A 72,089-nucleotide genomic window follows, 5' to 3' on the forward strand; every position below is an offset into this window, starting at 1 on the left:
ACTGGCTTGCTTCCCCTGGCTTGCTCAGCTTGCTTTCTTATAGAACCCAAACTACCAGCCCAGGGATGGCACCACCCACAATGGGCCCTACCACCCTTGACCACTAATTGAGAAAATGCCTTACAGCTGGATCTCATGGAGGCACTTCCCCAACTGAAGCTCTTTTCTCTGTGATAACTCCAGCCTGTGTCAAGTTGACACACAAAACCAGCCAGTACAGCTGAAAGTTCCCAACAGCATCCTCCCATGAACAGGTCATCCATCCACAGCTGAATTAGCAGCTTTAGAAATCACAAAATTGATGATACAAAATTGGCTCCGGGTACCTAAGCAATCTCTTCACATAAACAGCTTCACCGGCTTGCTTCTGACCCGAGGTCAAGTGAGGACATCTATTCTTGATCTAGAACTTTCCAGCTCCCAGAAATCATGAAAACATATTTAAAAGATGATTGCATCACTAATCTGTATTACTGCAGTCCGTTATTTATATTCTATAAAGCTTCTCTCTCCAGTATAAGGGTTTCACTGTCTACTTCATGGCTTCACTGAAATTACACGTTCAAGACTAGGAGACGTTTTCAACACTTTGTAAATGACCCATGACCAAGGCTACAGAACTAGCTTCTGAAGCCTGGTGAAGTCACTAGTGTCTACATTCCTGAAGACCATTACTCTCAATCCCCCAGTATCAATAGCCAGTATTTTCCATGGAGGTGCAAAGGTACTGACCTCCATATAGACTGAATGGTGAGAGTCCCAGGCTCCTACAGGCCCAGGATAGGCAACCGGAGCTGCTGTGACTTCATGCTTATTACAACACTCATGTTGTCCCTAGAAGACAGTGTTTCCCTTCCACTTGAGATTTTATATCTCTCTGATCCTCCCTCCTCAGTGCTCCCAAAGGCTAAAGAGGGTTGAACACTTGACATTTAAGTTACTCTCAGCACCTTGAGCAACCGTAAGTTTCTCCATCCACAGACATTTGCTACAAAAAGAAGCCAAGAATAGCATTTCTCCCAAGCCACAGGTCCACAGATATGTTCTAAAGGTGTATGTGTGGGGGTGGGGTGGCAGTGTGTGTGCGCGCTTGTGCACAGGCATGTGATGTCGGTGGAGGTAGAACAGTGTTGGATCCCCCAGGGGCTGTGGTTACAAAAGATGTAAGCTGCCCAATTCTGGCCCTTTGAAAGAACAACATACGCTTTTAACTGCTGAGTCATCTCTTCAGATCCCCAGAGTTTTGTTTTGTTTTGTAGACAGGGTTTCTCTATGTAGCCCAGGCTGTCCTGAAATTCACTGTGTAGACCAGGCTGGCCTCATAGATTTGCCTGCCTTTGCCTCCCCAAGTGCAGGGACTAAAGATGTGGGTCGCAACCATCCATCTTGGTCATCTTTGAAATCTCTGCTGGAGCATGTGTTGTGACGGCAACATGACACACCTGGTAAGAGGAAACTTCATCTGAAGGCCTTCTCCCACAGATTGGCCTGTAGAAGTTTCCCTGGGATATTTTCTTGATTGCTAATGTCGACGACCCCTTTGACTTCAGAGACTCCATCTTGTGTATTGTCTCCACTGTGTACGTAGCTAAATTCTAAGAACAGCTGAATTCCCAGAAACGGCTTCTGGCTTCAGGTGTCCTGTAGGAACTTACACAACACTATCTTATCCTATGCTTTGCTGGTCAGTACCCAGGTGGGACTGAAACCCTGCAGCTGCTCTCTATCCAAGCCAAGCAGTCAGAAAGGCCATCTAAGTACTTGACAGGTAGTAACCTACTTAAGATACCCAGTGTGAAAAATGGTTAGAAACATACAACATCCATGTACCTGATTGGTGGCCCCTGCCCCACTTAATTTATGGGTTTTTGCTTTAAAAGTTGCTCTGTGTCATTTCCCCCCTCCATATACACATATAATGGTTTAGATCCCAAATTCCATTGTTTCCCTGATATATCAGTTTCTGAATAAAGACATTTTTATTGGCTTGAATTTGGTTTTCATGGTGGATTATTTCCCAAATTCTTGGTCCCTAACACTAACTGATGCATAGCTCACTGTGACAGAAGCATGCCTACGCCAGGTGGTGGTACATTCCGTTAATCCCAGCACTTGGGAGGCAGATGCAGAAGGATCTCTGTGAGTTCAAGGCCAACCTGGTCTACAGAGGGAGTTCCAGGACACCCAGCTCTACACAGAGAAACCCTGTCTCAACCTCCCCAACCGCCCCCAAAGGAACTGAAACTAAGGCAGGAAGCAAGCCAGTGAGCAGTGTGCTTCTACGCTTTCCTGCCTCTGTTCCTACTTGAGTTCCTGCCCTGACTTCCCTCCAGGGTAGAGGGTTACCTACAAGTGTGACCCACATAAACCCGTCTTTCCCTCAGGTTTCTTAACGTGGCGTTTATCAAAGCAACAGAAGGCAAACTAGAACATATATGTATACTGCACTAAGACTGGCTGCCTGTTCAGCGCAGGGAAAGGACTGTGTAAGGGTACTTCCCGCCAAGGCTGGTGACTTGTTTTATCACTGGAATCGACAAGAAGGAAAGCTGTGATCCCATTTACATTCCATTGATATCTACACGTGTAGTTGTGGCATATGCGCTCCTGACCAGACACATATGTACATGCTTGTGTGCTGAGCACGCGTGTGCGCACGGACATACACACACACACACACACACACACACACACACCCCACATGCACACATTAAAGTAGGCTGGAGGCTGGAGAGATGGCTCGGAAGTTAAGAGCACTTGTTGCTTTGCAGGGGACTCAGGTTCAGTTCCCAGCACCCACATGGAGGTTCACAACCCTCTATCTATAGCTCCAGTTCCTGACCTGTTCTGACTTCCACGGGCACCAAGCATGCACATGATACACACAGACACATGCAGGCAAGGCACTCATACACTTAATTTATTTTAATCTCAAAGCAAGATTGGTTGTACATGTATACAGTGGCATTTGGGCATGATTCCCATATGGACACCAACATTCATGGATATTTAAGTCTCTTAAAGGACTTCTTGTAGTATTTTACATGTTGAGATAGCAGTAAGAATTCTATTTCTATTTATCTAGGTCTCCCAAAGTAGATTTAGTTTCTTAATAATATTTTTCCAGGTACATTCTTGGCTGGCAGTACTTTGAATATTTCATATCATTCTTTTCTTGTATACAAAGTTTCTGCTGAGAAAATCTAATACATGTAATCTTGTATATGTTTTTCTCTTGATACTCTTAAGACTCTCTCTATGTTCTGGCAGTCTGCTTAGGATTTATTCCTCTGAAGTGATTCGAGCGCCTTTCATGTGTGTGCTCATTTCTCTCTGATCTTCAAGTAGGCTCTCTGCTTCCTTCTCATCCTGCATGTTCAGTAGTGTGCCTGTAGTTCAGCTCCTTGGTGCCACAGACTCTTAGGCTCGCCTCATTGTTTGTTCTCCTTTGCCCCGGTAAATTAAAAAAGTGCTGCCTGTTAGTTTTCCTGATTGTTTTTAGTTTTTTTGAAGGCAGGGTCTCACTATGTAGCCCTGGCTAGCCCAGAACTACGTAGACCAGACTGGCCTTTAACTAACAGAGATTGGCCTGACTCTGCCTCCTGAGGGTCGGGATTGGAGTGTGGACACCACGCCTGGCAGGTTCACTGAATCTTGATTTCCATTTGTTATGGTTTGGATGGGCGCCCACCAAACGCACATATATTAAAGATGTGGCTCCCAGGTGTGGTGCTATTGAGTGGCGGGAGAACTTGGAAAGATTCCCTATGGGAAGTTCTTAAGTCCTCCTTAGTCTGAAAGGGGAATGTAGGATCTCATTTTGTCCTCTCTCTCCTGCCTAGCTTGTATAAATGGTTTACTTCAACATGTTCTGCTGGGAGCTTAACCCAGAGTCCTCTCTGAAGCAGCCTAGAGGGAAAAAGCATTGGTAGGGGCAAGACTTGGTCTTGCGAATGTAAAGTTGCTTTCTATAATAACATATGCCTATCTTGACTTTAAGTTACTCTGAGGCCAGAAGCTGCAGGCCTCTGGATCTACTGACACTTGTTGCTAACAGCAGGTTTTATGGCTAGGGCTCACAGTTTCTGGCCAGGCAGCCAGAAGCCCTTCACTGCCCTGGCTGCTTAACCCTGTGTGAGCCAGAGAGGAAGGAAAGGAAAAGAATTAAGATGCTTTATACAGGCAAATACGCACAGATGCATAGACATTCACACATATTTACCTTTTCATTCAGGTTCTCATTCACACATTAACCCAGTCACATGTTTGTTGGCTCAACCACCTCTATTCACTCCACCACTATTCACACTTGCTTACATACACACATGTACCTACACAGACACATATAGGCAAACAGACATATACACATGGATGGATAGATGGAGCAGAGACACCCAAACCAAACCATCTAACCAACAACTTTACTTCTTTTTGCTAGGCTTTTTATATCTTCATAGACAAAACGTCCTTTAGAAAAATGACCTCAGAGATAAAATGGGAGCTACAGAAGGGTGCTGACATTAAGTTCAAAGCAGTGTTCCATTCTAATATGCTCATTGTAAGTTCAAAGCAACAGTTTTTACACGGCCTTGCCTTATCATTGTGCACACCTGTGGCTTTATCCTTGGACCTAAATGTTCTTCCTTGAACACAAATTTGGCCCAAGTCTATTTCTCTTTTTAATGAGGAGTGGGCAAATTCTATTCTTCATTCTGACGTTAGTAAATCTTTCTAGCAAAGCAACTAAGACCATCTTTTAATACTTTTTTCCTAAAATTATCTGAAATCAGGAATTCTATAGAATCATTAATTCCTCTAAATAGCATTAGTTCATGAAAGTTCATCTTTATGTTGACATGCAGGAAATAGGGTGGGCTAATGCCCAGGGGTTGTTATATTAACTTAGTAATGACAGGAAAGGCACATCAGCTGCAAGAAGCAATCCTGGGATGAAGTCTCTTTGGGACCCTGCCATCAAGCTCACTCATTGCAGACCATACAAAAATGGTGGAGCACCTCCAGGAAGGTGGCCTTAGCCTATCCTAGATGGCTCCTAACAATGTGCACCATACAATGTGCATCTCATGGCCATTCAGTATCAACGCCAGAGATCCAAAGCCATAGAACTATCTAAACTTGAGTGGGAACGTCGAAAATTGTAAGCCAATTAAAAAAAATTGATACCCATATCTTGTTACAGTTATACAAAGTTAATACATACCTGTTCAAATCTGCTACTAAGGCAAGAACTTTCAATGCAGGAATATATTCCTTAGTTCCATAACTGGGTTGCTCTTTATTATAGTTATCTCTTTGTTGACATTTCCTTTTCTTCATACTGAATTTCTTGATTTTTCTTAGTCGTCCATGCTTTTAAACTTATAAAGCATCTTTGTGATGATTTTGAATTCTTCAAGTTGTCTTCTGGAAACTGCTGTGTGTGTGTGAGTGTGTGCCCGAGCGTGTGCGTGTGCACATGCACATGTGGTGGTTTGAACATGTTTGGCCCAGAGGGAGTAGCACTGTTAGGAAGTGTGGCCTTCTTAGATAAGGTGTGGCCTTGTTGAAGGCCTACATTGTGGGGGTAGGCAATGAGACTCTCCTAACCATGTGGGAGCCAGTTTTCTAGTGGCCTTCACATGAAGGTTTCTTAGCTCCTCCTGCACCATATCTGCCTGGGTGCTGCCACGCTCCTACCTTGATGGGCCTGTAAGCTCTGAACCTGTGAGCCAGCCCCAATTAAGGAAACTCTTATAAGAGTTGACTTGGTCATGGTGTCTGTTTACAGTAGTAAAACCCTAAGGTAGAAGTTGGTACCAGAAGTGGCATTGCTGTGATAGGCCTGAGCTTACTTTTGTTTGAAGAAATGTGGCTTTTGGAACTTTGTACAGCAGCAGAATGCTTTAAGTGCGGTTTAATGGGCCGTGCTACTAGGAGCATAGAGGACAGTGGTCCTAAGCATGTTTTGAACTGTGGGGCCATAACTCAAAGAGGTTTCAGAGGACAAGACTTTTAGTATGTAGCCTAGAGACTGCTGTTGTGATATTTTTGTGAAGAGTATGGCTGCCTTTTGCCATTGTCCGAAGAGTCTGCTTGAGGCCAAGGTGAAGAGATTTAGATTGCTTTGACAAAGAAGTCTCCAAACAGCCCCTGGTATACATTCTGATGTGTTCATTCTTTGTGTGTGTGTGTGTGTGTGTGTGTGTGTGTGTGTGTGTGTGTGTGTGTGTGTGTGTGGTTTTTCGAGACAGAGTTTCTCTGTATAGCCCTGGCTGTCCTGGACCAGGCTGGCCTCGAACTCAGAAATCCGCCTACCTCTGCCTCCTGAGTGCTGGGATTAAAGGCGTGCGCCACCATGCCCGTCTCTATAGTACATTCTTATGAAGAGTCTTTTAATGAAAAATAGCAAGCTTAAAAAGAAAAAAATACAAAATGTATGGTTCAAAGAGTAAAAGGGCACCAAGAAGTGCAATGGAGCTAAGTCCTATGTTCAAGGAGATAAACAGATCACCGGAGTGGAGACTTTGGGGCAAGATCCTGCCCAGCTAAGTTTAGGTCCAGAGCAAGTTCTAATAGAGAATAGCTTAAGTCCAGGCATGGAGGACCACACTTTTAATCTCAGCACTTAGGAGACAGGCATCCAGGTCTTTGAGTTCAAGGTCAATCTACAAAGCAAGTTCCAGGACAGCCAAGCATAGGCCGTGAAGGAGTTAGAAAACAGAAAGCTGATAATAGAACAATGGGGCATGTTCCAGCAAGCAGAACTCTGCAGCTTCAGCCAAGTGGCTCTTCTGGCTTTAGAGTCAAAAATAAAAAGGGCTTCTGGGACAACTGATGCTGGTTAGCTGAAGCTAAGAAATTAGCAATGATTAAGAAGAGACCAGCGTCACCGAAGCAAAATCTTCTGGGAAGTGTTTTCTGGGAGCACAAAGAAGCTGTGTTCCGGAGATAACCAAGGCTGTACCTCGTGCTGCAGCAGTAGCTGGTAATGTGTAAGAGTTACCCAGGTAGTACTGGTTTTGAAGGTATGAAGGGGTTATGGAGAGCAGCCGAGGCTTGGCACTGTGAGAGGTCAGGGAAGGCCACTGGTGAAGGTGCAGCCTCAGTTGCAGTTGATGGCCCAGGACTGAAGGAGTCATGCAAAGAAACTGAGGCTTGCCACCATGAAGAGAGCCCATGAGAGGCTACTGGTGAAGCCTAGTTGCAGCAGAAGTTTCCAGTGAATTAAGAGATGCCAGTATCATGGTATGATTACCAAGAACAGCAGCAGCAGTGGAGTCGAGTCAACCAGAGCCTAGAGTGCTACATTGTACAGTACTGGAGAAGGGACCCAAGCTCTTTGAAGGAGCCCAGATCATCCTGTGTGGATCCAGACACTGGAATAAGAAGCTGTAAAATGGAAGTTGCCTTGGATATCCCAAGTTGTAAGCGATATCAGAGCTGTGTGAGGCGTGCTGAGGAAAGCTGCTAACAGGGAATGGAACCAGCCCAAGAGAAAGAAGTTTGTTGCTGCTGAATGACAGATCTGCCAACAGTAGTGACTAAGCATGAAAGAAGTTGGAGATCTGAGGAGCGCTCGGACATCGGACACAGAGATGTGAAGCTTGCCCAGCTGGTTTTCTGTCCTGCTTTGGTCCAGTATTTTTGACTTTATAGGGGATTCAGTTAAGAGACTGCATGGATCTCAGAAGAGACTTTGAACTTTTAACTTTGTTGAGAGTGCTATAAACAATGGGGACTTTTGAAGTTGAATTAAATGTATTTTGCATTATGCTATGTTTAAGTATGGCCCTCACAGACTAATGTGTTTGAACAAGCGTATGGGGACCAGGGTGTGGAATGTGATTTGAATATGCTTGGCCCAGGAAATAGCACTATTAGGAGGTGTGGCCTTGTTGGAGTTAGTGTCACTGTGGGGGTGGGCTTTGAGACCCTCCTCCTGGCTGCCTGGAAGCCAGTCTTCTACTAGTGGCCTTGAGATGAAGATGGAGAACTCTCAGCTCCTCCTGCACGCCACCATGCTTCTGCCTAGATTATGAACGGAATCTCTGAACCTGTAAGTCAGTCCCAATTAAATGCTGTCCTTAAAAGAGTTGCCTTGATAATGGTGTCTGTTCACAGCAGTAAAACCCTAAGATGGTATGCATGCATGTGTGTACTCCACCTCATCTTTCACCAAACTCAGTACTTACTGATTACCTAGAATGGCAGACCAGAAAGCTCTGCCCTGCCTCCCAACCCTGTGCTAAAGTTACAAACATGAGCAACTACCCCACCCCATCCTACCCACCGTTGCCATTTTTTAAAATGCTGGTGCTGGGGGTTTGAACTCAGGTCTTGATGTTTGTATAGCAGTCATTTTACCAACCAAGGCATCTTCCAAGCCCATTGTTTAAATGAGGGTCTTACCTTTCACTGTTGTAATAATAGTACCCTGACAAAAACAATCGAAGAGACAAAGGGTTTGTTTTTGGCCCACCTTTCATCATAAAGGACAAAAGATAGGAGTCCAAAGCTGACCACATTGCATCCAATCAGAAAGCAGAGATGAATGTCTGCGTTCAGCTACTTTCCTTTTTATGCAACATGGGACCACAACCCATGGAATTGCGCTACCCTGTGTGGGAAGGTCTTCCTACCTCAACTAACCATATCAAGATAATCTCTCAAAGTCATACCCAGAGTCTTATTTCCAAGTCCTATCTCAAACTGACAATTGAGATTAATCATCACAGGTCATTTTGTCCACTTCTGTCTTAGGAATTTTTGTTGAGATTTCAGTATTTAAGAAATCAACCATCTTTCCCAGACTTTAGGGTCTAGCTTTATATAGAAAACTTCCCATCACCTGGCTAGAGAATCTGGGTGTTTCGAAAATGGTTTCTGGAAAGGTGACTTCTTTGGGTTTGTACGTGTCCTTTAAACATAGATATGTGCTAAGATTTCAATTCAGGTTACTTTATGCTATGGTAATCCCAGCACCAGAGCTGCACCTAGTGTCTGCGTGTGGTACTGCTGACTGGGGTATATTTTCCTTTCATAACTGTTAGTGCTTGGACTCAAAGGAGTATCTGAAGACAAGAAGCAGGAGGAAGGAAACAAATAGACTCTTCTAGGAAAGAAATGGTCTGGCCCAGAAAGATTACGGTCAGGTACAAAGGAGTAAGATTCATCAGCGTCAGCTCAAGGAGAACACTTCCCAGCAGTGTGCTTGAGGAGAGGCTCATGGTGAACAACAGCCATGTTTAGGTCCACTGTCCTGTCCGAGAGAATGAATGCTGGTACTTTGAGGCATCACGTGGGACCTGAGGCGTTAGACTTACTTACCACTGGCCTAAACCTACTATCCCTTACCTGCACGTGTCCTGACTTAGTCTAACACTGGAATTTTCCTCTACCCAGTGATAGGTGAAAAATACCCTTAGGGCTACTCCAAAAGAAAAACAGCATCAAAATCTCATTACTAAGAAACATATTCCTTGATTTTATTTGAAATTAAAAAATTCAAAGCAAGGGTGATTTAAAAAAAAAAGATTTATTTTTTTTTGTTTTATGTAAATACACTGCCGCTGGCTTCATCTTCACATACCAGAAGAGGGCATTGGATCTCATTACGGATGGCTGTGAGCCACCATGTGATTGCTGGGATTTGAACTCAGAACCTCTGGAAGAGCAGGCAGTGCTCTTAACCGCTGAGCCATCTCTCCAGCCCCCACAAGGGTAACTTTTAAATCATTTTTTAACTTACATTATCTTTCTTCACATTTAAATTCTCTGAGCAAAACATTGTTTTAAAGTACTGTTTTTGTCATAATTTGGGAGAAATATTTAAGATTTCTTCCTACCATTTTCAAGGCATACTAGAAGCTTAAATTGTCTAGAATACATTTTATATAGTAGGTTATTGTACTGTTATATGCATGTGTGTGCATTCACATGCATGTGTGTGAAAATGTTTATTTACAGCCCAAGCAGTACAATAGAAGATGAGAACACATGTGTAGTCTCTGTGGATCTCCTTGGCTGCATCCCGCTACTTCCCTGCCCTGTTACTAACATGCTGAATTGTTAATCATTTTCTTGCACTACTTTCCTAATACAAAACCCCTACACATTTGCAATTTTCTTTCTGGGAACGTACATAAATGGAATACTGAGGATTTTCCTAACTTCTTGAAGTCAAGATAATTTCATGATTCATATATGTGTGTGTGTATACATACATATACATATATATATATATGCATATATATATGTATACCTAGTTAAAAGTTGTTATCAAGCTACAAAATGTTTTATCATATGACTGTACGATTTATTCTGAATATTTGAGTTGTTCCCCTTTCCCCTCTTAAAGATATTACAAAACTATTCTTGTAAGTATCTCCTGCGTGAAGCCAAGTGGCAGAACATACAACAGAAAAACAGCATGATTAATACGTGAGCTAGTCCGGGAACAGGCAAAGCTTATGGCCAAGGTGTTTGTAAAGATAATTTAAGTCTCAGAGTTGTCGTCCTGGGAGCTCGGGGACAGGAAGAAGAACCTCCCACTTTTACTCTGGAGACCAAACCTAGGTCATTATGCGCACAAATATTCTATTATTGCTGTAGCCTCAGCCCCGTTATAAACATTAGTCTTTAGTGAGTTGTGTATTTCAAATATTCTTCTCACGGTATAGGACCTTCCCTCCTCTTTCCACTTTAAAAATTGCCCTTTTTACTATTATGTATTAAAAAGATTCTCTTGCACCAGCTGTGGTAGCTCATCAATGTCAGTTTCAAAACTGCCAGGAATTAAGAGGCCAGCCCGAGTTACAAAGTGAGTTTCAAGGGAGCCTGGGCTACAATGTAAAACTGGTCCAAATAAGCAAACGAAATACCCAAACTTCTGAAATGCAAGGTCATTCATTTATTTACTTATTTTATTTGTTTGTTTGTTTGTTTGTTTGTTTATTTTGCCTCTAACATCAAGTACTTACTTGGCCCCCCCAGAGTTATTTCTATAGACTTAAATATCCTGTTGTAACATCTGCCTCTCAGAATAGTCTTCAGCAATTCCCACTCTACCACAAGTCAGCTTCACACGAATGGTTTCTGTCTGTCCCTATTGTTTTCTGTAATCTACCTACTAATGCATTGAGCCTGGACTATCCTACTTAGTGCAGGTCATGGTACCTGGCTAAACAAGTCCTACCTTGTCTCTATCTTCTTAGTACTCATTTGCCTCTCAACTCCCAGATAAAGTTCTGAGCCAGGCTGTTACACTCTGTAACAAAATCCCTTGGGATTTTAATTTAACTAACTTAGGATAAATTGTATTACAATACTCTCTCTTCCTAACTAAGCAGGTGCAATAATTTTCATTCATCTGACTGACTTCCGGTAAGTTTAACACTTCCAGCAGAAAGGACTTCACATTTTACATTAGCTACATTGGTTTCTAAACTGATTCTGTACATTGAGTTTGCTCAGTTTTTGATTCTAGTAGTTCACATTGTGTATTTGCAAATGATTCCTAAAAAATAATTCCTGCCACATTCTCCCTTGACTCCAGGATCGATGCTCGTACAATAGTGCTGAGAAAGTGGTCAGTATATGTGGTTCCCACTTCCTTCCAGACGGCCCAGCGTGTTAGTCTTTACCTCCTTTCTCAGGTAGCGCAATGCTTTCTTTCTTTCTACGTACATTCATTTCATTGCACATTCTTCACGCCTGTCACTGGAGAAGTATCTCATTTCCTGGTTCAAGAAGACAAAATCTATACACTTTCACCTAGGGCTAAGAGCAACCTAATCTCCTGTATGTATTGAGTCTAGACACTTAACGTTTTATTCAGAACTTGGGACAGCATAGATTTATTTAAAAACCAAAACCTTAAAATGAGAGCCTGTATAATGGGTCTTTGCTACTTTGTGGGTTCTTCCTCCCACCCTTTATCCCACCCATACCACGTCACTGCCATCAGTAGGTAGGAGAGAGAGGACAGAGGATTCCGGAGTCTAATTTCTCTTTTCTTGTGTCTTCTTTGCTACACTGTGGTTCTTCTTTTTCCCACTCTTTACCCTGACCCCATTTCACAACCTATCACTTGTCCATGGCTAGACATCTTACTCTATCTGGGGAAATTCAGTGTTATAAAATAGCTATTGGAGTTTATGGCCCTTTGCCCTGAGGGATTGAGAAAGAAGGATGGGGGGGGGGGGGCAGATTCCTGGACCTAATTTCTTTCCTTTTGTTTCTTCTTTGAGCAAGACGACTAACAAACTGCAACCAACCCCGCTGAATGACCACCAACCACCAACCCTGCCTCTCCGCGCCCTAGCATTCATACACCGCCTGAAAAGTTCCCAGAATCCCAAATGTCACACAATCACAGAAACTATCTGGAGCTGACAAAATCACACCTCTGCTAAAGCACAAATTAGTATGCTGCTGTGGTCAGTTTGAAACAGCTCCATATCCCAATACCTGGGATTAAAACAAAAAACCATTATACTTCTATCTTTAAAGAAACTAAAATTCCAGAATTCTCCCATCATTTTCCCCATGTATTAAACCATTAATTAAGCTGGGTATAGTGGGAAATTATAAACAGACATTTTCAATGAAATAAGAGCTTTTTGGGTCAGTGTGCTTTCTACTGCAGTGGCTTTGCCTTTGATGTTAGGAAACAGTAGCAGCTGAGATCACCTGTGTAAACTGCATCTCTCTTTTGACATAGACCATAATTAATTGTTGAAACGGCCATCTGTAATTCCTAGATGCACAGTGAATCCCTGGGAAGTCAACCCACTCCCCCTCTAGATCATCCCTACTGAACCTCAGGGCAAAGAGCCATAAAGTCCAATAGCTATTTTTTAACACCTAATTTCTCCAGATAGAGTAAGATGTTTACCCATAGACAAGTCTAGAGCCATGATGCCTGCACCTGCTGATCTGCATGTCACTCCTCGGCTCAAATGGCTTGTACTTTCTGCTGCAGGTACTTGCGCTAAGCCCCCAGGACCATTTCCTGGTGAAACTGTATATGATAATGAAATGGACATGAAATGGTAATTAATGGTAAGAAATTACCTTGAATATCTCCTTTGGACTACACTCACTGGTCCACTGGAAATCTTTGCAACATCGCTTGCATAACCCTGGAAGTGTAGACCTTCTTTTGGATTTTATTTAGAAAAACCATGGCTCTTTAGAGATCCCTTGTTCACAGTCCTATTGCAAATGACTGTATTTCCCACAATGGAAGCACTGGGCTTTTTGATATTGGAGACTTCTAACTATGGCTTGACATAGTATATTCACATAACACATATTAGGACCAATATTGGTCGCATATTTTATCCGGTCATCTGTAAGCACTGTTCGTCCGTTTAATGGTCTAATAACTTTTTTACATCTGATATTTGCATTCTCATACACCAAGGTTTCTACCAACCTCTGCCTTGCAGCAGAGTCTGACGCAGCTTGGTTCACAAGGGAGACTAATCTTTGTAAAACATCACTGAAGGCTTCTTCAGAGCCTTGTATAATCTTTGTAAACAAGGTGGACCTTTGCCTGGGCTCCTTAAATTTGTCCCAAGCTCTTAAAGCTGCCAAGTGACATTTTTCTATAGAAGCATCATCAAATCGATGCTGTTCTTGTCTATCATAGTACCATCCTTCACCCAGCAACTTGTCTTTGACTATATTCATTCTCCTCCTAGCTCTTTTGCTGTTCAATATTTGCAGCTTCTTCTGTCCACCATGTTAACCACTGCAACCACAGTCCAGCCTCTAGTACTGCTGTTACCAGCCCGTTCAAGTCTTGGGGAATAATTTTAAGTAACCCAGTTATAGTTAGAATTTGTTCCACATAAGGTGAGTGCATCCATATGAAACCACGGCTTCTTTAAAATGCCCTTAGATCTATCGTTTCTATACGAGACACTATCCTGTCTTGTCATAAATTTGTTCCACAGGAAGGTTGAGAGTGATCTCCTAACCCCGGGGTGCCCCACTCCTGCTCTGACAGCCCAGCTGGTCCCAGCAGACTGTCCTCCAGCTTTTCAGCTTCTCTCCCCACAGCCCTGCACCAGTTCCTTCCCTCTTCCCTCCTGTGGGGAACTCCCACTCTTGCTCAGTCACCAGGACAGAGCCCCCTGCTCTGGGGCTCCTCCGTCCCCTCTCCAGCTGCACTGGCAACTCTGCAACCCTTCTGAAGAGTGCGAGCAGAGCGATCCCTTTTGTTTTCCCACTCAGCCACTTTTAGTTTCTCAGGCCCCTCCATTTCCACCCCCAATTTTTCCAACTGCTCAGCAATTCTTCTAATCTTTCTTTTTGAAACAATATACAAAGAAAAAGAAAAAATAGACAAAAAATAAAATAAAATATAAAATACCAGAAACCCTCCCCCCCCGGAACCAAAGTGCGGTTATATCCCAGTGGTAGTAGCTACAATCAACTTTTTTTTCTTTGTCATCTGCCATTACCTCTATGAAATTTTAAACCAAATTTCCCATTTTTTTCTTTATCAAGTCCCACATTTGGCTGCCACTTGTAGCTGGACTTAGCTACTTTGTGAGTGTTTTCCCACTTTTTATCCTACCCGGCAGTTTCTCCCCAACACTAGATAGGAAAGAAGGGATAACCCCTAATTCTAATTTCTTTTTGTTTCTTTTTTTTAAAGCAGGACTAGTAACAAACTGTAACCAACTCCCCTGAACCATCATCACCAACCACCAAGCCCAGCTCTTGGGGCCCTACCCTCTGAAAAGTCCCCAGAACTCCAAACATCAGACAAGCCTAGACCTACCTACACCTGGCAAAACTGCACCTTTGCTAGAGCCCCAGACAAATCTCAGCTGCTGTGGCCAGTGTGAAGTAGCCCATATCCCCACACCAGGATTAAAACAAAACCACATTCTTATACTTCTGGGTTTTGTCTGGTTTTGCTTTTTTTAAAGATTTATTTATTATATGTAAGTACACTGTAGCTGTCTTCAGACATGCCAGAAGAGGGTGTCAGATCTCATTACGGGTGGTTTGTGAGCCACCATGTGGCTGCTAGGATTTGAACTCAGGACCTTCAGAAGAGCAGTCAGTGCTCTTAGCCACTGAGCCATCTCTCCAGCCCTGTTTTTGCTTTTTGAGACAGGGTTTCACTGTGTAATATGCCCTGGCTGCCCTGGACTCACTTTGTAGACCAGGCTGACCACAAAATCAGAGATCTGCCTATTTCTGCTTCCTGAGTGCTGGGATTAAAGGCATGTGACACTATGCTGGGATATTTCTGGGTTTCTTTTTGTTTTGTTTTTAAAACCCAGAATTCTCATTATAAACCTGTGCAATGGCTCAGTGGGTAAAGCACTTGCTCCCTACCCCACCCTGGACTAACCTCAGCCCAATGTTCTGAGTCTAATCCCAAAGATCTCTACATTTAGAAGAAAACCAACTCCCTCACATTGTCTTCCCACCACCTCAGGAACCATGGCCCCTAATAAGTAAATATTACAGTGCTTATCTTTAGTGTTAAGTGACAGCCCGGAATGTTACTCAGTGGTAGGGTAATTACTTGCCTACTACCTCAAGGCCCTAGGTTTGAGCCCCAGAATCACAAAATGGACAAAATCTCCAAGTGAGGTTAAATGTATTCTCTAGGGCTAAAATGTATTGAGCATCAAAATAGTATTTTAAATAACCTCATGTATATTGGATAAATTTAGAAATATCTTCAGTAAGACAAGAGCCCCAACAACTTCACCAAGAGTGTCAGCTCATGACCGTGAGCGCATGCCTTTATAGAGGGTATGGGTTTTAAAAGAATTTTTAGTAATGTCTACGCTGTTAGTACATGCGTCTGTCCTTTTTTTGGTCATATAATTTGAGTTCTATATTAGGTGCTTCCCTTGTTGATTTAACAAAATATCTGCGCAAAGCTACTGTTTGTTTTAGTTTAGTATGAAGGGAATCCCAAGATGGTGGGGCAAGCATGAAGGGGAGAGGATGAAGGGGCTGATCAGACTTCAACCCGGGTCAGGAAGATCTGAGTGCCAGCAGCAGTTACTAGCTCACTTTTTCCTCTTAGACCCCAGCTCATGAAATGGTGCCTGCCACCCACAATGACAGTACTCACCTTGATCATCCCTCACAGATGAGCCAGAGGCCACCTTCCAGGTGATTCTGTAACCTGCCCAGTTAACAAGCAGTGTTCGCCATCACAGGTTCTCAGTAGGTCTCACTGTACAGCCCCAGCTGTCCTGGAAATCACTATGGAGACCACACAGGTCTTGAACTCACAGATTTGGGTGATGAGGTTAAAGGTGTGCACACCACACCCAACAGATCCTGAATCTCTTTACTGAAAGATTTTCCCAATGAAAAATATTATTATGAACTTACCCTTTACACAATTTACAAAATGTATGCAAACCTATCACTAGGTGGCAGTACTAACAAATCAGTCAAAAGATTAAAGATTAAAGATTAGGTTAAAACTCAATTGGTAGTGCTTGCCTAATACTGTAAGGCCATATACTGGATCTGTAAGGTTACAAAGCAAAACTACCATAAAAAACAAAAAAGTATATTAAAAAATTATTCATCAGGGCAATTTAATGTGTTCAACCCTCTCTACTGTTCACTTTCTTATATTAATGTATAATTTACTTCTATGTTCCTTGGTGTTTTACCTGCATGCTCATCTGTGTAAAGTGTCAGATGCCCTGGAACTGGAGTTCTATACAGATAGTCCTGAACTGCCACGTGGGTCCTGGGAATTGAACCCAGGTCCTCTGGAAGAGCAGCAAGACAGGATTCTTAACTCCAGAGCCATCTCTCCAGCCTCAACTGTTCATTTTCTTAATCAAATATTTAAAGAAAATATTTTAGAAGAGATCTGCACTAAGATAAAAAGATACTACAGTGATCCCTGCTAGTAACAAAAATAGAACCAACCCAAATAGCCAGTGATAAGAACTAGTTTAAATTATAGCATATAAATTTAAGTACCAGATGGGCATTATAGGCAATCTAAAAATAGGTTGGCTCAGGTCTATAATTCTTGCAGTCAGGAGGTAGAAGCATGTTTCTGAGTTCAAAAGCAACCTGAATGAGATCCTATCTGAAGAACAAAACCAAACAAGGCCAGGCATGGTGGCACATCCCTTTAGCTCCAACACTTAGGAGGCAGAGACAGGTGGGATCTTTGTGAGTTTGAGGCCAGCCTGGTCCACAAAAATTGCAAGATGTTACACAGAGAAACACTGTTTCAAAAAAACACCAAGCAAAAATAGAAGAAACCTGCAGTGTGTATTCAGATACTCGGTAATTGTGATTGAATGCAGAACTCAGTTCCCAGGCCCACTGGTGTTAATGTTGCTATAGACCACTTTCTACATTGAGTTTTAGGCCTTTAATGAGAAAATGTTATAAAGCTGACTTAATCACTCAACACACTCAAAAATTTATAGTCCAAGTACTATATTTTAGACGGTTTGTTTCTACTTTAACGTGCCGTCAGAACTTTTCTTTCATCCCCACCATATTATGCAAAACAACAGAAAGTGAATAGAAATAACTCGGCTTTCCTGGAACTTCCTCTGTAGACCAATCTCACGATCTGCCTGTCTCTGCGCCCCCTCTGCCCCGCCCACCCAATGCTGGGATAAAAGGCAGGTACCACCCCTGCCCAACCTCAATCTTATTTACTTTTTGTTCAGACTGGGTCTCACTATGTGGCTTTGGCTGTCCTCAAACTCACTACATGCTCCAGGCTGGCCTTGAGCACATATCAGTGTAGGCCAGGTTGACCAGTGAAGCACTTCTCTACCGTGTCCGGGCCCTGGGTTTAGTTCCCTACATGTAAGAAGACCTGTGATTGCGATCAAAACTGAGTCCTCTGACATTGTATATATCTTTACTTGCTAAAACCTATTTTGACTGGTGAGAATAAACTTGAAACACTTGTATAGATAGATACCCACAATACTCCAGGCATCACACTGTAGGTACCATGCAAAGATTCAAAGGGAGGAACATGCTGATTTGTCTGAAAAAAAAAAAAAAAAAAAAAAAAAACGGGGAGGGGGGAAAAAGGCAGGAATAGGCTGAGCACAGGGGAAAAGGGACAAATTAGATCAACTGGTCTGAGAAAGGAGGACCCAGAACTCAGTAAGTTCTTAAGTACTATAGCTTTCAGTAAAGAAACAGGGAGCAAGCCACTGCAGGATTCTGATACTGCTATAAAGAGACTATATGTGGCCCTGGGTATTCATTGATGGGAAATATCCCAATATACTACCTGTAAAATGTGATGGGCCAAGGGGAGTGCCAAGTTTTCGGACACAGCATCTAAACTGTAATAGAGAAGGGATGTGCCAATGGTCAGAGTTCAGGCTCAGCGTGTTAAGTTTGAGATTCCTATTGTTAAGTGGATTTTGCCACTAAGCAAAAAGGCTTGGGAGGATTGAATTAGGAACTGACAGAAGCAGAATGTGGGGATGGACACCTTTAATTCCAGCACTTGGAAGACAGATCTCTGGGTTAAAGGCCAGCCTGGTCAAGGTTCAAGACAAAGTAGGGAGACTAAACTCCCTTGGGAGTACTTAAAAATAATGACAGACAGACATACTCTAAAGATCTTAAAAAGTAATGTGAATGTTACATTTCACTTATGACAGCTCAGGTTGGGCCTGATGGAGGATGCCATGTTCTGTACTTAGTATGTATGTGAGCAAGGGGAATCAATGGAAGGCAACTACATCAGTGTACTCTTCTCAGATCATTACTCTAAAGAAGCTCAATAAAATGTCCTACGAACCCTACATTTCTAAGACATGTGAACTCTATAGAGCTTGTCTACTCATAGGCTAACCTGAGATCTGTGCTGGCACCCACTAGTAAATTCACACAGCTGCTAGATGAGCATAATAACTTACACATCTTCTAAGTCAGCTGTGTTTCTAGGATGAGTGAGATGCTTCAAAGTGGAAAACAAGGCCAAATTTTCTTTTCTTTTCTTTTTAAACATTTATTTATTATATGTAAGTACACTGTAGCTGTCCTCAGATACCTAAGAAGAGGGCATCAGATCTCATTACAGATGGTTGTGAACTATCATCATGTGGTTGCTGGGATTTGAACTCACGACCTTTGGAAGAGCAGTCATCTCTCCAGCCCCCAAGGCCAAATTTTCTAAACTCTAAATCTGTATATGCTTTAACTTATCGTTTATTATTCATGTGTATGAGTTTGCTTGCATGCATATTTATGTGCCATGAACATGCCTTGTGTCTTTAGAGTCCAGAGGAGAGCACTGTATACCCTAGAAGTGGGATTACAGTTGTGAGCTGCCACTGAGGGCTGGAAATTGAACCTGAGTCCTTTGGGAGAGCAGCCAGTGCTGGCACCTTTGCAGCTCCTTCCACAAGTTTTATAGCCATCCATCTACTTGGTATCTGACAGATAATCACAAAGGTAGCATCTGTGCACATGCGTGCAAGTGTTCACGTAGGTTATACGTGATGTGGATGCTGAGGATCAAGCTTGGATGCCTGCCCAAAAATGTTCACACTTCACCACTAAGCCAATTCTTCTGTCCCTGCATATTTATGTGACACTTTAAGAAAACGAAATAGTACTTGAGCTGCTTGCTATGCACTGACTTAAATACAAAGCATCTCACAAAATCTATGTAGAGAATAGGAACTCAAAATTTGAGGAAGTGAACATTTATAAACATATTCCTAATTACAGTTCAATTATCAATATAACGTAAAAATTGTGACAGTAGGGCTTAGCATGATAGGGATGGACAAGTAACTAAATTGGGAATCCCGGAGCATTTTCTTTTCTTTTTCTTTTTTTTTTTTTTTTTTTTTGGTTTTTCAAGACAGGGTTTCTCTGTGTAGTCCTGGCTGCTCCTGGAACTCACTCTGTAGACCAGGCTGGCCTTGAACTCAGAAATCCGCCTGCCTCTGCCTCCTGAGTGCTGGGATTAAAGGCGTGCGCCACCACGCCTGGCCCGGAGCATTTTCTAACTTCCATTCTGCCCATCAGAGCTTCCTCTGTAAAGTGTGATGAAAAATGACCCCATTCTTTAACACACACCCTCACACAGGGAGTGAATGGGTAAGCTATAATGTTGTGGCTAGGCTGATAAGCAGCAAACTGCAAAGTCAAGTTGACAGCCTTTGTCCACAGCTTTATTCATCTACCTCCCCCCCCTCCGAAATAGATGCATGTAAATGAACTGCCACAAGTAAAATGGAGCCTAAAACTCAATACCTGCCAAGCTTTGATAATTACTTCGCCTAAATACAAACCGCACCTACACAAAATATTCTCAATTTCTAGTTCAAAGTAGGTGGATCACTAAATACGAATATCATAAACTTCCTACCACCTAAGTACAAACCTATAAGCTTTTATGTATTTATTCTCCTTTGAAAATAATTTTTCTGTTTCTGCCCAAAAAAGTAGTACTTCATACAACTGATCTCAGTGAGTAGCTTGTTTGCGTCCTCACACCGCTGTCACCACTGGTCCAAATTCTTACAAACTTAGTTTGATCTCCATTTTAACTGTAACTAAAGATTACTTAACCCCAGTTCTCAACTTCAAAATTAAAATGGACAGCAAAAATACCAAGTGCACCCTTTAAATGTCATCTAATGGGCTCCATCGGCACTGTCAGACACAACATCATACAAGCTTCTCATTTTTCACTGTATGCCACCTCATTTACTTTTTCTCTCTTCCTTGTATTCCATCTCCTGACTAAGTTGTAAACTTCACTGTCCTACCTACCTCATCTTTCCCAATTGAATCTGTAAAGATGCTTTGAAATGCTAACTGAATTGTGGCCCGTGTATGCATGTTCTTCAATACCTGCTCCAGGCAAACAAGCATTCTTTAAATTCCTACCTAGCACACTGAATCACAGGCTTTTTTTTCTTTCTCCAAAAGGTGGTGCTTCCCCTTTATCAGGCCCCACTCTTCAGATTTCAGTGTGATGTTCAGGAAAAAGCTAAAGCTCTCTATAACTGAGTGTGGGGTCTTTCCTCCCACTAAGTGTAGGGTCTAACTGGGTAAACGCAGCACTAGCTAAAAAAGTCTGACAACATAATTACTAAAGCCCAAGTCAGAAACAGAATACAGTGGCACACATTTTAAATCTCAGCACTCATACTGAGATTTGGAGTCCAGATAGATTCCCCAACTGATCACAGCCTGCTAGGCTGGGGTGCGCCAGTACAGCAGAAACAAGGGGCTGTATCTCAAAGTGGGAAGCAAGAGGTAACCCTGTATGCTGTACTCTGATCTGACAGGCAAGTACCTGCATGACAACACAGACACATAAACAGGGCTAACTGGTAACTTACTTAGGCTAGCCTCCAACTAGATTCACTCCTTCCACTTCCAAGTGCTGACAATTACAGGCACATAGTAGCACAGCCAACTGACTTTATGGACTTTTGAAACTATTTATCTTTCATCCTGCATACCTGATCAGAATCAATGTGCATACACAAATTCCTAAGCACCGCTAATGAACGATAAAGTTGAAAAGGCCCACAAAGTAGCTATTTCGTAATCATGGTTAGGAAACCCAAGCAGGAAGACTAGGAAAATCGGCTTAAATCCCTTGTTTAGCAGAAATGGCTTTGCCTGGGTTGGAGCTGTAATCCACTTGGTAGAGTGCTTGACTATCATGCAGGAGGCCTTGGTTTCAGTCCCTAGCACTGCAGAAAATGACAACGGCACCATGACTGTTATGAAGCACTTAAACACGGTAGAAGGATCCCAAATTCAATGCCATCCTCAGCTATAGCCTAAGTCTGAGGCAATCCTGGCTGTGGCAGATTCCCTTTTTAGTCTGATGTATTCTTTTAAGATATTCCCACTAACTTTACACAGTTCCATGAAGGCTATAGATACAGAGCCTCAAATTATTCCAATGAATGCAACTTTAAAATGCATAAAGATAGCTGAAGAGATGGCTCAACGGTTAAGAGCACTGACTGCATTTCCTGAGGTCTGGAGTTCAATCTATTCCCAGCAACCACATGGTTGCTCACAACCACCTTTAAAGGGATCCAATGTCCTCTTCTGGTATGCCAGAAGGCAGGCAGCTACAGTGTACTCATATGCATAAAGTAAATAAATAATTTATTTTTAAAACTGCATAAACAGTAACAACAAACCTAACAATGCTACACAAACACTGGAGGTAACATGCATTATTTTAACCTAAATTACTTAGCACTGTTACTGAGAAATTAGTAGAAATTGTTTACAACTTCAACTATTATATATCCGTATTTCTTTCTTTTTTTAGTACTCTAATATACCCCAAAATGGCCTGAATCTCATCAGATGGGGATAAATCTGAACTCCTGATCCCAGTGCTAGGATGTGCCCTACTGCAGCAGGTCTATTACGGTGCTGTGTATCAAACCCAGACTTCCAGCATTGTATGCAAATACTCCACACAACTGAGTTATATCTCCAGCCCCAATGGATCAAATATTTGAAGAACTAATCTGATATTTAAAAGTATGTCCTATAATGTTCCCAGGTTAACTGGTAACTATAGCTATGATCCAAATACGTTTTTAATTCTAAAGGACTAGTGAGGTTCATAATCTCAGGATGAGGTGATTATAATTCTACCCAGATGTCTCAGCAAGTGAAGGTAATGCCACCTAACCCGTCACGTTGTCCTCCCATCTCCACACTTGGACCACGGCTGGCACACACATGCGTACACGCACACAAATGGATTTAATTCAAACTTTTAAAATATGCCACGAGAAAATAACCACTCTCAGAAATGTTGTCTTACACAAAACAGAAATGAAAGGCTAATCTCTATTAATATTGCATTTTCCCAATAGATATTTTTCAAGGTTAAATGAAATAGTTAAGCCAAAATTATAAGTCAAACAAAAAGAACAAACTGCAAAGTATTACCAAAACTTTGTTTTTATTTTCAATACAAGATAAATACCATGCTTGTTACTAGCGCAGTTTTAGGCCAACAATGGCCATATAGAAAACTGCTGAACAGTCACCTAAATGCTAAAGAAAGAAAAGACAAAGTAAACATTAAACACAAAATTGCAAGTACAAACATTTTAATAAAATGGGAATGAGCCTTTTGAAGGAAGCTAATATGGAAGTCTAGTTTTCATGGACATCAACAGAATGCCTACTGAATGGAATCTCACCTTACCTTTTGCACAGAAATCTTATGAAGTCACCACATTCAATAGCTAAAATCTCAAGACTTTCTTTGGCCTTCTGGTATCAGACAACTTATTTACAAAGGGTGATCATTCAATAACTCATCAGCACTGTAATATGATACAATTTTCTCTTGTTAAGGGTTTTCCATAAAAAAATTGTAAAACAACTTTGTAAGGCTGTGCAGGGCTGTAAACTACTTTGCTAATATACCATGGGATGCAAAGGAAGGAGTAATAGACCTTTTCTTAAGGCTAAAGTCGTGTGTTATAGTTGCAGTCCTCAAAATACATTATGATTCACATCAAAGAATCATTGCCCATTGAATACCACCTGAGTACTACAATTTCCGAAGTAAAAAATAAACACGAATTGATCACTGTATTTTAAAATAGTTTGCATACAGAAATGCTGAGAAGTGTTACGCAGTAAACAGTGTGGCAAAAAAATAACTTTCAAAATGAAGTATTTTTACTAAAATGAAGGGTATAGCCAATTATGAAATTATTTTAATTTACTCCCATGGTGGAGTTTTAGGGTACTCACTCTCTGATATGAAAAACTGCTCGTAGTATTTACTATCCACGAATACCATCCAAGACCTGTGTGACTTCAATTAAATGTTACCTAATATTTTAAATGCCTCCTGATACAGTATAATTAATGTAGCAGGAATTCTTTAAAAACAGAAATCTGCCTATATGTAACCAAGATTTCATACACCCATATAAAAACCACAGTAGCTGTATATTCATGAATGCCAACCACCTGGAACTTTAAAGAAACACTGGGCTAAAACAAGCCTAAAGCAATCTGAACACAATACAATGGCCTGAATATTTAGAATATTCATAAATTCATATTGCTTCTTTCTAATGCCAAGAAAGAAGAGTGTTAAGAACTTCCTCCCAGAAGCCTAGACGCTTAATACATTTTCTATTTTGACTTAAAATGAAACTAATTCTAAATCTTGATTTAAATAAAATCTAAATTTAAAATATTTCACGTTATGAACACAGAAAACACCACGTATAAGGCCACATCTCAAGAAATTCATAATTTTTGGTTGAATGTTTATTTAAAAATTAGTCTAAGGCTTCTAGGAGTCAAGTTGCTAAAAATAAATACACCAGTGTTTAAACTGAATATTAATGTTAACACATACACTATAAGAACATAAAAATAGAATGCTTTGCTACAAAAACCCTACTTAATAAATTTTAGCACAAAAAATGTCTAGTATGTACAATGAAAAAGCATGCATTTAGTAAGTACATACAACTGGGGGAAACATTTACAGAGGGCTATGGGATGCAAATGAAGTTCATGAATAAAATTTAGAAATCAGTCTATCTGTGTAATAGCAAGAATCTCAATACTGAATTCTCAGTGAAGAATCAGAGCATAAACTTCCTCTTAAAATAACTGAAGCTGAAGCTTAAAACACAATATTGGGGCCACCTTGCAAGATATAGACACTGCAACAACCACTTGGGTAGCAAAACTGAAGTGACATGAGCACTCCAGTGGAAGAGTCTTGCAGTGGCATCTTGTTGTATGAAACAGAATGTACTCAGGCTATTGGCACGTGTCAACACAGGGAAAGATAAAGTCTTACCCTTTAAACAACTTCCCCCCCTTTACTATAAAATATTATACAATGTTCATGAAAGCGTCCATGTTTATTTTTAGAACTGACTTTAAACTAGTAAAAACTAAAGCAACAGTCTCCATAGGAGAATCAAATTAAAATAATACCTTAAGCTACATGCTATTTGTAAATTCCAAATTGTAGTTAACTGCTTAAGATTATAGGTTAAGGAGACATGAAATGGCCTGACATGATCAACAACTATGGCAAGTCACTTAGAATCTTGCTCATCTTGCTGATGAAAACTGACAAAACATAAACACATGTAAATTTACACTGAAGGAATCCTTTCTACAAATCTATTTCCTTTCCCTCAAAGCAGTATATTGAATTCAAAGTGCCACGTCAGGAGAAATACCTTGTGGAATCTCACTACTAGCTGCAAGGAATGTGACTACACAGCACTGAGCGACGCTGGGACTCAAGACAAGCTCAAGCTGTCACTGCCTCTCTATATGAACTACACGTGTTTAACTCCTTTTTTCTTCTCTCTGACTTGTTTGTCTCTCTCTCTCTTTTTTGGTGTCTGTAAAATTTCATCTCTTTGGATTGCTTTTACACATTAAAAACCAGTTTTCAAATGAAACTGGCTCCTAGACAACAGAAGGGCTTTGACAAATAACAAGGTTTGTAATTTTTACTTTTACTGCTATACATTCATGTGTTATCAGGTAGGAGACACTGCAAAATTAGACAAACCAAAGCTATTTTATTTTTTCCTAACAACACTTAAAGTAATGGACCAGCAGCAGCAAGCAAGGCTAATACACTGTCTGCATCCAAAGTCGCTTATGAGTGAAATAGGCCAAGCAAGAAGTGTGACATAAGGAGAGCAAACAAAGGGTTCCAACTGATTTTTTTAAAAAGAAAAAATAAAAGGTAATAAAGGATTAAAATTAGTACAAAATCTCCAGTTTCATTTCAAGTATATGTATTTTTTGATTCCATTTTTAAAATGTTCAGAGAAATTCTATCTATGGACATTGTACTTACCTGTTAATCTCACTATTAACTAATCCCCCTTGTAAACACATGTATGTCCACACAGCTTCACATTAGGGCATTGTAATTGAACTATTAAAAAAAGCTAAAAAATGACAAAAACTTACAAGACCTATATACAAAACAAGAAAATAGATTTTGATACAACTCCCAAATTAAAAGGTAATTGCATTTCAACAAGATTAAACACTTAAGAAAAATCATTTCTGAGAGCTAACAACAGTTGTGGTAAACACCAATGATACCTTTCAAAAAATACCCTGCTCACAGATGCTTTAAAATGAACTGGCAGTGGTATGGATATTTCTGAGTGTTTTAAAAGCAGAGAAGACAACACTGAAGAAAAGTACAAACCTCTCAAGCTGCTCATTACCTCAACCTATGGCACAGACCTTAAGCTCTGCTCTTAAATTTACGTAAACTTCAAAAAGTCAATGCACAGATCTCTCACAGGTAATAAGATCTTTAAAACATTTAACACAAATTAGCTTTAGGACTTTATCTAAATTTCTTTAGTAATTCAGATTTTTACCTTCCTATAAAAATAGGCAATCAAATTGACAGTCAGTCTGTCTCTGCTATTTTTTGCATAACACATGCTAGCCAGGTGCTTTTAATACAACCTTTTATTAAGGCTGGATCTTTTAAAAAAAAAAATGAAAGAAAGGAAAAAAAAAGAAAAAAAAATCAGCTGATTAACTCTAATCAAGCATAGATCAACAAGGTTACAGGAATACACACACAATTCCTTGAGCCATGAAGACAGTGTAATTATAAATTTTCATTATTCACACTGAACAATACAGCCCAATGTTAATAAACATCACACCCTTCAGAAATCTGAATCAAGTACAATACTAGAGCTTTCTTTACGCATCTTGCTGTATAGCCATAATTACACTGCCTATGGCACCATCAGCATCAAACAGTAAATTACTGCATGAAACCAGAATTATCAAAATCTATCTTAAATGCTAGCAGTTCACAATTTATTATTTCAGTATATCTGGGTTGTAATTAAGCTGCACTACTGTAGCAAATACATGAGTTTTTACCAAAAATGTTACAGCCTTCAATTTTTTTGACCCCTAACACATTGACTGGATTGCTCTGTCAAATTTCAGTTTTTACACGTTTACATACCATTCAGCAAAATCACAAGCTAACTAGGTAAAAACAGCTAGAAAAGCAGAATATAGAAATATTAAATACCCATGTAGTCACCTATTCTAATATCAAAATCAAGGGCAATAGACACTTAATTAGTCATGTTTAATTCACTGAACGCAAGATTAGATTGATGCATATCCAAACACGCTATTGCAATGCTTTTTAAAGGACAGTAAAAATGTTGTCATAGTAACATTATCTTTAGATATTGCTGAACACAAGCCTTTCCCTGAGGTGTAAACATCAAATAACGTGAACAGCTTTACACATCAGCCCCATAAACAGTTTATTACAACACTACATCTAGTGTAATCAAATCGGTGCTGTTTACAGACATTATCATAGGAACATTTTAACAAGAACAAACTACTATAAAAACAAGCATTTACTTGACTTTTTTCCAATTGCTTGCACATTATAATGGCCAAATATATATAACCAGTAATAAAGTTGCAAAAGCTATTAACTTTTTAAATCACACAGGTTTCCTTCAAATAAAACAGTTAAGCAACATAAAAAATAAAAGTAGAGCTACTGGTTACCATTTATGCAGATTTGCTTTATTCAGATCTATTCCTGTTCAGTTTATCCATGAAGCCTTACAGGTTCAGTTCAATCACAAGAAGCAAACTGCTGGACAAGCGTCACTTTTCCCCCGAGAAGACTCTTTTGTCTTGGAAGGTGTTCCTCTTCCTTCAGCTGTAATGTGTCAAAATTTGTGATGTAGATTTTGCTATTCCCCAGAATACACAAAAAAAAAATGTTGGCTTAGCTATACATACACATGTCGTGCAACTATTCACTGTTAGGGATTCTAGCACAAAATAAAAGGTAACTCAAACAGTAGCTGCTTACATGGTGGAGAAATGCTCCCATGTTTACAAACTGAATTTACAAATTCAAAGTAAGAAATTCTCATATTCTTTTCACATATTACTTCCATTGAAATTCAATGATTCTCATGAGGACCACTGTTTTGTGCAAAATATGATAATTTTGAAAAGAATAAGATTACAGTAACAAATGAAAATACACAGCTACTGTTTCTGTGATGATGAGAACAACCGTAAGTCATTGTCTAAAATATGCACACTACAAAATAAATTGGAAAATGCTTGGATTTGAATGTAGATATTTTTCATTCATCCACATATCAATATAATTAACATATGCTGAACTGAATATAAAATGCAATGAAATTTACAAATTAACTGTATTTGACAGCATACAAGAACTTCTGCCAATTTGTTATAAACCAATGGAGTTCCATGTTACAAAATTTATAAATACTTCATTATGGTCATTAAATATGACATCCACATACAAATCTTTAGACACAATACAAATTTCAGACATTACTTTCATTCTATTTCACCTATATCCACTAACCAAACACAAACTAATAAAAATCTACAATGATAAATTTCATTGAAAACTTACATAAAGGGGGGGAGGGGAAGCCAACAATAAATTGATACTATAAGCTCAGGAATACATATTTATATTTATGTAAATTTCAAGTAAATGTCCAAAAAAGAAACATTAATTTTAAAATGATCACTTAATATCAAATATTTAAAATAGAAATATTGGAGGGTATTTTAATATTTTTCAAAAGCACATAACATTTAGTGGCATTCTGTCATAAAAATAATTTTGAAAGATCCTTTGCTTTATAATTAGGAGGAATTTTTGTAACAACTATGAATTCTGTGTTCATTTATCTATTGGGAGAATCAGTATATATACACATATTCATCCTCCCTAATAAAACCTTAAAAGTACAAAAGAAAAAAATCTTTCTCAACTGCGCTCTTTTAAGAGTCATGTAAACTATTTATGTAATCACCTTTTGTACCTTCTCTTTCACGATATGCTAATAGGCTTATACAGAGGATTTAACAGAAGAAATCTACAATGTTGGCTTTCAAATGTTTTAGTTTTACAGGTTACAATGCTGCTAGTTCTCTTTGTTTGTGTTCTGGGACTGAGGCTGAAGACTGAATCCAGTCCTCCACAACACACAAAAATCAGGACCTACACTAACACTTCCAGCACTAGTGAAATTTTAAAATAGTAAAATCATTAGAGACAGATAAGGCAGGTGTTTCAATCTACAAAAAAAAAAAAAGGCCTGTGGAAAATTTATAAATCCTACTAAAAAAGAAATACTATCTACCCTAATATTTGTGTTGTGTTGTAAAGAATGAAGAGTTACTGAGAGAAAATTACTTAAAGTCCCAGTATAGGGGAATTAAAAACAACAAAACAAAAAACCCAATCTTTCAAAAAGCCACAGGATATATATTAGCATGACCCGTGGAGGCTCACTGCTGTCCACAGGCAACCCTGCTTATGAGGCCCGCGTGTGTGCAGAGCCAATGCACTCGTCCTTTGCTTCATTATATTATAGGTAGGTATTTACTAATTGATAAATCTTCAAATTTTACCATACAGACATAAAATTTACGGAATAGTTTAGAAACTTTTATTTCTATTTCTAAACACTTTACATAAACACAGATTTTACAATCTCAAAATGGAAGCAAAATTTGAAGGCAGTACAACCCATTTCCAATAATCCAATTCCATATTATAGACTCAAATGTCTAAGTAGACATCTACATAAACAAAGATACCAAAAAGCTTAAAAGTAACAAATACATTTGATGCCCACATATTCAAAATTGCATTTGATTAGATCTGTAATGCCAAGCCACACCATGACTTGCTTTACCTGTCAGTTATTAAAGGCACCTAGGTAAACAGCTGTTAAATCAACCAGACAAAGAAACTGGCCTCAAAGTCTGCAAGCTACAGCAAGCAGTAACATTTCAATAGACTAAAAATGCCTACACTTGTGCTATCAAACAGTTATGAACAACTCAAATTGAGTGTTTAATTATATGTGCAATCTTGGTATTATTTGTATTTTACAACTCATGGAAATTAATCTTTTAAGAAAAACACTTGAATATCTTATTTGATGAAATTCTCAGGTTTTTATGTTGAGTGTTTGTTCTTACTTCTGAAACACGGTTTTAGTATAGAGGTCTGGCTAGTATGAAACTCCACATGTAAACCAGGCTGGCCTGGAGCTCACGAGCATCCTCCTGCATCAGTCATCAGGTACTAAGGTCACAGGTGTGCACTATCACACCCAGCTCTTACACGTTTTCATATTAATGAGCTGAATTAAAAAAGGATCCTCACATAATTTTAGAAATATAATACTTTTAAGTTAATAAAATCTACCCTTCTATATCTGAAAATTTCTCCTTAATGAGGAATGGGGATGAGGTAGGCAACAACAGAGTCTAAACATATTAACTCTTCCTGAGTTTCTTCTTTTATTGACTAGAACACAGTACATATAAAACCAATTCCATTTATTACTGATGTTCACAAAAAGCTTGGAGCTACTGAGTTGATACTCTGATGTTTTTCTCTGAACATCATACTTACCCCATTTCAACTAAGTCATTTTATTACTGTACAAAATACACAATGAAGTATTCTATGCAATTGACTACACAGAAATAAACTGCACCACAAATAAGAAAATGAAAGAAAAAAAGTTTTGTGCCAAAGAGAGTCACTCAAAAAATATGGACATTTCAAAATAAGCTGTTGTTATTTAGAATTCACCCACTGTCAAGAGCTAGAACTTGCTAACTACAGAACGCAAAAGCATGAATTTACAGAACATGAATGTCACTCTTCTCTTATTGGTTAGTAGGTTTCCTTTAAACAATGCTAACTAAATTCATTTAAAACATTATGTATTAAAAACAATCCAAGATACAAACTAAACAATGGCAAAACTATCACCCTGAGATGAAGGTGAGAGAGCAGGTGACTCACATTGGCACTGGATTTCTGTTTTAAGACAGAGAACATTAATTATTTATAAACAAAACTGTATTCTTAAACCACGGTGAGCAAAACACACTATCCATCCAAGGGGCCACTCTCTACCCTCTCTTGTCACTTCAAGTAAAACAGTGGACAATCAGATTTTACACACACTAAAAACATGAGAAGTAGAAAAGAAATGAGAGTCAGCATAGCGAGGTGAAGCGGACAGTTGAGATCAATGGAAAACCATAAGCAAACATGGTGGGAATGCTAGGCTGGTCACAACACGTCATCTAAGACTTGTAAAAGAAATTCTGAAAGCTTGTTAACAGTTATCTATCATTCACCAGGCAATGAAGAAGAATTTAATTTTCACAAAAGCCTCAACATAACACTCCTAACAAGATGGAACATCTTAACATAAAAGAAATGATTTTCTTTGGGCTTCCCCCCAAATTAACACAAGCTATAATAATCTGGATAAAAAACACAAAACATTCTAAATCCTGTGTAGTAATTAAATTCAAGTTCATGACATTTGTGCCAGAAATAATCACACGGCCATACACTTACAGTTATATAACCCAGATTCCAAACACAGTACTTAGGGGAAAAGTAATCATTTGAGAGCATGAGAATCTCACAAATGAGGAGGAGGAGCCGGAATAAAAAACACCTAGAAAAAGAATGTGCTTCCCTTATTCCTCGGGGCACAGAACTCGGTTGTTAACACACACTGCTGGGTGGGACTATGCTAAACAATGAGAGCAGTAAAACCAAGGAAAGGAGCTCCCACTGCAACTGGACAGTAACGTTATTTCTGTGAGAACAAACCTTACAGCTTTTATTTTGCTCAGAGTGGTCTGAGAATAGAGGCAAAAATTACAGAATATGAAGCACAATGCATTTATACACTGAAATTTACAAAGCTGTTATTTTTCTCATTGAACTATTATTACCTATTTAGACTCGGATATAGAAAACTTTTTTAAAAACTAATACATTTTTCAAATGAGAATGCAATTAACATTACTCAACAATTCAAACACAAGAAACTTAGGATGGGACAGACATTAACAGCTGTCAACACCGCGCTTCCAGAACCTGCCTCTACCACCATCATCCCTTGACAGCAGAGTACATTAGTGACTTATACAGAGACTGACACTTACTTTATTGGTGAAGTACTTCTTAGTCCATTTATTCCATTTAAAATTTACAAGGAAGTTCAAAAGGACTCATATTTTAAAACTTCTAAAGAGGTCAACAGACCTTATAATGATAATAAAATTTGCAGATAGGTTTGCACTCGGAATATATGCATTTAAGCCCACCCCCACCCTCTTACATCTACTTCACAATAAATACCGTTTGGTATAGCAAAAGTACAGTAATCCAGAAAAACATATTCTTTCTTTTTTATCTTTCCCCTGCTATAAAGGCTTTTGTAAAATTTTGCTTGGATAAAGGCACATAACAATATTACAACCCAATTCTGATTAATGTACAAACAAAACATGGGATTTAGGGAATGATACATCACCGATTGCAAAAAACTGCATAATAGGAAACTGTAGTTAATGTCTGAGTGACATGAACTCAAAATGATATATTTAGGTGATTCCTCTTGACTGGAGTATAAATTCAAAGTATGTAAAGCTAACAATGCATACTTGGTTTACTGGATTAATTTTATGAAGACCTGTAAAAAGAACTGCTAATTAAGGCTACATATGAACTGGCTTAGAGGCCCCTTGATGGACACACTGAGTTACTGAAAATGTATCCAATTTCACTATCATCTCTTTGGTAGCTATATAATAAATAAACAAACAAAAAATACCACTTGAAAAATCAATACTTTATCAAAACAGATATTTCGACATTTTAAGTAATAACTTGATCCCAATCTACCTTAGGGGATTTTTACTAGGACTAAAAGAACTTCATTTAAAAATTATTTAGATTTATATGATACAACATCCAAAGTTTATATCCAAACAGTACCAACTTTAGTAATTTTAAAACTAAGAGAAATGTTTTGAGAATTAAAATTTTAGTATAACATATAACTAGTAAAAGGGTTTTGATAAATATTCAAGATGTAAGACAAGCTATTAAAATGGGTTTCCTCACTTCAAAAACTGTCATGAAACTTGTATTTCATAAAAATTACATTTTTTTTCTTTTTCAAAAGGGATCGTGTTTGTATGTATATGTGTTATGTATGTGATGATTAAAGAAACTGCTAGCCACAGAATTACATACATGATAAAGCCAATTACAATTTAAATATTAACAATTTTCCAACTGGATTTTTAGTAAATTTTTGTAAAATATTTACTTATAAGTACACTTATAAAGGATTTGTTAAGTCTACTTTAACTCATATATGGAGCAAAGGTGTTTACAGAATTGATAACCTGCCACATTCAAAAGATTCACAGTGCTCTGTCCCCACTCTTCATGAGTAAACACTGTTCACAAATATAAAATGAAACTACATGTAAAAATGAAGCATAAACAGACAACTCATCCTACTTTATGAAAAATGTACACAAGAAAAATTTAAAATACAGGAAAAAAAAAGACAATGATTATGGCTTATGAATGAAACATCAAAGAAAATTATTTCCACGTATTTCTAACTTGGAATGTATGGCTTGGCACAGTTTTAAGTTCCTAGATATGAACCCTAAACCCACTTTCTGCCTTCTTTGCAAATTAAAAAGATAGTGTTCCTTTAAAAATACAATCAAATGCTAGCAATTCTCATCTAAAAGTAATTTCTAAAAGGGAAAAAAAAATCCTCTTTCGCAGCTGAAAAACATCTTTTTGATTTATAACCTACTATAGTATTAGATCTTCTTTAAAAGTTTCAGGGACAAATAGAATTAATTCTAGGAAGGAAGAATAAAAAATTATTTTTAAAAATCCAAGCACTTAAATATTAGATAAATATTTAAAATCACATGCAAACAATGTATGTGATTACAAGAATCCCAATTTCCAGATTTTAGAAGTACACAATGAGTCCTCTTGATTATTGTTCTTGCTTTAAGACTATAAACAATCTGAAATCTAAGTCACAAATAACTCATGAATACAATATTCAAAGGGGAAAAGGTCAAAATCTTTTACCTGTGATGGCTTACCTGTTTTCAGATGCTTCCAGAAGATTAAATCAGAACAAGTACTTGGACCACTTAAAATGTAGGTATATTTACTGTATAAACAACAGCCTTGGAGTTATAATTGCTGTTAATAACACACACATACTAAATAAAATAATAAAAAGGAATGCCCACCTTCTAACGATGACGGTATTCTCGCTCTCGGTCACGCTCTCGGTCACGGTCGCGGTCCCGATCCCGGTGTCTCTCTCGTTCTCTGCTTCTCTCTCTGTAATAGTCATCGTGGCGATCTCTACTCCGAGATTTATGGCGACGACTCTTTTCCCGTGATCTACTATGGTCCCGTTCTCTTGATCGTTCACGTCTTCTAAAAGAAATTACTGGATTAATGCTGTCCGTTAACTGTACAGCTTCAAAAGATATTTAATACAGTTTTCTTTCCTTTACCGCTAGTTTTACTTTCTATGGTTTCAGCTACAAGCCACCAGTAGAAAAACTATTAATGTAAAATTTCAGAAATAATCTTATGCCATTCTGATTAGGGTATGAGTAGCGGCAGCGCCTAATGAATGAATGGTGAGGGAACGGATTGTTGCCATGGCCCTGTGGGAACTCCAAGGCCCTACCTAACTGAACCCCATTGAACACTGGCAAAGAGGATTCCCATACAGAGGAGGCTAGCTACACAGAGGAATCTGAGTATGAGTGTTTATGAAGAAAAGATCGGTGTGCAGAAAGAACGAAAGAAGCGACTTCCTCTGGGAGGTTTTTCCAACAGCAACTGGTACTCTAGAGAGACCTCCTATCTAGACTAGCTGACTGCACCCATCCACGAAGTTCCAAGTTGCAGGAGTAGCAGACCCCTGATTCTGTCTGTATCTAAGTGTGTCTGCCCTTTCTTCATTCCCTTGCAGCCCCTAGTCATGTATCCAGGACCCAGACCACCTAGACTGAGCCAACCATCATGATGAAATACTTTAGTCACCTTGCTCCTTCCTGCCCGCATTGGGAGCCATCCCTCGGCCCACTGCACCCACACTAAATGTTATTTGCCCATTAAGTATTCAGTAGTCTTAAGTATCATGGCAGTTCAGTGCTTATGCTTAAATAATTCTTGGATTATTTAATAATTGCACCAAAGTAGGAGAGTAGTGATGCTGACAATGTGGACATTGTTGTTTCTTTAAATGGAAAAAAAAAAAAAAAGTCATGTTGAAATTGCTAAGGTTTACAATAAGAACCCACGAAACAATGAAGAAAAAAATAAATTTATGCAAATTTTATCATCACATCTTAAAAGCCCAAAAATCATAGTCAAACCTCATAATAATTCCATTCGTTTAAATAAGAATTTATTTAAAAAAAAAAAAAAAGCCGGCAGTGGTGGCGCACGCCTTTAATCCTAGGCACTTGGGAAGCAGAGGCAGGTGGATTTTTGAATTTAAGGCTAGCCTGGTCTACAAAGTGAGTTCCAGGGTTATGCAGAGAAACCCTGTCTCGAGAAAAAAAAAAAAATTATTATCATGTTAATTGCTAAACCAGGCAACTGAACTTAAACATTAAGTGCTAAGCGTCTTGCTCGAGCTAGATGTTCCCACAATGAAGACAATGCATGACATAATCTCTAGTTACAACAAATTTGTTCAGAGATACTTACACTAAACCAAACCGGAACTAACAAAGTAAAACCTGTGTCCCGGGTGAACTCCTTACTCTTACTTAGGATACTACCTCCAGGAAAAGCATACTAAGGGCAGACAGAAGACCATCATTTGGGAAACTGGAGAGATGGCTCAAGGGTTATAAATATTGGCTGCTCTTCCAAAGAACTCATGTTCAATTCTCAGCATCCAAATAGTGGCTCATACCTACCTCTAACTTTAGTTCTGGGGAACCCAAGGCACTTTTCTAGCCTTTGTGGGCACCTAGCATGGGTGATTTATAGCCAGAAATGCAGGCAAAACACCTCCACATATGAAATCAAAATAGTCAAAATGTAGCTGTGTAAGAATGGATAACCAGGCTGATCTCTCTGTAAGTTCAAGGCTAGCCTCATCTACATAGTGAGACCCTGTCTCAAAAGAAGTAATATCATGTAAAGATTAACCATTTACCTCACAAAATATATAAAATTTCACAATTGGTAAAAATGCTTTTAAAAGTAACGCTTAAAAAACAGTATCTAGGGGCTAGAGTGATGGCTCAGTGGTTAAGAGCACTGACTGCTCTTCCAGAGGTCCTGACTTCAATTCGTAGCAACCACATGGTGGCTCACAACCATCTGCAATGGAATCCCATGCCCTCTTTGGGTGTCTGAAGAGAGCAACTTTGTGCTCATATATATAAAATAAACGCATCTTAAAAACACACAAACAAAAACATAGTATCTATTACAGGGTCTGAAAAGATAGCTCAGTGGTTCAGAGGACCAGGGTCCTGGTGCCCACATGATGGCTTACAATCCAGTGTTTGAGGGGACTCAATGAATGCTCTCTTCTGACTTCCTTAGGTACCAGAGAAATACATCCATGTTTGCTCGCAAACCACTGATACATACATTAAACAAATCTAAAGTAAAACTGCACCTATTACAAAATTACCACTCATTCATAACTCCCTCTTTCAAAATCACCCTGTCTCTTATATAAAGCAGTGTTTAACTACTAAAGCCCCTACCTTGTTCAACATGTGTTCACTAAGAAATGGGCATCAATAATGAATAGACAGTTATAGCAAATACTACAAAAGAAATAGACTCTGCAGACTATATTATATTAAAACATGAAGAAATACAGAGGCAAGTAAATGTTGGGGGAGAAGAAAACAACAAGAAAAGTGGTTCCAAGAAGGAATATCAAGCATAAAACTCAGTAAAGTGGCCAAATGCTTGATGTGTCCAGGAGAAGGGCTCATTTGGCTAGGGAACAGTAAGTAAGTATGGGAGTTATGAGAATCAAAGGAGAGATGACATCACGCAGTGTGCTTGAATGTACACAGATGTTTAAGAGTAAAGAGAAGACAGAGTTCCTTGCGTCTCGGGATTTCAATATATCATTCAGAGTTTTTTTTTTTTTTTTTTTTTTTAAATACTGCTAGGTACACAGTAAATAAAATCACAGTTCTATTTTTTTAGAAGTTGCGCGCGCGCGCGCGCGCGTGTGTGTGTGTGTGTGTGTGTGTGTTTGTGTGTTAACTAACAGTTTTAAAAATTCATGAGACAGGAACATTTTACCTGGATCCAGACCCATAGGACTTGGACTCGATTCCATGAAGGCAATCCTGCAGAGAGCTAATAAGAACTTTGCAACGATCATCTGCAGAGACTTTGGATTGTTTAATTAAAGAAATTGCTGTTACCAATGTTTCAATAGCACTCCCATAATCACCTGCAGGAGAAAAAAAAAACAAGGTTAATCATTAAACAAACTTTTGTTTCCAAATTATCTTTTGAGATAGTTCTAGCTGTCCTAGAACTCTCTCTACAGACCAGTCTGGTCTCATACTCAGAAATTTGAATCCTGTACTGGGATTAATAGCATGTGTCACCTCGACCTGACCTGAAAATTGTCTTTTAAGATAACCAGAGACAATGACTTTTGTTCAGTGTTTTGGAATTTGGAAAAGACTCTCATTTTAACAAAGCAATGCAATTAATTGCTTTGTCATGTAGAGAGACAGTTACTATTTTGCAAAGAATAAGCTATACCATAGCTAATATTTATATCTTTTTCATGTGTCCAAGTGTTTTGCCTACATATATGTCTTTGTATCCAAAGAAAAAGTAGTGTCCACTGAGGCCAGATAGGATGTCAGATCCCCTGGAACTGAAGTTATCAAATTTGTGACCCCTACCTACATGGGTGCTGGGAATCAGCCCTTGATCCTATGGAGGAGCAGCCAGTGTAACTCTTAAGCTACCTCTCTAATTCCCAGTTGGAATTAATTTTAACTTTATGTACGTGGCTATTTTACCTGCATGTGTGTGTGTGCACCATGTGTGTGCCTGGTACCCACTGAGCAAAGAGGAGTATACTGGATTTAGTGCACTTCACCACAGAGCCACCTCTTCACCCCCAATAAGCACTGAAATCTAAATCTAGTAATGTAAAATTGGTGGTCTTCCCACTACACTGACATGTATCTTCCTTTATTACTTTAAAACTAAGTGACAGGCCGGGCAGTGGTGGCGCACGCCTGTAATCCCAGCACTTGGGAGGCAGAGGCAGGCGGATTTCTGAGTTTGAGGCCAGCCTGGTCTACAAAGTGAGTTCCAGGACAGACAGGACTACACAGAGAAACCCTGTGTGTGTGGGGGGACGGGGGGGGGGGGGGGACGGGACGGGACACGGACCTAAGTGACAGATAATGATTTGAGACTAACTATGCGGATTATACGGAGTTAAGAAAATTGTCTTATAAGCTGCATTTAAGCTTTGCATTTTGTTTTAGTCCTAAATTGTATGTGTATGGGTTTGACTGCGTGTATGTTTGTCTTTGCATGATAAGTATGGCTGATGCTGCAGAAGCCAGAGAGGGCCTTGGATCCCCAGGAACCGTAATGAACAGATGGTTACTAGTCAAACCAGGGTCCTCTGGAAGAGCAGCCAGTTCTAAACAGCTAAGTCATTTCTCCAGCCCCTGGATTTAGTGTGATTCAAGACTGAAACAAATATACAAACCAGCACTAGCGTCAGACACAGCTCTTGAAATAGCACTGCTTGAGATTGCCCGATTTCTATTCATGATTTCTTCAAACTCAGCTTCACTCAGAGGTGTTCTTGCAGTATCCATTTCCCTACAAAAAGACAAAGAAATGATAAGTTGTTACTTAAAAGTTCTCAAGTTAGTAACAATGTAAACAACTCCACATAAGCAGCTTTTGGCATTTGCTTTAGAGACAGTTTTCCAGATTAGAGAATGCTATTTTCCCTTTCAGATCAAATTCCCTTCTTCACTGTCTTCTGGCTGAAATCTTTTGCAGTTTAGAAATCTGATCTTTCTACAGGACAGAAACTACATTTCTAAAATATAGAAGACTTCACAGTACTTTATCTTTTACTGACTAAAGAGTTTCAGTACGACATGTTTAACTTACCTCCCAGGGGGACCGTAGTCACCCCTATCATATGGGGGAGGTCGGCCATATGGGTCTGTTGGTGGTGGACCTCGACTATCTGATGTTGGCATGCCACTATTAGTTGGTGGAGGAAAAAAAGCAGGATTCACATGTGGAGCTGGTGGCGGGGCACCTGGAGGTGGTCCCGGAAGATGTGGAGGAGGAGCAAGTGTGAGGGGAGGCCCTAGTGGACCTGGTGGGCGAGGTGGAAAGGGGCCTGGAGGTGGAGGTGGTCCCTGCTGTGGAGGCGGTGGACCTGGAGGGGGGCCGTAGCCTGGAACTGGAGGTGGAGGCCCAGGAGGAAGTGGACCCAGCGGAGGCTGCCCAAAAGGTTGTCCAGGAAAAAGAACTGGTGGTGGAGGGCGGTCTCCTCGGTTAGGAGGTCCTGCTAGAGGAGGTGGCAGAACCTGACCAGGAGGTGGAGGACCTGGTGGACCAGGTGGGCCAGGTGGGCCTAAAGGTGGACGTGGTGGAGTTTGTCCAGCTATAAAATAGAGAAAAGGAAAAAAAAATCACTTCAATAAAGATATTTAACTATTACATGTAAAGAATATATTTCTAAAACAGAACTTATAAACCATGACTCGCTCTTTGAATGAAACCCATAGGATAATGCTCTAATAACTACAAAGATAAAGAATATCCTTACAAATTTAACTAGTGTAAATTATGATTAAGGAAAATCACTAAAACAAAAATCCTGTTAAGACTTTAACACTTAGAGTTTCCATCTTTCACCATACACATTTCTCACCCACCTTACAGTCTACTCTGATGCCAAGCTAGAAAGTGAAACAGGGAAAATGGTCTTGAAAGGATTTTTTAAGAGGTAAGAAAATAAGACGGATGTAAATATTCTATATATAAAGTCAAGCAAGTTTGGAGAAAAATAAAGACCTTTTAGGCCAAAAATGGGTATTTCCTCTATGCTGTGCCCCATATGCCATGGAATCCTAGTTTCCAGGAACAAAGGCCGAGTTCCTTTAACAAGATGCTTGATCAAATTTCCTGGGTTCCAAAAATAGCATAACAAGGAGAGTGAGTCACATTAATAATGCATTACTTGAAAAAGAGAGAAAGGAAAAAAGGTATTAGGCAGACATGTTTTTCTCCATGATAAACTTAAAAAAGTTTTACCTGGAAAAGGTGGAGGTGGCCCTCCTGGTCCTGCTGGCCCAGGAAATCTGTCCCCACCAGGAACAGCCCCTGGAAACCGGCCCCGTCCTCTACCACCTTGAGGAAACGCTGCGCGTGAACCGCCTCCTGGAGGACCGGCTTTCCCTTCCCCAGACATCTGTCCTGACTGTGTAGCTGCAAACATCCAAACACTCATAAGTAGCACTTATTAAACGTTTCCTGAATTGTAACCACTGTTGTTAGAAGATATTTCTAAGTTCTTCATACTATTCATCAATTTATGGATGCCTCAGACCTATGTAAAGTACTTGGCAAGGAAAACATTCACATTTATTTAAATACTCGCTTAGTCTTAAAATAGTCAAGTTTAAATGTATTTCTACTGAGAAATAAACAAGTCGCTTTTAAAATACCAGTACTCTACAAAGGCCAAAACAGAAAACCTTCAACAGAAATCTTCATTTCAATAAGAGATTATTTTATGCCGTGTAATAAATTTTTCAGTTAAATCTTAAATGCCAAAAAAATTAAAACAAAAACCACTCGAATTTCTATTAATAACAAGGCCTTTCCTTCTACATTTATTCTACCAAGTAGTAAAGGTCTTGGGAGCAAGCAGAAAAGTCAGTGACTACTTCATTAGCTTCTCCCCATCAGAAGGTATAGTACATAGAGAGGCTCCACCTCTAAGGGTTAGAATGCAGCTTCCGTTCTCCAAGATGAGAGTGGCAGGACAAGAATGCCAGCACCAGAGAGCTGTCAAACTGCTGCATACTGATTGGTCTGTCTAGAAAAAACTGGAATGGGAGTGGGTTTCCAGTATTAGCCCATAGTCATAACCAATGATTAAATCAAGTTCATGAAAAATTAAATAGTAACATGACTTCCTAAGTATCATATTTAATAAATGCCAGCAACACTGCTTAAATACGTTTTAAAGGCTGCTGAGAGATTCGCTTACTTTTCCTGGATTGCATTTCAAATTGACTCAGGAACTGCTTATTGCATGGAGTTACAACAGGACTCTGACCATGAAGTTCTCTTTTAGGCAAAAGATCCATTAACTTTTTGGAAGATGCTTCAGATCCAACACCAACAAGGGCAAATCTAAAGATGTTAAGGGGGAAGAATAAAAAGCAAGGAGGAACTGAGAATGTTGCTGCTGATGAAAAAAAGAAACCGTCTTAGTCTTTTTAAAAAAAGATTTATTAATTATGTACACGGTGTTCAGCCTGCATGTATGCCTGCATGCCAGAAGAGGGCGCCAGATCTCACTACAGATGGCTGGGAGCCACCATGTGATGTCTGGGAATTGAACTCAAGACCTCTGGAAGTACAGCCAGTGCTCTCAACCTCTGAGCCATCTCTCCAGCCCCTTAATTTACTCTTATCAGAAGAAAAAGATAAACTATTTAAGGCTACATAAACTTAAACTGTTTTTTATGATGTACTACAGAATTCACTCTTAATGTACAATCCAATAATTTTTTAAAGTATATGTATGTGGTTTACAAACATCACGATGGTTCATGTTATAACAGTCATCATCACCAAAAGAAAATCCTTAACCTGGACCACCACTCCTGTTTACCCTGACTCCTTAATCACAGGCATCGACATCGACGGTGTCTCTGTGGGTATGCCACATTTGGAATGTCAAATAAATGGAGTATGAAATTCTTTGTAACTGGCTTTACTGAGCAAAAAAAAAAAAGGTCTAGTCATGTTATAGCATGTATCACCAATTCATTCTTTTAATGGCTGAGTAATGTTCCAATATAGATATCAGTTTTGTTTTTGCTTTAAGTCCACCCCTCAGGCACCTGGGTTGTTGTCACTTTTTATTGCCACAAAAAGATATTCAGGGGCTGGAGAGATTGCTCAGTGGTTAATAGCATTGACTATTCTTCCAGAACTTAAATTCAATTCCCAGTACCCACATGGTGGCTCATAACTCCAGTTTCAAGGGATCTAATTCCCTCTTCTGTTCTACATGGATATTAGGCATACTCAGAATGTGTGTGTGTGTGTGTATGAGTGACATGTATGTATGTATGTATATGTGTGTATGTTTGTGTGTGAATATATATATATAGCCAAACACCCATACACATAAAATAAGGAACTATGCTCAGCATCATTACCCACCAAGGTACAAATCAAAAAAATCATAAAGAGATGCAATTTCCCATTATAATCAAAATGGCAACTATTCAATGCTTGTGAAGAGAATTAGAAACTACAGCCCGCCAATATGGTTGAATGTACAAATAACCTGGCAGCTTCTCCGAAAGTTAAACAGACTTACCATACAACATACTAAATCCACTCCTAGGTATATGCCCAAAACAAGCAAAGCGTTATGTTCACACAAAACAGTACACTATGTTCTTAGGGATGACCACCTTAATAGCTAAAAGTAGAAGCCACCCAAACATTCAGCAGCGAGCGGATGGATGAGTCCTGGTTCCTCTTTAAGTGCTACCCCATCATATGGGGTCACCACTCAGCTGTAAAAAGGAGTGCTGATGCTGTCACATGGAGGGACCTTGAAAACATTACACTAGGTGAAAGAAGTCAGACACACAGGACATTAATATTATTATACTTATAAAACACCCAGTACATTATATATAATACCCAGAACAGGCAAATTCTGGGGCAGACAGTACATGAATGCTTGTGGGCGAAGGGTACAAGGGAGATTGGGAACTGGTACTGACAGACACAGGGTTTCTTTGGTGGTGGTGTTAGGGTGATGAAATCTTCTGAAATTAGAGAGTTACAATGGTTGCTTAACTTTGTAAATATGATTTTTAAGTACTGTATTGTACTGATACATACAAAATAAATGTAAACAGATCCAATTATGTGTTTACTATATTATTTCTAAGAGGCACAAGTGGAAACAACCATAATACACAAAAGTAAGAAAAGATGTATTTATCACTAAACATTTCTTCTGCTCTTTCCAACAAAATGACAAAATATGAATTATACTACCTTTTGGGGAAAAGCACAGGAGCACATTCACTATGATTATCTATAAATGGTGAAAGCGTGGCGATTCATTTTCTTACTAATAGACACTTGCATTACATAATGCTCACATGATAATCTTATCCCATGTGTGTGATTTGCTTATTAGAGAAGTGAGCAAGCCTACTCTACATTATTCTTAGGTTAGTCATCATTTTCATTCTTATGGTACTGGGATCAAACTCAAGGTCAGGCAAGTGGCTCTAGCACCAAGCTACATTTGTGTGTGTGTGTGTGTGTGTGTGTGTGTGTGTGTGTGTGTGTGTGTGTGTGTGTGTGTGTGTGGTGTGTGTGTGTATGTGTGTGTGGGGGGGGGTGACACAGAGTTTCTCTGTGGAGCCCTGGCTCTCTTGGAACTCGCTCTTCAGATCAGGCTGGCCTCCTGCCTGCCTCTCTCTGTCTCCCAAGTGCTGGGATTAAAAGTTTGAGCCAGGGGCTGGTGAGATGGCTCAGTGGGTAAGAGCACCCGACTGCTCTTCCAAAGGTCCAGAGTTCAAATCCCAGCAACCACATGGTGGCTCACAACCATCCGTAACGAGATCTGACTCCCTCTTCTGGAGTGTCTGAAGACAGCTACAATGTACTTACATATAATAAATAAATAAATCTTTAAAAAAAAAAAAGTTTAAGCCACCACTACCTGGCTCTTCCCTAACTTAAATCACAACAAAAACAATGCTTCTTAGCAGTTATTTCAATCTTACGAGTATACTCAGTAGTCAGGCAACAGACCTAGTCTGTCCACAGTCCCATCTCATGCAGCTTCTGTGTGTTTTTAAAAGACAAGCAATACAAAATTCAAGTAGGAACCTCAGCCTAAGATCTTCCCTCTAGTGTGCTCATGCAGGTTCCTAGGAACTAAGATTGTCAGGTTTGGGCAGCAAGGATCTTTACTACCTAAGCCACTTTGTCAGTGCTAATGTGTTCGTGTGTTCTACATGTGTGTTATCACCATTAAACTTAAAGAAAACTAATTTGTAAATTGTAATCACTATCAGATTACATTAGGAAAAAAATTAAATTCTTACCCCTTTGATTGTCCATTTGCCCGATTTTCAAAGAATTTTATCTCCAAAATATCATTTACTCCCAAAGAATGAACGGCCTCAGTTAGGTCCTCATCTGTTGTCCACTGCAAGACATTTCCTCGTATTAGTGTTAAACATTCAGGTTTTAGTGTCTGAATTTAATGTTTAAAGGAAAACAAACGGTAAGAGAAAATTATTTTTTATTTTTCGCAAGTCTAAGTATAGTTACTGCCCGGCAACCTACCATACTCTAGTAGGTGACTAATACCAATATGTAGGTTCTGATCAGACACTTAGCTCTTACCTAAGTCACTGTTTTCATAAATAAATAGCTTGTTCAAATTCACAAAACATAAACATATGCCAAATCTCTCTCTCTCTCTCTCTCTCTCTCTCTCTCTCTCTCTCTCTCTCTCTCTCTTTCTCTCTCTCTCTCTCTCTCTGAAACAAGATGTGTAGACCAGGCTGGCCCTCAAACTCAAGAGATCTACCTGCCTCTGCCTCCCCACTGCTGGGATGTGCACCACCATATCAGGCTGCCAATTCTTCTTCTTCTTCTTCTTCTTCTTTTTTTTTTTGTTTGTTTTTTCGAGACAGGGTTTCTCTGTGTAGCCCTGGCTGTCCTGGAACTCACTCTGTAGACCAGGCTGGCCTCGAACTCAGAGATCCACCTGCCTCTGCCTCCCAAGTGCTGGGATTAAAGGCATGCGCCACCACCGCCTGGCCAGGCTGCCAATTCTTTTTTAGCAACTAAATTTCATGTTATACTGCCATTATTTCCAATTTTGTGTACAATTTTGTGAAGCCTGTTCAGATTCAGGAGACTGGAAATGTGAGGGCTGGAGAGATGGCCCCATGGAGGACTCCAAATTCAATTCCCAACACTCACATGATGTCTCACAGCCAAGTAAGTCCAGTTCCAGGAAATCTGATGCCCTCTTCTGGCCCCTGAGGGACTGTATGCAGGTGGTACACAAACATACACACAAATACCCATATACATAAAATTAAAACAATAAAGTAATGTGAAGTTAAATATTTTCATATAAAATTCTATAAGTAGAGTAGAAGGATGTGAAGATGTTGCTACAATGTCTAAACTTCCACTACACTAGCGGAGATAGAGACGGTCTAGGACTGCTTTAGTGACTGCCAGTTCTGACGCTAATAGACAAGTGCTCATTTAACCAACAGTCTCAGAATCTTACGAACAACACAATTAAAATACAAACTATATCCAGGCAATAAATATTATAACGTATCTAACAACTTCTAACTAATTTCAAATTTAAGGTCAGAAATGAAATTTAAGTCTGTAATATGAATTAGAAAATAAGGAACAATTAAAAAACTGTAGTGGTATTTTATCTTTCTTTCTCTCATAATCTTAAATTCTTAACTTGAAACCCTGTGTGAACATTTTTCTTAGTGAAACTGGAAGGAATGTAAAAAGAGTGAAGACAATTGCAAGCTCAAGTACTATATCCCCAAACCAGACTATAAAATTCACAATTATAGTAGCTGCAATGTCTTTTTAAAAGAACTTAGTTTTACCCTTCTCATCACTTGGGCAAACATGAAAATATAATATATTATTTTTTATATAGGAATGTTCTTTTTTTAAAAAAAAAACTCGGCAAAAACATGTATGACTAGAGCAGTTCAAATGCCTGCCACCAGTCTGTTAGCTTTCCTTACCCATGTTAGATTTCCAATATACAATGCGATTCTCTTCCCAGTGTAAGTGTACACAACGTTTGGTGCGGCTCCTTTACCCACATCATCACCAACAGTTGGTGGAAGAGTATCCATGTAGTCGCGATCTTCTGGGGCATCGCCATTATTTGCAGATGGAGAGATGACATCATCATACAAATCTATCTGATCATGTCCACCATATTCTGCTTCCTAAGACACAGAGGTAATGTTCTCGATTATATGACAGTCAGAACACTACATAAATGTGAATGCCAGTTCATTCAACTTTCTTATTTTAAAAATCTGATAAAGACAGGAAAAGGTCCAACGATCTTAATACAAGTCTCTTCTTACTTTATATAATAGATGTGTTCTTGAGTGTATTTAACTAATACCTTCCTTGAAAGTAAAATATTCTTAAAAGCAACCATACATAAATGCAAATAGACAAGTTTCAAAAGAATATTTGTCATAATATTGTGACGCGCACGCGCGCACACACACATTATAAGCCTTTAATATGTGACCACATGTGAAACACCAGTATCATTTTGGTATTCAGATCGTATCAACCTACTCTGAAAAGGCTATGTTTTTATAAGCTAAGTCATAGGTGACAAAATTACACACACATAGATATATATGTACGAATATATACATGTTTCAAAGTCTTAATTATCTAGTGAAATTTAAAAAAATATGTAAAACTATTCGAAGTAATATCTTGCAATCATGGTATTGTTCTCAGTAAGCAAAGAGCTACTACTTACCTGACTTTTTTTTTTAAGATTTATTTATTGATTATATGTAAGTACACCAGAGCTGACTTCAGACACTCCAGAAGAGGGAGTCAGATCTCATTATGGGTGGTTGTGACCCACCATGTGGTTGCTGGAATCCAAACTCATGACCTTCAGGAAGATCAGTCAGTGCTCTTAACTGCAGAGCCATATCTCCAGCCCCTTACCTGACTTTTAAATCTGGCCAAGTACATTAGCAAGTGAAAAGTATGCACACAGGAGTTAGTACAACTGCAACTGTCACTGACAAAATCAAAGCAATGCTCTGGATGTCACTCACATGCCTAGATGATGAGCCAGGAAGAGGAAACAACAAAGAAACTGATCTGAGGAGGAAAAGGTAATTCAATTTGCCAACATCCCTTTCTAAGACTTAAGTAACTCTATCAATATCCATGTGAACTATTTTACTCTTTTGAGGAAAATTTGAGAGAGGAAAAAAGTTAGCTAGGCATAACAATCTCCCATGTATACAATTTACTAAGAACTGGCATATAAATAGCATGCAAGAGTTAGTTTTAGGTAATATGATGACCAAGTAAAAATTTGCTGTATGATCAAGATACTGTAGGCACCAAGAGAGCATAGCTTTTATTCCACTTTTCACTAAACATTTTTTACCATTTTTAAAGGGGGGGGGGAACCCTAGAATGGAAAACATTGTTCATAGACAAAGCCATAGAGACCTCAAATTTCTATTTTTTAGATAATCTGCATTAATAATGAACTATGTAATTTCTCTTAAATTTAGTATTACATACCAACCTTACTTATCACAAGGCAGGATGGCTGTAAGTCTAATTTCCTAAAAAACTTAAGCTATCAAGGTAAATCAAAGAAAAGCTATCTTCATCAGAAATTAAGATAAGTCATTGAACAATGCCATTAATTTTAATGTACAACGATGCCAAAATAATATCTAAGTCATGAGTTTTTATCCAACAAAGAAGCTACTCAAACTGCACTGATGAGGGTAAGCTTTGTGATGTGAGCTGAGCCTTCTGCTCACGTGGCTGCAACAGTGGCTCCATAGTCTTAAAAAAATATAAAAAACGGTATTATTAGGTACTTTTTTTTTTTTTTTTTTTTTTTTACCCTAAGACAGGGTTTCTCTGTATAGCCCTGGCTGTCCTGGAGCTCACTTTGTAGACCAGGCTGGCCTCGAACTCAGATTAAAGGCATGTGCCACCATGCCCGGCACCATTGGGCACTTTTATAATCTAGTTCTGCACATCAAATAAAATTACTCAAATAAAATTACTCTAATTATTCAAAAGGAATTGTTTCCACCCTCAACAGGGATTAACTATGTACGATTTACAATCTGCGGGAGTGTAAAAATGAATGCAAGGGTTACTGGATACAAGACTAAAAGTATTTAAATTCCTATTTTCACTTCCAGGAAAGATTAAGATATAATTTTTCATTAGCTGTAAATGTGTGAAAATGTTCACATAAGATCATTTATAGGCAGTAATTGTAGCTACATAACCGTGGTATTACAGTCGCTATTTTTGTATGATCGTGACTTCCTACAGTGATACCAAGCATATTTTCCACGTTCATAAGGAAGCTCATAACCAGCCATTTTGTCTAGTAGTTGGATTACTTCCAAATGGTTGAAGAGATGCTAATTGAGACCATGGTCCTGGGGTTTGATCTCCATGTGGACTAGTTAGCTGTGCTCCAAGATCTCAGACTGTATCTTAACCCCAAGGGTATACATTGGACTTGATGAAAAAACAATAATGAATCTGAATATATATATATATTGCCATTGCTAAGAAAGCAACTCAAAGGATACTTAATAGTATCTTTAGTCTTCTTCTTTTCACATTCATTATTTAAAAATAAGAACCCAGAACACATTCAAGTGTTTCTATTTCAAGTAGAAAATGTACATACTCTGAAATTAAGCAAAATGCCTATCACAAGTTTTATATATACATATATGTGTGTGTATGTATAATTTAAAGTATGTGAAAAGTATATATATATATATCACTTTTATTAAATTTAATATTACATTACTTATCACAAGGCAGATATATATATAACTATCACTTTTATTAAATTTAATATTACATTACTTATCACAAGGCAGATATATAAAGCCTTTCTACTGTCAAAGAAAATAGCATCAAGTTCTGCTATGTGAAAAGTCTTTTTCAAATACATTTCAATTGGCATTCAAAAATGGAAAATCTATCCTAATAACTTCAGATTCCAGAGTCCCCCAGTCTTCTCCATGTCTCTAGGGTCTAATCATTAATAAAGGTGTGCATCTACTGTCCTGCAAGATCAGCTCTTAGGGAGTTCAGGATGGTGGCAATACCATTAATCCAGCACTTGCAGGCAAAGCCAGGCAGATCATCTGTGAGCTTGAGGCTAGCCTGGTCTACATAATGGTTTCCAGGTCACAGTGACACCTTGTCTCAAAAAAAAAAACAAAAAACAAAACAACAACAAAAAAAAAACAAAACAACAACAAAAAGAAAAAAAGAAAACAACAAAAGAACAGCTCTTAGGGTTTGTGTTAAGAGTAACAAAGTAATTTTTCTCAATCCCTACTATTCTGAATCACTATAATCACTTTTTTTTTGGGGGGGGGGTATATGAATACACTGTTGCTGTCTCAGACACACCAGAAGAGGGCATCAGATCTCATTACAGATGATTGTGAGCCACCATGTGGTTGCTAGGAATTGAACTCAGGACCTCTGGAAGAGCAGTCAGTGCTCTTAACCACTGAGCCCCCCACTATAATCATTCTAATAGCAAGCAAGGCATCAAAATCCAGCAATAGTTGTACACCTAGCTTTGATGGCCCTAGTAATCCTAGCAGTTGGGAGGCTGGGGCAGAAGCAAGCCTGGGATACAGGCAAACAAGCCTTTGTGGCCAAAAAAGGGGGGGGGGGGCTTGCTTTCTCAAGATTTTGCACTACAGGATGACTGTTGTCCTCCTACAAGATACATAAAACTGTTTCCCAAAGAATACACTTAAAGGTATGGTGGATAGAAAATTGACCAACATCCCATTCATTTTCTTAAGGCAGTGTTTTAATCTTTTTCATTAGCACTATATTTCCTTTCCTTAAAGATTTTTACATAATTTCACCCAATCATACCCTATAATTTTTACTACTACAGATAAACTGTATATAATATATACCATTATTGGGATTATCCTTTTCCCTAATAGGCACAACACTGTTTTGGGTGTTCCTAGAATCACAGTTAATACCACTTGTGCACTATTGGTTCTACCAGTAAAAGACAGCACCTATTAAAAAAAAAATCCTATAACAAAAAGGGGGGGGAGGCTGGAGAGATGGCTCAGCAGTTAAGAGCACTGACTGTTCTTCCAGAGGTCCTGAGTTCAAATCCCAGCAACCACATGATGGATCATAACCATCTGTAATGAGATCTGATGTCTTCTTCTGGTGTGTCTACCGTGTACTTAGATATAATAATAAATCTTAAAAAAAAAAGCATTATCAGTCATTCCATTTAAAGAATAGTTATTTCACTATAAGAAAAGGGGAGCTATACTCTACATGACAAAATGTATTCAATGCTGTGTAAGAGAAAAACCCAGTAGCAAGAAACTGGTTCCAACATATATCTCCAATCTACTCAGAATGTTTTACAGTATTTACATATAAGCTATACATCTTTTCACATACTTTAAATTATCTCAAGATTTTTTTAAACTAACACAATGTAAATGTTTATATTAAAAAAGTGATTATACTGTGTTGGTTTAGGGAATAATAGGAAGAAGTCTGTACAGATGCAGTACAAGTCCAATTTCAACCTGCCAGGATTTTCGATTCCAGGTGAATTCTAGGATACAGAAAATATCACATTATGGGTATGCTAAGTGTATTAATTTTATAATTCTTGTAAAATGTTACATTAGATCTTAACTACTATGCCATTTCTCCAGCCCCTATAGATTTATCTTTAAACCATTTTCATTAAGCATATAATAAAGTTTCACAGAATAACCAGTAGTTGCTTTATAGTGAATATAGTGAAAAGTATTAAGTGAAATGATTCATTCAATAAAATTAGACTTATGGGGACATCTAAACCTTACTTACAAACTGGCACCCCAACCCCAGCCATTGCCTCCATTTGGTTTTAGAGTTAGATGAGCAGGTAACTGAATGAGTGCTTCTTGCTATCCACAATCTGATAGAATAGACACTAAACTACATAAACTGCTTCTGACTGACCCCCAGATAAACAAAATATATATTATTTGATTATATAGAATATAAACTGAGCATGCCTAAAGAACCTGGTTAGTTCCTAGCACCCTCATGGTAGCTCACAACCATCTATAACCAGTTCCAGAGGATCTGATGCCCTCTTCTGACTTCCATGAGTGAGCACTAGAAATGCACAAGGTACACATACATACATGCAAATAATCCATAAACATGAAAGAATAAGTACATCTTGGGGTGGGAAGAACTGCTGCTTCTGTGTAACTCTAAAGTTAGTACAAGCAATGTAGATTCAGGAGCAGTTCACAATTCTCCTTCCAATGAGTAACTTCTCAATTTGTCCACATCTAAAAGCTTTTTAGGAACCAAGAAGACATGTTTCTGTTCCTTCTCATCTCTATTCTCCATTCTTAACATTATCTAGTAAAGGAGCTGCAGAGATGGCTGAGTTAAGAGCACTGACTGCTCTTCCAGGGGTCCTGGGTTCAATTCCCAGCAACCACATGGTGGCTCACAGCCATCTGTCATGAGATCTGATGCCCTCTTCTGGGGTGTCTGAAGAGAACCACAGTGTACTCACATAAATAAATCTTTTTTTTTTTTTTTTTTTTTGGTTTTTCGGGACAGAGTTTCTCTGTGTAGCTCTGGCTGTCCTGGAACTCACTTTGCAGACCAGGCTGGCCTCAAACTCAGAAATCCGCCTGCCTCTGCCTCCCAAGGGCTGGGATTAAAGGCGTGCGCCACCACCTCCTGGCAAATCTTTAAAAAAAATTTTTTACCTAGTAAAGAAAGCAAATACACTAACAACCTAAGTCTCATCTTACCTCGCAATAAAGCTTAATACTCCAGTCTCATACTTTCTGCAATTTATTGTGCTTTGCCAAAATACAAAAAGCCTTTTAAAAGTATACCATTTTAAATAGTAAAAAGAGACTAATGACTAGACAGAGTTTCAAAGTACAATTAAAACTGCAGCTCACATTAGACAACAAAAGATGTGTTTAGGGGCTAGAGAAATGGCTAAATGGTTAGAGCACAGGCTGCTCTTCAGAGCACTCACATTTAACTCCTAGCACTTATGTGGTTGATCACAGGCCTCATAACTCTCGTTCCAGGAAGTCTGACTCCCTTTTCTGGATTCCTTGGGCACCAGGCACCCACCTAGTGAAGACATTCATGCAGGAAAAAAGACTCATACAGGTTTTTTAAAAAAGAAGACAGACAGGGCTGGTGAGATGGCTTCAGTGGTTAAGAGCACTGACTTCTTTTCCAAAGGTACTGAGTTCAAATCCCAGCAACCACATGGTGGCTCACGGCCACCCATAATGAGATCTGATGCCCTCTTCTGGTGTGTTTGAAGACAGCTACGGTGAACTTATAATAATAAATAAATATTTGGGCCGGAGCTAGTGGGGTTGGCCAGAGCAAGCAGAGGTCCTAAATTCAATTCCCAACGATCACATAAAGGCTCACAACCATCTGTATGTACTCATATACATAAAATAAATCTTTTAAAAAATGTTTGTTAAAAAAAAAAGAAGACAGAGAAAGAAAGAAAAAGTAAATAATAATACAAAACTTAACTTTTATAAATGTTTAAAACTCAAAATAATTTAAAACATCTAATGATCAGTTCTGAAAAATATTTTGCTCAACTACAGTCAAATAATCACACTGGTTACTATAGCAGCGAGTAGAAATAAGGTTACCATCTATTAAGAGAGACCAGATTACTAGGGATGTTGCAGAGGAGTAAAGTGCCTAGCATGTGCAAAGACCTGAGTGCAAACTCCCAACGGTAAGGGTAAGGAGGGAAAAAGGAGCCAGACACAGGCTACAATCCAAGCACTGGGGAGGGGGAGGCAGCAGGTGGTGCAATCATAAATTAAAAAAAAAAAAAAAAAGTAAACCTGGGATACACAATAAGTTCTAAGTCAACAAAGCTACAAGACTGGGGGACTAGGGGGGGACCCAAAAACAAAACCTAACAAAAAGGAGGGAGGGAGGGAGGGAGGGAGGGAGGGAGGGAGGGACCAGAAAATTAAATCAATAAATAATTTTGTTGTTGCTTTTAATTCTGGTAGAATCTCAGAATGATAGGGTAATCAATGACAGTAACACAGAAAATATAACAAATCTTAAGATAACTGGCAACCTTTCTGTGGCTACTTTTCTTGTTCAAAATTCAGAGCAAGCAAATCATAAAAGTCAATTATACGAAGAAAACAGTAACAAGTAATGCCTCCGGAGCGAGGCTATAGCTCAGGGTCGAATGCTTAGCCAGATGTGCAAAGCCCTGGGTTCATTCAGTATCCAGAGCTGCAAACAAGGTATTTTGGGAAAAGTTACTTAAATCTCCCAATTAATCTACTTAAACCTACAAAGATTTTACTTGTAAAAGTACACAACCACGTATTAGATACAATGCTAAAAGTACCAAGTCAACGAAAAGCTACAGTTATAAAAAAGAGGCCTACAAAGTAGTTCCTCGTTGAGGTCAAAAAAGTTTAACCTCTCCAGGCACTCGGAAGGCAGAGGCAGAGGCAGAGGCAGGCGGATCTCTCTGAGTTCGAGGCCAGCCTCGACTACAGAATGAGTTCCAGAACAGCCAGGGCTACACAGAGAAACTCTGTCAGCAGTAATTAAAATCCTACGACAATTTGCTTTTCTTTTCTAACATTTAAGCCAAAAGCACAGTCATTCTTGAAAAACGAAGCAGTAAGGATTTAAGAGTTTTCACTGTTTCGTTCAAGTCTTATATCCCTAGTCATAAACAATGGAGGGAAAACGCCATACAAACCAATGGCATTTTATTCAGGTTCTCATCCGTACCTTAGAATTTTTTAATATGGTGGGGTGTAAATTTGAAAACCGTGAATATAGGAAATGCACTAAAAAAAAAAAAATATTTAGAGGGCAGTAAGAGGCTAGACGATCCAAACCCTGGCAAGCAGACCCTTCCAAGGATATTTATTCATCATGAGACGCTGGTTCTAGGCATCCCAGGCGGGTGAGACCGGAAAACCTTACACGTCTCACTTTCTCCAGCCTTTCAAACCGTGAAGTCGAGCCCACAGGGCAAACACTTCGCTTTCAAACTACAGTCACGTTCACAACGACTTGTCAGGCACGCTACCCAGGATTCCGATTCCGAGTGGCCGGTCTCCCTTTCAGTCTCTCCGGTCTGTTAAGCTAGGATACCACCATCTTTTTTGTTCTGTCCAGCCACCGCGCTCCCAAGTCTTTGGCGCAAGCCATTTATCCTCTCCGATATTTCGCTTCACAAAGGCCAAGGACTGGGCCTCGGAGGCACTGCAAACCCTCGATGACCAAGGCGGGCCGACGCACCGACTTTTAAATGCGATCGGTGGCTCCAAAAGTCAGATGACTTGTTGCGGATGGAACCAAACCTAAGCAGCCTTCCCTTAAGGGGACCGGCGAGCAAGGAACCGGGCGCCACGCCGAAACCCGTCGCAAAGGCGAGCGGGAGCCCAGGGAGAGCGGGCGCGCGGGATACAAAGGGCTGTGAACGCGGCCTTCCATGAGGCGACCGTGCGCGGACAGAGACACAAAATGGAGCGGCGGGAGGAGGAATCGGAACCCGAGGCGGCAGGGCCGGGATGGAGGCGGCGGGCGAGCGCGCGGCCGGGCCAGGGCTTCCCCTCTGGCCGGCCGCGGGGGAGGGGGCGCGGCGGCCCGTTCTCCCCGCCCCGCACACGCGGCCTAGCTCGGCGGGAAGCGCCCGCCACCGAGCCAACAATGGAGCGGGAGACCGTCCGGAGGAACCGGGCGGGCGGCTGCAGGGCGACCGGGCCCCGCGCTCCAGAGCCCCGCGGCCCGCAAAACGACGCGCGAGAACAAGGGCTGAGGGGCCGTCGCGCACGGCGGCGCGGCCCGGAGGCGCCAAGGGCGCACGGTCTGCAGCGAAGCCGGCTCGCGGCCCGCGGCGGCCCTGGTCAGCCGGGCGTCCGGGCCGCGGCACAGTCTGCGGCGGCGGCGGCGGCGGAGCCCGGACCCTCACGTACCTGGTTGAACTCTTCACCCACATCCGCGTAAATGTCTATGTGGTCCACACCGTCCGCCATCTTCCCTCGGCCTCGGCCGCCGCCGCCGCCGCCTCCTGCAGGTCGGCCCGCCGAGGCAGCAGCAGCGGATCTGGCGGTGGGGGCGGGGCGCCCTACGTCACTTCCGAGGGGCGGAGACCAGGGCGCAGCGGCCCGCTGCTGGTGACGGGGGACCCCGCCGAAGGTCCGCGGCGGTTCCGAGGCGCTAACTCGTTCCTTTGTGTGCAGGATTAAGCCGCGGCTGGGGCAGGGGCGTGATTTCCTGTGCTACCCCGCCATACCGCATGCCATGGAACCCGCTTGTTTTCAGAGACTGTCTTTTCAAACTGCTTCTGGCACTATTTATCTATCTACATATCTATAGATGAGAGATCTATCTAGTGAGAGATATAGATATATATACATCTATATAGAGAGAGATAGATATTTATATATTTGCGTTTTCATTTTTTTCCTACTTTTTTTTTTTTTTTTTGCTTCCAAGGTTTCGAGAGATGAGAGTTATGTGTACGCAATTAAAAGCGAGATATGATGTCCTGGCCAATGTCTTATTCTTGCTTCTTCAGACAACTGAATTTTTTGAGTTATTTGCATATAGCATATTTGCATCTCTTATCTTTATGCAGTTGTAAGCATCTTTTCCGCTCCTTCCTTCACATCCTCCTCTTCCCCCTTCCTCCCCCATTGCCCTTGCTTTTACCTTTTTATCTCTGTTGTAGGTTTTCTCCAGCCATCGTTCAAAGGATTCTATCCTCATTTTTAGAGCACGTACAACAGAGCAGATGTATCCTAAATCAACGAACTCCTGGATTCAGAATGCTGAGCTAGAAGGGAAATTAAAACGGTGGCTTGAGGTCCAAACATCCCGTTTTACAGATGAGAGAACTAAGGACTCGTAGAGCATAAGTTATTTAACTGGGGTTACATGGCTCGTAAAAGTGCACACCTTTTGACGCCGATATATGATTCAGAGATCTCTCTCCATTTCCAACGGCTCCACCTATTTCTTTCCTTCCCGTTCAAAAACTCACCAGGTCACTCAGCTGCCTGTGTGCTTGATATAAATTCAGTTCCCACAGCGCTCTCAAGGAGCGTAGAGAGAACCGAACCAAATCCTCTTAAGTAGTCCTCTGATCTACTCAGCACCTCTGACTGCTCTCACTTCCAGCCCCACCCTGCCAAACAAATTAACAAAAAAGCAAAACAATAACCAAAATAATAATAATAACAAAAATACCAGATGCAGACTGGTCTGAAATCATCAAAAACCTAAAGAAACATCTATGCTTGAGATGTCTGTAAAATCTTGGTTGCAGTCACAGAGACTAATCTCTTAATCTGAATAAACATTTCTTTAAATTCCTTTTTTATACATCGGGGTGTTTTGCCTGCATACAGTCTGTGTACTACACATGTGTGCAGTGTCCTGGGAGCGCGCAAAAAAGGACATCAGTCGACTAAGACTGGTATTAGACAGGTTTATGAACCACTACATGGGTGCTGGGAATCAGACCCTGACCCCGGAAGAGAATCCAGCGCTATTGACCACGGTACAAACGGGACTTAACGATGGCCACCGCTGTTGAAAAATCCTAGACTCTAAATTTTGTTTACTTAGAGGTCAAATGCATGCGGGGCAATGATGGCCCACGCCTTTAATCCCAGCACTTGGGAGGCAGAGGCAGGCAGATTTCTGAGTTCGAGGCCAGCCTGGTCTACAGCGTGAGTTCCAGATCAAGGGCCACAAAGAGAAACCCTGTCTCAGGGAAAGGAAAAAAAAAAAAAAGTCAAATGAATGCTGAGTAGCGGTGGTCCCAGGGCTACACAGAGAAATTCTTGTCTCAAAAACCAGAACCAAAATAGTCAAAAACTCAGCTTTATCCCTCAGCTACATTTTGAGATCTGATAATTCCCTCAACAGCAGACTCACTCTTACTATAGAGGCCCCATCCTTTCTACTTCTCTGCCAGGTGATTGCTCACACACTATCTTAAGAATGTTTTGATGTCAGGCAGTGGTGGCATTCGGGAGGATGAGGCAGTTGGGGTCTCCAAAGTTCGAGGCCTGCCTGATCTACAGAGTGAGTTGTTCCAGGACAGCCAGGGCTACACAGAAGGACCCTGTCTCAAAAAGACCTAAATAAATAAATAAATAAATAAATAAATAAATAAATAAATAAATAAAATGTTTCCATTTTTTTTCAATTGTAACTTCAGAGTACCTTTTTACTTAGCAATTTTCAAAATTTAAAATATTTGTGGCTCTTGCTTCTTTTGTCTCTTACTCACTTACTCTTGCCTCTCTCCCCATTCCCTTCCCTCCCCCACCCCCTTCACGTGGCCATGGCCAGCCTCTACCTCTCTCCATCTCTCTGCCTTTCTCTGCCTCTACTACCCTCTTTTCTTTTTTTTTTTTTTTTGTTTTTTGTTTTTTGTTTTTTGGGTTTATTTTTGTTTTGTTTTTCGAGACAGGGTTTCTCTGTATAGCCCTGGCTGTCCTGGAACTCACTTTGTAGACCAAGCTGGCCTCAAACTCAGAAATCCGCCTGCCTCTGCCTCTGCCTCTGGTGGGATTAAAGGCGTGTGCCACCACCACCCGACTTCATCTCAATTTCTTGATGGAGGTTCTAAAATCTTTTTGTCTCAAGACTACATAGTACAGAAAGTCCAAATGTCCTTAGGAGAAATGCAATAGGAAGTTACATGTTGCACATAAATGGCTTTTTCACCTCCCTGTGTTATTTTCCTATTGCTACTGTAACAACTTAGTAACAATGTTAGAGACCAAAACAATACAGATTTTTTTTTTTATCCTCAATTCTAGAGGTCAGAAGCTCAATATAAGTTTTACAAGGCTGCTTCAGTTATTTTTTTTTTCTGTTGCTGTAATAAAACACTCTAACCAGAAGCAATTTAGGAAAGAAAGGGTATATTATTCAGAGTTCTCTAGAGTAAGAGAATTTGTAGAATGACTCTCTTTAAATCTCTAGAAAAGAGATTTAGTAGAATGTACTAGAGATGTGGTCCGACTGTGGCTTCCTATGAATGGAAAGTCTGAGAATCCAGTTCAGGCTGGATATCTCAGCTGCTCTTCAATACATACCAGAATCCAGAAGAAGTAGGAATGGACTTGCGATCCTTTTGCTTGCGAGAGCAAGCAGCCAAAGGTAAAAGCTTCCTTTCTCCATGCTCTTATATTGGCTTCCAGCAGAAGGTGTGGCCCAGACTAGAGGCGGGTCTTCCTACCTCAAAAGATCTGGATATTAGGGCTCGAGAGATGACTCAGCAGTTAAGAGCACCGACTGCTCTTCTAACAGGTCCTGAGTTCAATTCCCAGCAATCACATGGTGGCTCACAACCATCTGTAATGGGATCTGAAACCCTCTTCTGGTGTGAAGTGAGCAATGGTGTACTCGTATACATTAAATAAATAAATAGATAAATAAATAAATAAATATTTGATCAAAAAAGATCTGGGTTAAAGTTGAGTCTTCCTACCTCAAATATCTAGATTAGAAGTGGATCTTTCCACTTCGATTTAATAGAAGATCCCTACGATATTTTTGGGCTTTAGTTCATTCCAAATGGAGTCAGAATAACAGTCAAGAATAGCCATCACAGCCAGGCGAAGTGGCGCACGCCTTTAATCCCAGCACTCGGGAGGCAGAGGCAGGCGGATTTCTGAGTTCGAGGCCAGCCTGGTCTACAGAGTGAGTTCCAGGACAGACAGGACTACACAGAGAAACCCTGTCTCGAAAAACCAAAAACAAACAAACAAACAAACAAACAAAAAAAAAAAAGAATAGCCATCACAGAGGGTGACAACCAAGGACAGCTGCCACAGAGAATTTATTTGTATTACACTTTCAGGTCACACTCCATCATTGAGGGATGTCAAAACAGACACTCAATGCAGGAGCCTGAAGCAGAAACCATGGCAAAGTACTGCTTACTGGCTTGCTCACAGGCTTCTGCTCAGGTAGGTGGTGGTGGTGGTGGTGGTGGTGGTGGTGGTGGTGTTTTGTCTGTTTGTTTTTATACAGGCCAGGTCCACCTGCTTAGGGACAGTGCCTCTCAAAGTAGGCTGGACCCTCCCACATTATTTGTCATCAAGATAGTCTCTCACAGAGGTTGGAGATAATACTCAGTGGTTAAGAGCACTGGCTGACTCCCAGAGGTCCTGAGTTCAAATCCCAGCAACAGTTGGTGGCTCACAACCCTCTGTAATGGCATCCGATGCCCTCTTATGTGTATGAAAACAGAGCACTCATATATATATACACATATATGTATATATATATATATATATATATATATATATATATATATATATATGATATGTGTGTATGTGTGTATTATGTATGCATAATACATACACACATATAAAATCCACAAACCAATCTTAGCAGGCAGTTCCTCAATTGAGGGTCTCATTTTCCAAGTAACACTGACTTGTGTCAAATGGACAAAAACTAAGCAGCCAAAGGCTTACCAAAGTCCATTAGAGAGTCAGGAAGAAGTGGTCAGGTGGACCTGCTGGTCTGTGACACATCTACCTACTTTCAAAGATACAAGAGAGCTTCTCTCCTTTTTCACCTATGCGGCCATACCACAGCAGCAACCGCATTCCAGGGTTCAAAATGACGTGCAAGAAAATGGGCAGCTGTCTTAGTTCCAGTTACAAATCAAAGGAGAGAGCAACTAATGGTCTCATTTTTAAGTAGCATATATTCATTGTAAAAACTATGAGATTTGATTATGACTTTTTCTTTTTCTTTTTTCTTTTTCTGGTTTTTCGGTGATTATGACATTTTTATACACAAATATCATATACTTTGTTCTCATACACTTGTATGTCCCTTCCTCCTTCTGCTGGTCCCCTCCCCGCTCCCGAGTAGTCTACCTTCTATGTTAGTGTCTTTAAAAAAATTTTTTTAAGATTTATTTATTGTTGCCGGGCGTGGTGGCACACACCTTTAATCCCAGCACTTGGGAGGCAGAGGCAGGCAGATTTGTGAGTTCCAGTCCAGCCTGGTCTACAAAGTGAGTTCCAGGACAGCCAGGGCTATAAAGAGAAACCCTGTCTCGAAAAAAACAAAAAAACAAACAAAAAAACAAACAAAAGATTTATTTATTGTTAAATGTGAGTACACTGTAACTTTCTTCAGACACAACAGAAGAGGGCATCAGATCTCATTATGGATGGTTGTGAGCCATCAAGTGGTAGCTGGGAATTGAGCTCAGGACCTCCAGAAGAGCAGTCAGTGTTCTTAACCACTGAGCCATCTCTCCAGCCCTAAATTGTTTTGTTTTGTTTTGTTTTGTTTTGTTTTGTTTTGTTGATTTTACGAGACAAGGTTTCTCTGTGTAGTCCTGGCTGTCCTGGAACTCACTATGTAGATCAGACTGGCCTCAAACTCAGAGATCCACCTCTCTCTGACTCCTGAGTGCTGAAATTAAAGGCGTGCACCACCATGCCCAGCCTAAATTGTTTTTAATATCTAGATTCCACATATGATATGAGCAAAAACAGAATATTTGATTTTCAAATCTGGCTTTTTTTTTTTTTTATTAATGTGACCTACAACTGTTCTCCTGCAAATGACATAATTTTGTTCTTCCTTATGGCCAAATAAAACTCCTTTGTGTTCATTATATTTTTCTTTATCCTTTCTTTTTTAACATTAATTTTTTAAAGAATTATTTATTTATTTTATGTTTATGTAGCTGTCTCCACACACACCGGAATAGGGCATCAGATCCCATTACAGACGGTTATGAGCCACCATGTGGTTGCTGGGAATCGAACTCAGGACCTCTGGAAGAGCAGTCAGTGCTCTTAACCATGGAGCCATCTCTCCAGCCCTTTCTTTATCCTTTCATCTGTTGAGGGATACTTAGGCTGATGCCATAACTTAGCTATTGTGAGTAGTGATGTACTGGGGTCCCCTCCGCTATGACCTTGCCAGTATTTGTTGTTATTTGACTTCTTGATGACAGCCATTCTAATGGGTATGAAATAGAATTCCTATGTAATTTTAAAGCTCTCATTAGTTTATCTGGGGAAGATGGAGTGTACTCAGAGGCAGGTCATGGACCCGAGGAGCTGGCTCACCCACTTCACCCTGTGGATTTTAGGGGTCGAACTCAGTCTGTTAGCCTCAGCGGCGGCAAGTGTCTTTACCTACCATGATAACTTGCCGACCTCCCAGAATGTAATTTTAATTTGCAATTCCCTAGTGGCTAAAGATATTGAGCACATTTTTTCACATATTTAGATACTACTTGTATATCCTTTAATTCTATGAATTCTTTCTGTATTCTAAATATTAATTCCAAGTAAGATAAAAGAACTAGGAAGGTTTGCCGCCCATTCTGTCAGCTGCCTCTTCATCCACACTTGGCTCTTTCATTTACGGCACAAAAGCTTTTTTATTTTATTCAAGCCTATATGCCACTCTTGCTTTTATTCTGAGGATGAGAGTCCTTTTCAGAAAGTCTTTTTGAACCCTGTATCTCGAAGTATTTCCCTCTAGTATTTTTGTAGGTTCAGCTCATACTTAAATGAAGGCCTCTAATAGTTTGGAATTGACTTTCCTATAAGGTATAAGACAAGGATGTAATTGTCCTCTTCTGTAGGTGAATATTCATTTTTTCCCAGAACGGTTGGTTTGGTGACAAATCTGTCTTTTCTCCCCTGTAGGGTTTTTGGCATCTTTGTCAGAGTCAGATGGCTGTTGGATTTGCATCTTTATCCCATTTTCCCCCTTCAGGAGTGGTGTGCATCAATTCAAGGACCTGGTCACCCGGTGCCTGTCTACAGGGAGCCAGAGCTCCAATCTAGTATAATAGTATCCAGTAAAAAAAAAAATTTAAAAAAATATATGTGTATATATATATATGTGTGTGTGTGTGTGTGTGTGTGTGTGTGTGTGTGTATACATATCCTCCACTGAGACCCAGAATATGGCACACAAGTAAGTGTTGGCTCCTCCAGGGGAGGGTTGCAGAAATCTGTTTCTACCCTCAGTTTCTATTTCTGAGGTCACCCACTCCACAGAAGTCTTGCAAATCATCTAGCAGCGGAGGCAGCAGAAGCGTCAGTGTGGATGGCCCTGCTAAGCCCTTGTTGAGCACCTTGTCTGAAAAACAGATCAGCACCTTGAAGAAGGTGGCCGTGTTGGCTGGTCTTCTGTCAACTTGGCACAAACTAGAGCTATCTAAAAGAGGAAACCTGAAATGAGAAAGTGCCTTCATGAGATCCTGCTGTAAGGTGTGTTCTTAATTAGTGATCAATGAGGGAAGGCCCAGCTCATTGTGGGTGTTGCTGTCCCTGGACTGGTGATCCTGGGGTCTGTAAGAAAGCAAGCTGAGCAAGCCCCGGGGAGTACGCCAGTAAGCAGCGCCTCTCTCTGGCCTCTGCATCAGCTCCTGCTTCCATGTTCCTGCTCTGACTTTGGTGGTGAATGGAGACATAGAAGTATAAGCCAAATTAACCCTTTTCTCCTCAGCTTGCTTTTTGGTCATGGTGTTTCGTTGCAGCAATAGAAACCTCAACTAAGACAGTGGTTTATTAAGCTAGCAACCATGGAGGGTTACAAGCTGCTCCTCCCTGACCAGAGAGGGCCTGAAACAGCTGGTGGATCCCCTGTCAGTCCTATGTTATGTCTATGAGGCTTTCTTGAGGACCCTTGCAGGTCAATGACTCTTCAAGTCTTCACTCTGAGCCAGAAGCTGGCCTGGATACCTTTCCTATACTTCAGTCCAGTGCAATGGCTCAGTGAGTGAAGCTATCTTCAGCCAAGCACCTGACCCATACCTGACTGCCGTTTCTTGAACCCACATGGTAGAAGTAGAGAACCAACTCCCACAAATTGTCCTGTCTTCCACATCTGCCATGCCATGTGTTTCCCTGCCTCCATTAAAAAAAAAAATCATTAAATAAACTAGCCTCCTGGTAGTGGCACACACTCTTATTCCCAGCACTCAAGAGGCAGAGGCAGGCAGATCTCCCTGAGTGCGGGGACTCACAGTTTGCACCACCACCCCAGCAGCATCCTCCATCCCCGCCAGCAGTTAATTTTTTCATTGCAGATGTCTTTCTCCTCCTTGGTTATGTTTATTCCTAGGGACCTTTTCTTTTCCTTTTTTACATTTGGAGGGAGGTATGTGTGGCAATTTTAAATAGAATTGTTTTCTAACTTCTTTCTCACAAGTTTATTATTGGCAAAGAAGAAGAGGAAGAAGGAGAAGAAGGAGGAGAAGGAGGAGAAGGGGAAGAAGAAGAAGAGAAGGAGGAAGAGGAGGAAGAAGAGGAAGAGGAGGCGGCAGCAGCAGCTACAGATTTTGGAGCTGGCCAGTTAGCACTGAGCCTGACAATGGATCTAAAAGGGGAGAACCTGTTCCTACAAGTTGTTCTCTGACCTCTTCATGTGCAATATGACACTTCCACATGTGTGTGCACGAACACAAACAAATAACTTTATGGGTTTTTTTTTGGGGGGGGGTGAGTTGAGACAGGGTTTCTCTGTGTAGCCCTGGCTGTCCTGGAACTCACTTTTGTAGACCAGGCTGGCCTCAAACTCAGAAATCCACCTGCCTCTGCCTCCCAAGTGCAGGGATTAAAGTCATACGTCACCATGCCCGGCTCTGTGTCTTTTTAATATGCTGTTGAAGTCAGTTTGAAAGTATATTACACCAGGGACTTTTATATCTGTAATCACTGGGAGGCTGAACCTAGTTTCTTTTTTTTTTTTTTTTCTGTTGATTTTCCGTTACCCATTCTTTGGTATCAAAATAATGTTGGCTTCATAGAGTGTGTTTGGATTTTTTTTTTCCTTTATGAAAAATGAGGGCTGGAGAGATGGCTCTGTAGTTAAGAGAGACTGTTCTTCCAGAGGTCCTGAGTTCAATTCCCAGCAACCACGTGGTGGCTCACAACCATCTGTAGTGGGATCTGATGCCCTCTTCTGGTGTCTGAAGACAGCTACTGTGTACTCATATAAGTAAAATAAATAAATCTTAAAAAGAAAATATGAAATTGTTTTAGGGCCAGGCAGTGGTGGCGCATGCCTTTAATCCCAGCACTTGGGAGGCAGAGACAGGCGGATTTCTGAGTTCCAGGCCAGCCTGGTCTACAAAGTGTGCTCCAGGACAGCCAGGGCTATACAGAGAAACCCTGTCTCGGGGGGGGGGGGGGGGGGGGGGGAAGCACTGGGCTGTTCTTCCAGAGGACCCAGGTTCAATTCCCAGACAGCTCAGGACTGTGACTCTAGTTCCAGGGGATCTGACACCTTCACATAGACCTCTATTCAGGCAAAACACCAGTGCACACAGAATACAAAATAAATAAGTTTTAAAAATAGGAGAATGACTTATTGTTGCTGGGTGTGATGGCACATACCTTAATCCTAACACTTGAGAGGCAGAAGTAAATGGACCTCTCTGAGTTTGAGGCCAGTCTGGTCTACATAAAGAGCTCCAGTATAGCCAGGGTGACATAGACTCTCTATGTACATCATAGAAAGACCTTGTTTCAAAAGGGGGGAGGGGTGGCTTTTGCTTCTTTCTTGATCTTGCTCTTCCTTTCTTGCCACCTCACCTCTTTCCCATTCCCTCCCCCATCATGTGCTCATGGCCAGCCTCTATCTCTACACTCTCTTTCTCTCTGTGCCTTTCTCTGCCTCTCCTACCCTGTTGACTCAACGTCCCATGCCCTGAATAAACTCTATTCTATACTTGCTCTTTGTTTCTGTTTTTATTCTGCTATCATCTAATAAGATAGTAAAAATTACACACGCCTCTAACCCAAGCACATGGGAGGCAGAGACAGGCAGTTCTCTGGAAGTTTCAGGCCAACAAGGCCACACAGTGAGAACATGTCTCCAAAAGCGCGCGTGCGCGCGCGCACACACACACACACACACACACACAAAATGAAAAAAGACATTATTCTTTTGTATTTGTTAAAACTTGCTTTCTCGCCTAGAATGTTGTATATTTATGATAAAGTTCCATGAGATTCTGAGAAGAATTTGTAACCAATAGCTGTTAGAATATTCTGTGCGTGTCTGTTAAATCCCTTTGATCTGTGGGGCGGTTTAGCTGAGGGCTATTCATTTTTAACGGGATGATTTAGATGTAGAGATGAGGTATTGTCGTCTCCCACTATCACTGAATCTGGACCCGACTGTCCTTTTATATCCAGTAGTGATCATTTTATGAATTTGGCCATACCAACATTTGGTGTATACATATTTATAATCACGTCCTATGGTTCAGCCAGGTTTTTACTCCCAGATCCTCAAAGTTGCAACCATTCTCTGTCTACAGAGCAGCTCAGTTTCAAACAATAGAAGCCCACCCCAGACAGCATCTGACTGTTGTACTCCAGAGCAAAGGGTTTGCTTGCCACACAGGAGAAGCCACTATGACAACAAACCACCTCCCAAGATGTAAGTCGCCTGTTGTCCTTCGGCTAGGAATGTCAGTCTCTTCTCCAGCAACTCCTGACTCACCTTGTGTTTGGCTTTGGCTTTCCCTCCCTTCCTACCTTTCTGTTTTTCTCTGCTTTTCACCAGCCATCATTTCATTTCTTTTGTAATTCCAGATGTTTCTGTCTTTCTTTGGAATAAAGTTTAATCTTTGTTACTTACACTCTTCTTCTTCTTCTTCTTCTTCTTCTTCTTCTTCTTCTTCTTCTTCTTCTTCCTCTTCTTCTTCTTCCTCTTCTTCCTCTTCCTCTTCTTCCTTTTCTTTCTTCTTTAAAAAACACTCTTCTTTCTTTAAAAGATTATTGTATTAGTCAGGGTTTTACCGCTGTGAACAGACACCATGACCAAGGTAAGTCTTATTAAAAAAAAAAAAAAAACAAAAACATATAATTGGGGCTGGCTTACAGGTTCAGAGGTTCAGTCTATTATCATCAAGGTGGGAGCATGGCAGCATCCAGGCAGGCATGGAGCAGGCAGAGCTGAGAGTTCTATGTCTTCATCCAAAGGCTGCTAGTGGAAGACTGACTTCCAGGCACCTAGTATGAGAGTATTAAGCCCACACCCACAATGACACACTTACTCCAACCGAGTCACACCTATTCCAACAAGACCACACCTCCAAATGGTGCCACTCCCTGGTCCAAGAATATACAAACCATCACAATTATTTATTTATTTAGTGCATATGAGCAACTGTAGCTGTCCTCAGACACACCAGAAGAGGGCATCAGATCTCATTACAGATGGTTGTGAGCTACCATGTGGTTGGTTGCTGGGAATTGAACTCAGGTCCTCTGGAAGAGCAGCTAGTGCTCTTAACCACTGAGCCATCTCTTCAGCCCCTACTTACACTCTTCTAATTCTTAGGAGTTCCTCCTTAGGCTACCTTCCTGACAGGCACGTTCACACCACCTTGTAATGCTCTTCCATGTTGGTCAAACTGGGACAGTTCCTGAAACTAAAGTAAACTGGTTTCCAGAACTTCCAGACCCAAGACAACCTTGAATTATAACTTTATTTTTTGTTTTTTTCAAGGCAGGGTTTCTCTGTGTAGCCCTGGCTGTCCTGGAACTCACTCTGTAGACCAGGCTGGCTTTGAACTCAAGAGATACATCTGCCTCTGCACCCCAGGTGTGAGCATTAAACGTGTGTGCTACCATTGTCTGGTGAATGATAACTTTATTTCCACCTAGTGCCTTTCTGCCTTGTAACTTCTGGCACCTAGGCTAGGTCACAAGGTGGGCAAACGTCCTCCCTTCAAATCTGTAGGAGCAATAAACTCCTCTTCATTCCTCGGAACTGAAGGGAATTGGAGGCTCTTTCCCTCCAGGCCCCTGTCATGCTGTGCATGGCTGCTGTCTCTTCTAATGAGGCTCCTCTTTAACCAGGTTTGCACTCTGGGCTTCAAGGCCCATCATGACTGCCTACAGCTGTGATGGGTGTGTTCATCTAATCCCTACACAATCACCCCACTCAACACTTCTGTGTCTTTTCACAAGGATACCTAAGCCCCTGTCATTTGTTTTCTTTGTTTGTTTTTTAGTCTTTTATTTCTTTACCTTTGTTATTGTTATTAACTATAAACAATAAAAAATAATAGGTCTTAGGAATTTAAGAACAGCTCATGGGCAGACCTTAAATCCAGTACTCAGGAGCAGAGACAGATAGACTGCTGTGAATTCAAAGCCAGACTGGTCTACAAGTTGGGACCCAGGCCAGTCAGAGATACACAGTAAGGCCCCGTCTTAGACAAAACCAAGCCAAACCAACCAACCAACCAACCAACCAACCAAAAATTCCTTGGTTATTTTCTGATGCCATATTTATAGTCCACAAACCTTTACTGTGATTATTCACCATTATAGTGTCATTCCATGTATTTTACATAATCTACTATAAATTCAATGTATTGTTCTTAGGTCTCACAGGTCATCCAAATATCCAGAAATATTAAACTGATATCCAGATCTTAAACTGGACTGTAGAATTACAGTGGTTAGATAAAAGCCTGAATTCCTCAGGAATTCATGAAACTTGTTCCTATCTGCCAAAAGGAGTCATTCCTGTTACCTCTGGAGGAAGGGACAAATGGCTCTCTGTGACACCACTCAGCATTTCAAGGCTAATGCTGGCCTCTAGGCTCCCTCGCCAGCACAAGCCTCTTAAGGTGACTCTTTCACATAGTCATATTATTGTACCACCTGGAAGAGTCTAAAGGAAAGAGAGAGAGAGAGAGAGAGAGAGAGAGAGAGAGAGAGAGACTGGGAATGGAGAAATGGCTCAGTGGTTAAGATTCAATTTCCAACAACCACATAGTGGCTCACAACCACCTGTAATGGGATCCAATGCCCTCTTCTGGTGTGTCTGAAGAGAAAAACAGTGTACTTATATACATAAAATAAATAAATCTAAAAAAACAAAAGGAACATGGCAAGGGTTAGGAAAGCAGGAGAGAATAGTGGAGATAGCAAGATAACAAGAAAAGGAGACTACAATGTGTGTGTGTGCGTGTGCGTGTGCGTGTGCGTGTGCGTGTGCGTGTGCGTGTGCGTGTGTGTGTGTGTGTGTGTGTGTGTGTGTGCATGCGCGCGCGCCCGCGTGCGCATGTGTGAACTGTTGTTGGGAATCTCAGGTAGGAGCGGTTGCCATGATTATTAACCCAGCTGCTGGGCTGACTCCCGCAGCTCCCGTGTTTGCTGTGAGAATTTCTTCCCCGAGAAGGTATAGACAATATTTACCCTTCTTCACCAACAAGCCAAAGTACAATTCACTGATGCTCAGCCTGATGTTAATGGGTTTACATACAGACCATGAGGGAGGGCTTAATGGCAGAAGTGTGAGGGACCCTAAAGTAGAGGCATTGGAAAGTCCTGACCGGATCCCCATAGCTCTTTGGGCCCCTTTAAATCAACCTCCGGAACTTACGTACGGCGGTACAGTGGTCCTCACGTTCCCCAACGCTGCCCCTCTTTAATACAGTTCCTCACATGGTGGTGACCCCACCTGTAAAATTATTTTCACCGCTACTTCATAACTGTAATTTTTCTACTGTTATGAATCATGATGTGAATATCTGATAGGCAGGATCTCTGATATTCGATCCCCACTGAAGGGTGCAGCCCCCAAAGCAGTCAGGGCCCAAAGGTTGAGAAGCACGGTGGCACCTCCTGAGACCCTAAGGCAGAAGAATCACATTCAAATAGAATAGGAGTGGCTGGAGTCCCGGGTGAGAGTCCATTGGGCCATCCCCTCCCCCTTGCCTGAGGGGATGCAAATAGTCCGTGGGTCACTGCTGGTAAGGCTCTAACAAGCAGGCACAGCTGATCTGAGGGAGTGCTCAGAGGAACACTCTGTCCACAGCAGGGACATAGTGTGAGCTGCAGATGCTCAGCTCATCCGCGGCACTAGGACTGGGTGGAGGAGAAACAATGTTTAAGATACCGGGAACACCCGGGCAGTGGTGGCGCATGCCTGTAATCCCAGCACTTGGGAGGCAGAGGCAGGCAGAATTCTGAGTTCGAGGTCAGCCTGGTCTACAGAGTGAGTTCCAGGACAGCCAGGGCTATACAGGGAAACCCTGTCTCGAAGGGGGGGGGGGGTAGAGGGAGCAGTTATAAATACTATTCTGTAGAAAACTCGTTTAATTGTTGTATGTGACAGACGCGGTAATAAACTGGCCACAATGGCTGTTCCACGATGGGGGGTAGGCATTGTCTACAAGAGAGAGAAAATATCCAGCTGAGAAGAGATGGGGGATAAGCGATCTGGGATCGGCCAGGGCGATCTGGGAGAGAAGGAAGGACAGCTGGAGAGGGAGGAGGAGAAGGGGATGGGGGAGGGAGGAGGGAGGAGGGACTTGGTGCACTTTGGGTAAATTAATAGGACGCAATCTGGTGGTTTCAATGAAAATGGCCCCCAGAGGTGTGTCACTATTAGGAGGTGTGGCCTTGATGGAACAGGTGTAGCCTTGTTGGAGGAAGTGTGTCAGTGGTGTGGGCTTTAAGGTCTCAGAAGTTAAGACAAGCCTACTGTGTCTCTCTCTTCCTGCTGCCTAGACATCCAGATGTAGAACTCTTAGCTTCCTCTCCAGCACCAGGTCAGCTCATGCTTCTCACCATGACGATAACGGACTAAGCCTCTGAACTGAAAGCCAGCCCCAAATAATGTTTTTGCCTTTATAAGAGTTGCCACGATCATGGTATCTCTTCACAGCAATGAAATACTAAAACAAAACCATATTGTATATTTTCTCCCTCAACATATATAATTACTAAAACCACATAGAAATGATAAAAAAAAAAGGGGGGGGGGGCTGGAGAGATGGCTCAGTGGTTAAGAGCACCAACTATTCTTCCAGAAGTCCTGAGTTCCATTCCCAGCAACCACATGGTGGCTCACAACCATCTGTAATGGGGTCTGATGCCCTCTTCTGGTGTGTCTGAAGACAGCTACAGTGTATTTATATATAATAAATAAATAAGTCTTTGGGAAAAAATAAATGATAAAAGAATTTGTTCACTTTACTATTCTGTAAGTATTTTACTGTAATGTTAGCTTGGTCTGGACCACTATGTCAATAAGATTCCATTATGACTCAGGGAGATCTGGTGTGCAAAGATGTGGGTTACACCTTGCTTTGAGGTACTCCTCTGCTGCTCTTCCTGGAGGGCGGGGGTTGTTTTGTTTTCATTTATTTATTTTTGAACGCAGGTTTCACTGTGTTTTCCAGACTGATTTCTTTCTTTCTTTCTTTTTTTATTAGATATTTTCTTTAATGCTATCCCAAAAGTACCCTATACCCTCCCTCCACCCTGCTTCCCTACCCACTCACTCCTGCTTCTTGGCCCTGGCATTCCCCTGTACTGGGGCATATAAAGTTTGCAAGACCAAGGGGCCTCTCTTCCCAATGATGGCCAACTAGGCCATCTTCTGCTATACATGCAGGTAGAGACACGAGATCTGGGGGTACTGGTTAGTTCATATTGTTGTTCCACCTATAGGGTTGCAGACCCCTTCAGCTCCTTGGGTGCTTTCTCTAGCTTCTCCATTGGGGGCCCTGTGTTCCATCTTATAGATGACTGTGAGCATCCACTTCTGTATTTGCCAGGCACTGGCATAGACTCATACAAGACAGCTTGTAACAGGGTCCCTTCAGCAAAATCTTTCTGGCATATGCAATAGTGTCTGGGTTTGGTGGCTGATTATGGGATGGATCCCTGGGTGGGGTAGTCTCTGTATAGTCCATCCTTTCGTCTTAGCTCCAAACTTTGTCTCTGTAACTCCTTCCATGGGTATTTTGTTTCCTATCTTAAGGAGGAATGAAGTATCCACCCATTGGTCTTCCCTCTTCTTGATTTTCTTGTGTTTTGCAAATTGTATCTTGGGTGTTCTGTTTCTGGGCTAATATCCACTTATGAGTGAGTGCATATCTAATGACTTCTTTTGTGATTGGGTTACCTCACTAAGGATGATATCCTCCAGATACATCCATTTGTCCAAGAATTTCATAAATCCATTGTTTTTAATAACTGAGTAGTACTCTGCTGTGTAAATGTACTACATTTTCTGTTCCGGACTGATTTTTAACTCTTGGGCTGAAGTAATCTTCTCTCAGCCAACGACCTAAGGCGACAGGCAGGAGTCGCCACACTCACTTCCCAGCTGTGCTGCTTTAAGCAAGAGCTGCTTAACCGCAGTTGACCTGTTTGAACGGGGGGGGGGGGGGGGGGGGGGGGAAATAATAGAGAGATAAAAACACCTCCCTCAAGTGGAGTATTTATTGGTGACAAGGGGATGGAAAAGAGCCAACAATTATTGAGTACAAAGCAATTTATACCGGTCCCTGAGGTAAGTGCTTCGCAAGCATCAACTCAAATTACAAACTATGTGTTCAGAGAACTGATAACCCTTGAGCAGAGTGTGGATGTTGCTTTGAAAATCCCTCGGAAGTTATGTCAGCCAAAAGCTGGCAGGAAGCAAACGGTCCTGTCCGTGGGGTGAACTAGAGGAGACTTTGACGATGACGTAACCACTTAGGAAGATCTATGTCATGTCTAAAAGAAAGTAAACGGAAGATGACGAAACGCTGCAGGACGAGCAACCACCGCCAAGGAGCCTGCAGGGACAAAGAGTGTCCTCAAGTCATCAAGTAACTGTGAGGGGAGAAAGTGGGCGGAGGGCGGGGGGGGGGGAGCGAGGGGGGGGGGTTGCAAGGCCCGGGTCACATGACCCGGCCGTGCGGAGAACCTAAGGGAGTAAAATTCCTGCATCACTCTGCTCACGATCAACTTCAAACCCTGTTTCCTCTGAGTTGAAACGTTGGCTCCTTGAGGGAGGAGGGAGGCTCCTGACACACAGAAGTAAAGTTAGGAAATTCAGGAAAGCGACCAAACTTATAAGACTCAGGAAACTGAGGAGGTTAGGAGATTCAGATGGCTCC

General features: G+C 40.6%; 1 protein-coding gene across 15 annotated transcripts; it reads right to left on the reverse strand.

Moving 5' to 3' along the window:
- Positions 1-22,947: 22,947 nt before the first annotated feature.
- Cpsf6 (cleavage and polyadenylation specific factor 6) lies at positions 22,948-55,279 on the reverse strand. Of its 15 annotated transcripts, none has more exons than XR_003948728.1 (12): positions 55,120-55,279; positions 46,060-46,269; positions 44,362-44,465; positions 41,256-41,401; positions 40,295-40,468; positions 40,055-40,165; positions 39,137-39,641; positions 38,721-38,836; positions 37,274-37,427; positions 34,216-34,405; positions 34,063-34,133; positions 22,948-33,807 (listed from the first exon to the last, which is right to left on the reverse strand). XR_003948728.1 is itself a non-coding variant. In XM_006513855.3 (11 exons), the coding sequence occupies exons 1-10, from the start codon at positions 55,177-55,179 to the stop codon at positions 34,219-34,221; spliced, it is 1,767 nt and encodes a 588-aa protein (XP_006513918.1). In that variant the 5' UTR covers positions 55,180-55,279; the 3' UTR covers positions 22,948-27,748; positions 34,216-34,218. The 15 variants fall into 15 exon arrangements, 12 of the variants coding, with proteins under 12 accessions (XP_006513918.1, XP_030101031.1, XP_006513917.1 ...); XR_001779551.2 differs by having other exon boundaries at positions 34,216-34,408; XR_003948730.1 differs by lacking the exon at positions 40,055-40,165.
- Between the last annotated feature and the right edge of the window lie 16,810 nt (positions 55,280-72,089).

The sequence above is a fragment of the Mus musculus genome, chromosome 10, assembly GCF_000001635.26.
Source record: "Mus musculus strain C57BL/6J chromosome 10, GRCm38.p6 C57BL/6J".
Taxonomy (NCBI): domain Eukaryota; kingdom Metazoa; phylum Chordata; class Mammalia; order Rodentia; family Muridae; genus Mus; species Mus musculus.

Coding starts and splice junctions, on each gene's coding strand:
- Cpsf6 (XM_006513852.3), bottom strand. CDS start 55,179: ATGGCGGACGGTGTGGACCACATAGACATTTACGCGGATGTGGGTGAA. Junction 44,466..46,059: donor ATATTGGAAATCTAACATGG/GTAAGGAAAGCT, acceptor AATGTCTTGCAG/TGGACAACAGATGAGGACCT. Junction 40,469..41,255: donor TGAAATGCAATCCAGGAAAA/GTAAGCGAATCT, acceptor GGATGTTTGCAG/CTACACAGTCAGGACAGATG.